We start from the raw sequence: 72089 nt of genomic DNA, 5'->3' as shown, positions 1-72089 counted from the left end.
CCTGTATCTGCACCAGTCTCAGTAGCCATGGAGATGCTATAGTCTAATGGCTTTAACTCTGTATACCCTTGGGCCTGGATGAGGCAAGGATTTGCTCTCAACATATTGACTGAGAGTGATGAAGAGATGATTTATTAGTAGAAGACGCGGGCTCATTGTTGTAAGAAGGAAAGCTCAGGAGGCAAAAGCAGCTACAGTTCACTACTGTCTCTAAGAACTCTTCCAGATTTTACATCCCAGGCTTCTGTCCTCTTTATTCTGAACCTCCTGCTTCCAATCCTGCAGTTGAGTAAGGAAAACAGAGGATAGGAGTGATACTAGCAGAACTTCTTCTATGTGATATCGACCGTCCTTGGATCATCAAGGGCACGTGGATGTTCCTACATATTTACTAAATCAGATTTTCTATCAAGGTCTAAGGCATGTAGTATTACATGGGCTATGCAAATCATTATATAACTACTAAATCCCTAGTTTAGTGAAGTACTAGGATTTTACAATCCCAACCCATCAACTTAATACCAGTTCAATTCCACAGAACTGGTTTACAAAACATAGTTCTTCTATGTGTGCTAAACAATTCATAATACACCTGGAAAAAGTAGGGAAATGTCTAGGAGAACAGTGCTTGGGAAAATATATTAGACTTAAATCCATTAAACTTACCTATCAAGAAGTGGTCTACTCCAATTATTTGAAGACTGAGATTCTTAAGGGAGCAATTTTTATTATTCCTGTTGGTTCTTACTCAGTGGTTCATAATGGGGTGAGAGGGAAATTGTGTCTATCGCGAAGACATTTGTCAATATCTGGAGAAACTGTTGGTTGTCACAACTGTAGGAAGCCCTACTACTGACATGCAGTGGGCAGAAACCATCATATGGTTAAACATCCTACAATGCACAGGACAGATCTCCACAACAATAAATTATCTTGCCCAAAATGTCAATACTGCCAAGGTTGAGAAACCCTACTTAGTACTATTTTTAAACCCTCAAGATACTTCTCACTGATCCAATCCATTTTTATTGTACCCAGTACTAATTATTAATTCCGTCAATGGAAGATGGTCCCTGGTACTGCTGAACAACTCAGAAAGCAATGTGTGTGTGCCCTTAACAAAATAACTAAAGGGACTTTTTATTTTAAAGTACTGACAAATGGGAAGAAATATTCCAGGTTCTTGAGTTTTGATGATCAGAGGTTAGCAAGAAATTAAAGGGATAAAACCTTAGTTGGAAAACTGTCAGCTCTTAATAATCTAAAATTGATCATTAATTCTCACACAGGATAGCAGTGGCTTACAGGGAGCAAAATTCTTATGACAGAGGCCATGAATGGGGTAATCAAACAGCTTTTATTTTAAACTCACATTATTTCTAAACTCCTCATATTTCAGACAGATCATAGGGTATAGAAATTATTTCTGTGAGAGAAAAAATTTTCAGAGCTGCAACTGCCATTTTGGATTAACTCCACCATTGACTGCCTTCTTTGGAAGAAAGGAAAAGAAAGGTTGATACTTAATAAGAAAACAATGCTCCAACAACTTATCTTTAAATATCTAAAAATGAAGAGTTGATTCCAAGGAAATTTTAACTTCTCCTGTAGGTCCCAACCTCCACACGACTCACCACAGAGTCTCAGTAATGATTCCCCAAATCTCATCAACCCAGCTCTTCACACAAAACTTTGTGTTCACTGAGAACATTTTTGTAAGAAGTAACATTGTACTAGTAAACGTACAACTTTATGTTCCTGTTTTCTTAAGTAATGGGACCAGTGCTTGGACAAAGACTTTCACAACTGCGTATAGGTGTAAAGCAGTGAATGGGATCCTAATGGTCGAAAGAGGAAATGAACCCAAATTATTACTGGAAATCTATCTAGGCTTGATGTGTCTAAGAATTCTCTTTGTTTCTCTTCAGTATTTTTTGTTCTCTTTCAGACTTTTTAAATGAATTGGCTTTCCCAAATATTTTATAGGTAATTAATGCTCACTCTTAACATAAATCTAATAGCCAGTTACACCCTACAGTGTAGAAACAATTACCTTTAGAAAGCAGTGAGTACAGAAGAGACTTAGGAAGATGGCGTAAAAGTAAGACTTGGAGATCACCTTCTGCCCCACAAATACATCAGAAATACATCTACATGTGGAACAACTCCTACAGAACACCTACTGAACGCTGGCAGAAGACTTCAGACCTCCCAAAAGGCAAGAAACTCCCCACCTACTTGGGTAGGGCAAAAGAAGAAAGAAAAAACAGAGACAAAAGAATACGGACGGGACCTGCACCAGTGGGAGGGAGCTGTGAAGGAGAAAAGGTTTCCACACACTAGGAAGCCCCTTCTCTGGCAGAGACTGGGGGTGGCAGAGGGGGAAGCTTCGGAGCCATGGAGGAGAGTGCAGCAACAGGGGTGCGGAGGGCAAAGCAGAGAGATTCCCGCACAGAGGATCAGTGCCGACCAGCACTCACCAGCCCGAGAGGCTTGTCTGCTCACCCGCCAGGATGGGTGGGGGCTGGGAGCTGAGGCTCGGGCTTCGGAGGTCAGACCCCAGGGAGAGAACTGGGGTTGGCGGCGTGAACACAGCCTGAAGGGGGCTAGTGCACCACAGCTAGCCAAGAGGGAGTCCGGGAAAAAGTCTGGAACTGCCGAAGAGGCAAGAGACTTTTTCTTGCCTCTTTGTTTCCTGGTGCGCGAAGAGAGGGGATTCAGAGTGCCGCTTAAAGGAGCTCCAGAGATGGGCGTGAGCCGCGGCTATCAGCAGGGACACCAGAGACGGGCACGAGATGCTAAGGCTGCTGCTGCAGCCAACAAGAAGCCTGTGTGCAAGCACAGGTCACTATCCACACCTCCCCTCCCGGGACCCTGTGCAGCCTGCCACGGCCAGGGTCCCGTGATCCAGGGACAACTTGCCCAGCAGAACGCACGGCGCGCCTCAGGCTGGTGCAATGTCATGCTGGCCTCTGCCGCCGCAGGCTCGCTCCACATTCTGTACCCCTCCCTCCCCTGGGCCTGAGTGAGCCAGAGCCCCCGAATCAGTTGCTCCTTTAACCCCGTCCTGTCCGGGTGGGAACAGATGCCCTCAGGCGACCTACACACAGAGGTGGGTCCAAATTCAAAGCTGAACCCCAGGAGCTGTGTGAACAAAGAAGAGAAAGGGAAATCTCTCCCAGTAGCCTCAGGAGCAGCGGATTAAATCTCCACAGTCAACTTGATGTACCCTGCATCTGTGGAATACCTGAACAGACAACGAATCATCCCAAATTGACGAGATGGACTTTGGGAGCAACGATATATATATATATTTTTTTCTCTCTTTTTGTGACTGTGTATGTGTATGCTTCTGTGTGTGATTTTGTCTGTATAGCTCTGCATTTACCATTTGTCCTAGAGTTCTGCCTGTCCTTTTTTTTTTTTTTTTAGTATAGTTTTTATCACTTGTTATCATAGGTGGATTCGTTTTTTGCTTCGGTTGCTCTCTTCTTTCTTTCTTTCTTTTTTTTTTAATTACTTACAAAACTTTTTTTTTAATAATTATTTTTTATTTTAATAACTTTATTTTATTTTATCTTCTTCTTTCTTTTCTTTTTTTCCTCCCTTTTATTCTGAGCTGTGTGCATTACAGGCTCTTGGTGCTCCAGCCAGGCGTCAGGGCTGTGCCTCTGAGGTGGGAGAGCCAAGTTCAGGACACTGGTCCACAAGAGACCTCCCAGCTCCACATAATATCAAATGGCGAAAATCTCCCAGAGATCTCCATCTCAACGCCAAGACCCAGCTCCACTCAATGACGAGCAAGCTACAGGGCTGGACACCCTATGCCAAACAACTAGCAAGACAGGAACACAACAGCATCCATTAGCAGAGAGGCTGCCGAAAATGAAAATAAGGTCACAGACACCCCAAAACACAGCAATACACGTGGACCTGCCCACCAGAAAGACAAGATCCAGCCTCATCCACCAGAAAACAGGCACTAGTCCCCTCCACCAGGAAGCCTATACAACCCACTGAACCAACCATAGCCACTGGGGGCAGACACCAAAAACAACGGGAAGTACGAACCTGCAGCCTGCAAAAAGGACACCCCAAACACAGTAAGGTAAGCAAAATGAGAAGACAGAGAAACACACAGCAGATGAAGGAGCAAGGCAAAAACCCACCAGACCTAACAAATGAAGAGGAAATAGGCAGTCTACCTGAAAAAGAAATCAGAATATTGATAGTAAAGATGATCCAAAATCTTGGAAATAGAATGCAGAAAATACAAGAAACGTTTAAAAAGGACCTAGAAGAACTAAACAGCAAACAAACAGTGATGATCAACACAATAAATGAAATTTAAAATTCTCTAGAAGGGATCAATAGCAGAATAACTGAGGCAGAAGAACGGATAAGTGACCTGGAAGATAAAATAGTGGAAATAACTACTGCAGAGCAGAATAAAGAAAAAAGAATGAAAAGAACTGAGGACAGTCTCAGAGACCTCTGGGACAACATTGAATGCACCAACATTCGAATTATAGGGGTCCCAGAAGAAGAAGAGAAAAAGAAAGGGACTGAGAAAATATTTCAAGACATTATAGTTGAAAACTTCCCTAATAAGTTAAAGGAAATAGTTAATCAAGTCCAGGAAGCACAGAGATTCCCATGCAGGATAAATCCAAGGAGAAACACGCCAAGACACATATTAATCAAACTATCAAAAATTAAATACAAAGAAAACACATTAAAAGCAGCAAGGGAAATACAACAAATAACACACAAGGGAATCCCCATAAGGTTAACAGCTGAACTTTTAGCAGAAACTCTGCAAGCCAGAAGGGAGGGGCAGGACATATTTAAAGTGATGAAGGAGAAAAATCTACAACCAAGATTACTGTACCCAGCAAGGATCTCATTCAGATTTGACAGAGAAGTTAAAACCTTTACAGACAAGCAAAAGCTAAGAGAATTCAGCACCACCAAACCAGCTTTACAACAAATGCTAAAGGAACTTCTCTAGGCAGGAAACACAGGAGAAGGAAAAGACCGACAATAACAAAACCAAAACAATTATGAAAATGGTAATAGGAACTTACATATCGATAATTACCTTAAATGTAAATGGATTAAATGCTCCAACCAAAAGACACAGACTGGCTGAATGGATACAAAAACAAGACCCCTATATATGCTGTCTACAAGAGACCCACTTCGGACCTAGGGACACATACAGACTGAAAGTGAGGGGATGGAAAAAGATATTCCATGCAAATGGAAATCAAAAGAAAGCTGGAGTAGCAATTCTCATATCAGACAAAATAGACGTTAAAACAAAGACTACTACAAGAGACAAAGAAGGGCATTACCTAATGATCAAGGGATCAATCCAAGAGGAAGATATAACAATTGTAAATATTTATGCACCCTACAAAGGAGCACCTCAATACATAAGGCAAATACTAACAGCCATAAAAGGGGAAATCGACAGTAACACAATCTTTGTAGGGGACTTTAACACCCCACTTTCACCAATGGACAGATCATCCAAAATGAAAATAAATAAGGAAACACAAGCTTTAAATGAGATATTAAACAAGATGGACTTAATTGATATTTATAGGACATTCCATCCAAAAATAACAGAATACACATTCTTCTCAAGTGCTCATGGAACATTCTCCAGGATAGATCATATCTTGGGTCACAAATCAAGCCTTGGTTAATTTAAGAATATTGAAATCATATCAAGTATCTTTTCCGACAACAACGCTATGAGACTAGATATCAGTTACAGGAAAAAATCTGTAAAAAATAAAAACACATGGAGGCTAAACAGTATACTACTTAATAACCAACAGATCACGGAAGAAATCAAAGAGGAAATCAGAAAATACCTAGAAACAAATAACAATGAAAACACGATGGCCCCAAACCTATGGGATGCAGCAAAAACAGTTCTAAGAGGGAAGTTTTTGCAATACAATCCTACCTCAAGAAACAAGAAACATCTCAAATAAACAATCTAAACTTACACCTAAAGCAATTAGGGAAAGAAAAAGTATGCAGAAAATTATAAGACACTGATGAAAGAAATTAAAGATGATACAAATAGATGGAGAGATATACCATGTTCTTGGATTGGAAGAATCAACATTGTGAAAATGACTACACTACCCAAAGCAATCTACTGATTCAATGCAATCCCTATCAAACTACCACTGGCATTTTTCACAGAACTAGAACAAAAAATTTCACAATTTGTATGGAAACACAAAAGACCCTGAATAGCCAAAGCAATCTTGAAAAAGAAAAACGGAGCTGGAGGAATCAGGTTCCCTGACTTCAGACTATACTACAAAGCTACAGTAATCAAGACAGTACATTACTGGTACAAAAACAGAAACATAGATCAATGGAACAGGATAGAAAGCCCACAGATAAACCCATGCATATATGGTCACCTCATCTTTTATAAAGGAGGCAAGTATATATAGTGGAGAAAAGACAGCCTCTTCAATAAGTGGTGCTGGGATAACTGGACAGTTACATGTAAAAGAATGAAATTAGAACACTCCCTAACACCATACACAAAAATATACTCCAAATGGATTAAAGACCTAAGTGTAAGGGCAGACACTATCAAACTCTTAGAGGAAAACATAGGCAGAACACTCTATGACATACATCACAGCAAGATCCTTTTTGACCCAGCTCCTAGAGAAATGGAGATAAAAACAAAAATAAACAAATGGGACCTAATGAAACTGAAATGCTTTTGCAGAGCAAAAGAAACCATAAAGAAGACAAAAAGACAACCCTCAGAATGGGAGAAAATATTTGCAAATGAAGCAACTGACAAAGGATTGATCTCCAAAATTTACAAGCAGCTCACGCAGCTCAATATCAAAAAACCAACAATCCAATCCAAAAATGCGCAGAAGACCTAAATAGACATTTCTCCAAAGAAGATATACAGATTGCCAACAGACACATGAAAGAATGCTCAACACCATTAATCATTAGAGAAATGCAAATCAAAACTACAATGAGATATCATCTCAAACCAGTCAGAATGGCCATCATGAAAAAATCTACAAACAATAAATGCTGGAGAAGGTGTGGAGAAAAGGGAACCCTCTTGCACTGTTGGTGGGAATTGAAATTGATACAGCCACTATGGAGAACAGTATGGAGGTTCCTTAAAAACTAAGAACTACCATACAAGCCAGCAATCCCACTGCTGGCCATATACCCTGAGAAAACCATTATTCAAAAAGTCATGTACCAAAATGTTCATTGCAGCTCTATTTACAATAGCCAGGACATGGAAGCAACCTAAGTGCCCATCAACAGATGAAGGGATAAAGAAGATGTGGCACATATATACAGTGGAATATTACTCAGCCATAAAATAAACGAAATTGGGTTATTTGTAGTGAGGTGGATGGACCTAGGGTCTGTCATACAGAATGAAATAAGTCAGAAAGAGGAAAACAAATACTGTATGCTAACACATATATATGGAATCTAAAAAAAAAAAAAAAGGTCAGGAAAACCTATGGGCAAGACGGGAATGAAGACACAGACCTACTAGAGAATGGAGTTGAGGACATGGGGAGGGGGAAGCGTAAGCTGGGACAAAGCGAGAGAGTGGCATGGACATATATACACTACCAAACGTAAAATAGATAGCTAGTGGGAAGCAGCTGCATAGCACAGGGAGATCAGCTCGGTGCTTTGTGACCACCTAGAGGGGTGGGATAGGGAGGGTGGGAGGGAGGGAGACACAAGAGGCAAGAGATATGGGGACATATGTATATGTATAACGGATTCACTTTGTTATAAAGCAAAAACTAACACACCATTGTAAAGCAATTATACTCCAATAAAGATGTTTAAAAAAAAGAAAGAAAGCAGTGAGTACAAAATTGAAGGTGACATAATGTCAGTTAGAAAAGTGTTTCTCCAGATATAGAAAATAATTACTGCACTATTTGCTTTGTCTAACCCCACTTAACCAAAACACCTAGAAAGTTGAAGGTTATCCTCAGGAATTTCAACACTGAGGGAAAAGCTTGCCTTACTGTACAGACATCTATTTGTTCAAAACTTGCTGTGAATTTCTTAGAAACGTGTTTCTTAGAAGTGCTTTCAAAGGCAGACCAATCAGCTAAATATCAAATATAAAACAATAGTTGTTAGTTCATCAAATATATTTTTGTTGTAGCTCTTAGAATGATAATTTCAGCATATTAATTTTAAAAAGTATTTTGAAGAAATCCCTGTTTGAGAATGTGCACAGAGAAAACTCACTGCTTTCCCTCCTCCCTGATTCCCTATCTTGCTTTCGAAAACATGGAATAAAACCAAGCATCTTATTTGTTCACACTCCTTAATTGTTGCAGAAAACAAATCTCATGTTAAACTCTCTATTCATAAAGAAAGGTGGACAATGTGAGGTATTCTGTATCGAATTTCCTACTCCTTCAAAAAGATATGCACAGCTGGGACATCACCAAATTTTCTAGTGTGTTTCATACTGTAAATATTGTAAAAGAAACTTTATCGAGTGGAATGCTTCTGATAATCTGATAAAAGGAGAAGAAACAAGAGAGTTAAAAGTTAAGAGAATATCACTTTAAATTAGGAAACTATTAGGTCTCTTGCACTGATTTAAAAAATAAATACATAAATAGAATAAAAGTGCTGGTCTGTTCCCATTCCCAAGAGAGAACAACCATTATAGCTAAATTAATCTGGTTTTGAAAGAAAACATCCAATCCACACTCCAGTTGTATTTAATTGACTTTGGGGAAAAGAAAATAACTATCCCATTAACAAATCAATAAAATTGTTTCACTGGCCAACAAGGAGTAACCTGGCATCAGTGACTTAGTTACTGCATCCCTCATCCTTCCACTGCATTCAGTTGACCTGATATAATCACATAGCAGAGTGTATTGTGATATCTGAAATGGAGATCTCAGCAGGGGAGATCTTTCTCTTCTCTTACTGTGAAAAAAACATGTAACTGTGGAAGAGAATGAAGAATAAAGATGACAGTACCAGGCAGCCACCATCCTGCCTGTTCAAGTTTAGTAACCCATTAGTTGATAAGTAACTTTGGAGGCGCTCATTTTTTTTTTTTTTTTTTTTTTTGACATTCAGAGCTTCTGTGTCTTATTCTGGGGGAAAGAATAAGAAGCAAAATATAAAATGATAATTTAGTTTTCCAAGTAGTGATGCAAGGACATGACCCTAAACACATTTGTGTTGCTAAACCAGTGACATTTGTAAAACAAAACAAAACAAAAGTATAATTCTGCAATGGAGTCTGAGAACACTAATGGTGAGTGAATATACAAGAAAGAAAATAAAAAATAGAGACACATCTACAGACTGATACCTGCAGCATCAGTAGTGTCTGATGCTCTTCTAACCCTGGAACTTGCTACCTAGAGTTGTCTGTGCATGAAGCAACTTAGTAAGAAATCAATGCCTGCAATTCAACTGCTAACCTTTGTAATTTTTATTTGAAGCCCATATTTGAAACCACTGATTGTTTTATTCAGCTTGTAACATGTTTAGATGATGCTATTGTTCCTTTCTAACAGTCACATAGACGTTAGTTGTATTTGAGCTTCAGTATGCATGGAGATGACTATGTATATCTTTCAATATTCCTATTCCCAACACTTCACGAAGTGAATTTTGTAAGTTACATCAGTGCTTCACAAACCATCTGTAGTCAAGGATAATTTTTTTCTTTTTTTTAAATTTATTTTATTGAAGTACAGTTGATTTACAATGTGTTAATTTCTACTGTACAGCAAAGTGATTCAGTTGTGTGTGTGTGTGTGTGTGTGTATACACACATCCACCTGCCCCTTGGCAACCACAAGTCTGTTCTCTATGTCTGTGAGTCTGCTTCTGTTTCGTAGATAAGTTCATTTGTGTCATAGTTTAGATTCCATACATAAGTGATATAATGTGGTATTTGTCTTTCTCTTTCTGACTTGCTTCACTTAGTATGATAATCTCTAGATCCATCCATGTTGCTCCAAATGGCATTATTTCATTCTTTTTTTATGGCTGAGTAGTATTCCATTGTATATATGTACCATATTGTCTTTAAGGATCATTTTTTCTTATTTACAATTCTTTACAAACCATTATGTAATCTTCTGTGTGTGACTATAACCCAGCTCACCACATCCACATATGGCTCATCATGTACTCTATTCACTGACTGGAGTCAATTGATCAAGTGCTTAAGTGTTGTAGCAATATCGCATTGCTGTGAAAACTTCTAAAAATTTAGCCCCAAATTTTGTATTTACCTCATTAAGGGCCAGGAACAAAGAATTTGCTTACTAGGCACAGTCCACAGGATATACTCTGATTAACACTCTATCACATGGCCTATATTTTAACCCAGATTACAAAAAATAGAAAATTAATTTAAATAAATAAAAACCACAAATATAAACACATACACAATTCTAAATTTGCTGAAAATATATTTGGCTTTTAAAAATGATATGATACTGGACAAAAACTTACTTTTCTTTGTATAAATAAGATCTGCAAAGTTACAGAGAGTTCAGTAGAACAAATAAGTTTTTGCTTGAAATATTCATCACTAAAAGTTACTTGACTGGTTGATATAAGATGTTGTATTGTAGTAAGATGAAATTGTCATGAAGTAACCAGTAATTTTATTTTTACATCTCTGTAGGTTTCCTTTTTTATTGTTTATGAAAATAATGATTTGCTAACATAACATATCTAAAAAAGAAAATTAATTTTTAGTAAAATGACCAAAAATTGATATAACTGTAATAAACATACATAAATAACAGGGCTAATGACCAATAGCAAATGTTAAGTCACAGAACAAAGAAGAAAATTATTTTCTTATTTGCAGAAGAAAACAGAAAGGAGATTGTCAAATTTCCATGGTTGAAAATGCTGAGTGGAGCTGGAAGCTGTATTAAAAATAAAATCATTTCATAATACTGGAAAGAGAAACAACAACACCACCATCAAACCTACCACAATGAACCATTACATTTGAAATAGGAAAATAAGAACTTTATTATATCTGAGAGGGAGTTAGAAACTTAACGATTAAAGACAAAGGGAGACAAGAGAAAACAAACACGTATGTATTTCAGCAAAATCTAAAGGAAAAAACTAAAGAAGCTAGCACGGTCTTCTATTCTATATGCTGTAGTTACTTATGAAACACATTTGAGAATAAGAAAGCAAAATAGTCACTAATCTGAAAATTAACTCCAAAATCTAGAAAAGAACTAACATATGAGCCTGCAGTCCCACTCCTGGGCACATATCTGGAGAAAACTATAATTTGAAAAAGTACATGCACCCCAATGTTCATTGCAGCACTATTTACAATAGCCAAGACATGGAAGCAAACTACATGTCCATCGACAGATGAATAGATGATGAAGATATATATATGTAACTATATACACAATGGAATACTACTCAGCCATAAAAAAGAATGAAATAATGCCATTTGCAGCAACATGGATGGATCGGAAATTATCATACTAAGCGAAGTAAGTCAGACAGAGAAAGACAAATATCATATATCATTTCTATGTGGAATCTAAAAAACTGACACAAATGAACTTATTTATAAAACAGAAACATACTCACAGACAAAGAAAACAAATTTACTGTTACCAAAGGGGAAAGATGTGGGGGAGGGATAAATTAAGGAAATTGGGAGTAAGGTATACACACTACTATATATAAAAGAGATAACCAACAAGGACCTACTATATAGAACAGGGAACTAGACTCAATATTTTGTAATAACCTATATGGAAAAAGAATCTGAAAAAGGATAGATATACATATACATATATACATCTATATACATGTATATGTATAACTGAAACACTTTGCTGGACACCTGAAACTAACACAGTACTGTAAACCAATTACACGTCAATAAAAATTAATTAATTAATTTTAAAAAAAGAAAAAGCATTTTTTTGCATTAATGGGATCATGTTATCTACACAAAGTACTCTTTGTGAATTAATAAAATGGTACAGATTATGCATTTCAAGGTTTACTTCAGGTTTAATATGTTACCTGAAACTCTAGGTTATTAATTCCTCAGTAAGCAGAACTAAAAGCCATTAGAGTTGAGTTTTATTGACACCTAGAACAGTATTTACTACATAATCATTTAACAACTATTGACTAAAAACCTACTATGTTCCAGGATTCAAAGGTAAAGAATAAAAAGATAAATAGTTCACATTCTACAACACCAAGAGAAAGAGAAAGATATAATCCAAAAAGAATTTTAAAAGGACACAATTATTTGCGTATTTTCACTCTCTGAGTCACTTAATACTGTTAAGATTTCAAAGGATATAAATTAAGCTTAAGCCAAGTACTAAAAATAAATTCAGAAAGAACAATAATATGCTTTAAAAGTATGAAAAAGTAAAAGATTCCTTCAGGAGACTACTAATCTTATCTCACAAAAGGATACCAAGAATATTTATTTTCTACAATACAAGTTTGACTACTGTATTTAACTTTTTGAAGTTATCATAAATGGTATTGTTAGAAATTTTGTTTTCCACTTGTGTGTTTCTAGTATTTGGAAAATACTTGAATTCTAAAAACGGACTTTGCATCTTATCACCCTATTAAATTCACTTGTTAGTTCTAAGAGCATTTTGTAGATTCTTTAAGATTATCCTTGTACACAATTATTTCCAAATAAAGACAGTTATATTTAATCCTTTTCAACCTGTATGTCTTTCATTTGTTTTTCTTGCCTTGTTGCACTGGCTGTGGCCTCCAGTACAATGCTAAATAGAAGTTGTAAGAGCAGATATGCTTATTATTGTCCCAATCATTAGAGAAAGGTTTAGTTTTTAAAAATTAAGTATCATGTAGCTTTCCATTTTACATGGGTGCCTTTTATCTGGTTGACAAATTTTACTTCTACTCTTCAGTAGTTGAGAGTTTTATTTATTTTTTTCATGAATGAGTGGTGAATTTTGTCAAATGCTTTTTCTGAACCTAATGGTATGATCATTTGATTTTCTCCTTTCCTGTTAAAGTGCTAAATTACATTGATTGATTTTTGAATGTTGAACCATACTTTAATGCCTGTGATAATTCTCAATTGTCCATGATATATTATCTTTTTACATATTTCTGGATGCAATTTGAACTTGAAAGTGTACAGTTTGATACGTATTGATATATGTATTCACCAGTGAACAATCATCAAAATCAAGATAATGAATATATTCATCACCCTCAGAAGGTTTCCTCAAGCTCCTTGATAAACCTTCCTCCACCTTACCTGACCACTGATCTTTTGCATGCATTTAAAGTTCATTCTTTTTTATTGCTGTGTACATTTTATCATATTTTTTTATCCATGTACCTGTTGATGGACCTTTAGGTGTGTTTCCAGTTTGACCATCACAAATTATCTTTTTTTAAATCACAGTCTACTTTTTAAAAATAGACCATCTTTAGAAGAGTTTTTTAGAACAATTTTTATTTACTTTAGAACAGGCTTTATATTTTAGAAGAGTTTAAGGTTCATAGACATATGCATAAAGTATAGACAGTTCCCATATATCATCTCTCCAGCCCTCTCACCCCCATATACACAGTTGCTCCTATTATTAATATTTTGTATTATTTTAGTACATTTGTTACAATTGACGAACCGACACTGCTACATTACCATTAACTAAACCCCATAGTATACATTAGGATTTGCTCTTTGTGTTGTACAGCTCTATGGGTTTTGACAAATGCATAATACACATCCACCATTCTAATATCATACAGCATAGTTTCACCACGCTAAAAATGTCCTCACAGTCTATTTTTAATTGATGTCACTTTGGAGATACTATAAACATCTTACAACAGTATAATTTTATTTCTTCCCCCCTGGCCTTTTTGTTATTGTTTTCATATGTTTTACTTATACATATGTTACAACTCCACAATATATTGTTATCATTTTTTTGCTTTAAAGAGTCAATGTTAAGGAAATTTAAATAATAAAAATAACCTTTTGTATTTATTCATGTGGTCACTATTTTTAGTGCTCTTTCTTTGTGTAGATCTACCTTTCCATCAGGTATTATTTTCCATCTGCCTAAAGTATTTCTTTAATTTTTCTTATAATACAGGTACTCTGGTGATAAAGTCTTTCCACTTCTGAATTTTGGAAAAAGTCTATTTCACTTTTGTTTTTGAAAGATATTTTTCTGGATATAGAATTCTAGATGAATTATCTTCTTTGAATAAAGATGTAGCCCCACTATCTTCTGACTTACATTTTGTACAACAAAAAAACTTGCTGCTACCTTGTCTTCTCTTCTTCTACATATGATGTGCCTTTTTTCAATAGCTGCTTTTAAGACTTTTCTCCTTATCACTAATTTTAAGCAATTTGATCATGGTGTGACTTGGTGTTGTTTCCTTCACATTTCTTGTGCTTGGAGTTCATTGGGCTTCTTGAATATGTGGGCTAGAGTTTTCATCAAATTTAGAAAAATTTCAACCCCTATTTCTTCAATTTTTTTCTGTATCCCTCTCTCTCTTCTACATTCAAAGACTCCAACTGTAAATATATTAGGGTGCTTAAAGTTGTCCCACATATTACAAATTTACTTTTAGTCTTTTCTCTTGATGTTTCGTTTTGGATGATTTCTATTGTTATGTCTTCAAGATGACTAATCATTTCTCTGCAACAGTTAATATGCCTTTAATGCCTTTCAAGGGTATTTTTCATCTAAGATATGGTAGTTTTCATCTCTGGAAGTTTAACGTATATCTTTTTTTATATCTTCCATAACTTAATGTCTTTAATCTTCTTGACTTTCTTGAACATATGGAATAAAGTTTTAGTAATCATTTAAATATCCTTGTCTAGTAATTCTATCATATGTGACATGTTGGGTTGGGTTCAATGTTTTAATATTTCTCCTCATTATGGGTTATATTTTTTTACTTTTTGCATGCATGATAATTTATTGGATGTCAAAAAAACATGAATTTTACCTTTATGGGTGCTAGATATTTTTGTATCCCTGTAAATGTTTTTAAGTTTCATCCTGGGTAGTTTTTAAATTACTTGGAAACAGGTTGATCCTGGCAATACAAGAACAACATTTGTCTAGAGTTAATTCTTTTCCACAACTGAGGCAAATCCTTCTGAATAAGCTACCAATATCTCATGATTTATACATTTTCCAATCTGGCTGGTGGAAATAGAAACTATTTTCAGCCTATTTGCACTTTAAGGATTGTTCCCTCTAATCCTTCAGGCAGGTCTTTTCCTGGCTTTGGGTAGTTTTCTCATATGCATATGTTAACAGTACTCTCTGCTGGAGAGTACAGTGGGCCCCTCTGGCAATATCCAGAGTTCTCCCTCTGTAGCTCCTTCTTCTCCAGTACTCTGCCTTGTGAATTCCAGCCACTTTGGCCTCTGCAGACTCCCACGTCTGCCTTCTCAACATAGGGAGATGGCTGGACTCTGCCTATATTCTTCTTACCCTGAACTGCATCCTATGAACTCTTTCTAGGTAGTAAGTTAGGACAATTGTGGAGCTCACCTCCTTCATTTCCCATCACTTAGAGATCACTAGCTTTGGGCTTCCCTGGTGGCGCAGTGGTTAAGAATCTGCCTGCCAATGCAGGGGACACGGGTTCGAACCCTGGTCCGGGAAGATCCCACATGCCGCACAGCAACTAAGCCCGTGTGCCACAACTACTGAGCCTGTGCTCTAGAGCCCGCGAGCCACAACTACTGAGCCCGTGTGCCACAACTACCGAAGCCCACGTGCCACAACTACCAAAGCCCACGTGCCTAGACCCCGTGCTTCTCAACAAGAGAAGCCACTGCAATGAGAAGTCCACGCACTGCAATGATGAGTAGCCCCCGCTCGCCGCAACTAGAGAAAGCCCGTGAGCAGCAACGAAGACCCAACACAGCCAAAGATAAATAAATAAAAATAAATATATTAAAAAAAAAAAAGAAATCACTAGCTTTCATTGCAAGCTATCAAATGTTTCAAAAACTGTTTTATGTATTTTGTTTCTTTTTGTGGTTTCAGGTGAAAGGATAAATCTCTTCACTGTTATTCCATCTTGGTCAGAAGCAGAAGTCCCTCTGTCTCATTTCCCCTTGAGTGTATTTTACACTCTAAATATTATCCAGTTCACCTAATATTTACTCTTACAGGCATCAAGTTGTAGATAATATTCAATAAAAGGTTTTGTTAAATTTATTCCATAACCATTAATTTATTGTCATTTTCCTTAGTGATATTAAATATGGTTACATTTGTATAAATGTTCCCACATATATCGGAGGAAAATATATCATGTACATTTTTATATTCAGGGATGGACGGATCTATGGTTTTATGATTAGCCATGAGGGAAATTTCTCTGTTGGTCAATGTAGGCATTGTTAATAATATCCCAATTTTTTCAACCAATCAGGTAAAAAACCTATGTAGCTTAATAGAGACATTTTCCAGCTGGTTAGTCAAACTAGATCTGTCTTGAGATGTCTCTTGCATAATACTTACAATATATCAATAATATACACTAAAAATGCACACACACACACTATGCATATTGTGGAGCTTTGTCTTTAGCTGCCAACGGGTCCAAGATTTTTTAAATCTTTAATTATTTTCCCCCACATATTATTTATTACAGACAGCGTAATTTTAATGATTGATTTTTAAAGTTTTAAATCCTAAATTCTCTGATGGTACCCATTTTCTCTTTATTTCATGCACATCTGACTTTTGCCTCCAATTATACCATTGAAAATACTCCTGTCAAAATCAAAAATAAACGTCATACTATCAAACCCAATGGAATTTCTTCCTTTCATCACATTTAATATTTCAGCAGCATTTGATATATTTGATCACTAATTCCTTCATGGAATATCCATATTCTTTTTGCCATGACATTTCTCATTCCTGCCTTTCCTACTAAAACTCTGGGTTCTTTCATTACGGTTTTTTAAGAAAATTATTATTAATAAGACTTTATTTTTGTAGAAGTTTTAGGTTTACAGAAAAAATGAACAGATAGCATGGAGAGTTCCCAAATACTCCATTTCCCTTTACACATTTTTCCCTATTATTAACATTTTGCGTTGCTGTGGTACATTTGTCACAACTGATGAATCAATATTAATATATTATTATTATTAAGTAAAGTCCATAGCTTACATTAGGGTTCTCTCTTCCTGTTGTACAGGTCTATGTACAATATGTGATGTCATGTACCCATTTCAGTATCATACAGAAGAGTTTCACTATGCTAAAAATAAAAAATTCTGTGCTCCACCTATTTATCTCTCCTTTCCCCTGAACCTCTGGCAACCACTGATCTTTTTACTGTCCCCATAGTTTTGCCTCTTCCAGAATGTCATACAGGTGGATACATTATGTAGCCTTTTCAAATCAATCTTCATTTGAGTAAATAAATTAATTGTCCTCCCAAGTGCTGGGTGAAGAAACTTTGGAATCATATTTAGCTATAACTCTGCCTCATCATCAACATAAAATGCATTATTTGTTCTACCTAGGATACCTCCAAAATATTTACTGAATCTCTTTACTTGTGCTACTTCCTACCATAGTCCAAACCACTGGCACATCTCATGTGTACTAATACAACATTGTTCTAAGAGTCTTAAAAGTCTTCCTTACTTAAACTTTGCTCTCTCTCCAATACATTCTCTACTAAGCATCCAGGAAACTCTTCCAGAAATGGAAAACAGACCTTGTCCTTTCTCTGATCAAAGTACTTATATGCTTCTATTTTAAGAGCTTCCATTTGCTCTTAAAATAGAAGGTGAAACCCACAACATGATCTACAAGCTCCTGCATGACATAGCTCCTCTCATTCTCTCCAGGCTCGCCTCTCACCAACTTTTCCTTTCTTCTCAACATGCCAACTTTCTTTTCTTGCAAGGTCAGCATTTTTTTTCTAACATGGGTCTTTCCTTAGGCTGATTGCTCTGTCTGGAACATTCTTTCCCATTCCAAAAAAGATCACTCCTTTAGAGAAGACTCAAATTAATTCTCCAAATTAAATCGGGTTCTCCTGGTATCCACTCCAATGGCACTATGTACTATTCCTTCACAGCACTTACCACATTTTTGAAATTTTTAATTAATTGATTCTGAGACTCTAGGTATCTGGTATATATTTAAATAATTCCAAAGTAAATTTCTTCTCCCAAAGTCTTCTTTTCAGCTCTGTCACCCTAGTACCATTTCCTTTCTCCAGAGATAATTCTTTTCTAGCTCTTCCTGTATATCCTCTACATATATGCAAACATATGTATATGCATGTGTGTGTGCATATGTGTGTATTAGTGTCAGTCTTACCAACTATATTTTTAATTCCACATGGTCACAGCCAAATTTGTTTTGCTCAACTTTGTATCCCTTATATACCTGTATAAGGATGTCCTCCATAAATAGCAATCATGTGTGTTCATGAAGCTTTTCTTAATAGAAGTTTTAGGGGAGATAAGAAGAATAAGTAACAATTAACTAAATGAGGATAGGGTAGAAGGAGATGTTATTGGTGACGAAACATTAGATAATACACAAAGGCTGCACGTAAGTAAGTATTTTGGGAATGGGAATCGTGGGTTGGACTAAATCCAATGGAGAGTTAAGGGAGAGGTTTAGAGGTAAGCAGAGGGCAGATCCTGAATGACTCAATAAAACAGAAGTGAAATTATGCTAACATTCAGTTTAAATGGTCCCAATGAATCAGTTATTCATTATAATGATGCTTATTGCATGGCACGGTAGACATAATAAAATTCCAAATGAAAGTGGGAAACATGAAGGAAATTATGTCAGTGAGAGTTCTTTAAGTTTAAGAAAATAATAAAAGAAAATTGTATCCTCCTGCTAACATCATGCTAACATTTACAAATCCAATATTCTCAATGATGGTGGAAGGCAAAGTTGACACCATACAATTACCTGTGAACCATGCCAATGCGGCTGACATAAAGAAATGAGGTAGAATTAATTTGCTTATTCATGGAAATTAACTGGAAGAAAATGGTGAAAATTATGTATCGAGAGCAAATTCAAAATTTATTTCATGTGAAAACTCAAAGACGAAGAGAAAGACTGAAAAGATTAACTTCCTTTTCTTTCAACTTCTGATTGACAAAAGAGATACATTCAGGATCAAAGCCAAAATAACCAGTGTCAGCCACCCAGTTGGTACGGTTCCTTGATCAGCATTGTCAGATTATAATCTTGGTGAATTACATTTCACATTCATTTATTAAGTCTTAACAAGGACTCATTTTTTTCAACATTCTTGAAATCCATCCACTCCCTTGTACCCATTATCAATACCTCCTTCCATGGTACTTTCATGTCATAATTGGGACAAATGTCATGGTCCCCTAAATGCTCTAAACTCTCTAATTTCTAGTGACCTTTCTAAAGTGAAAATCTAATCATCTCACTTTCTGCCTTAAAATTCTTCAATGGCTCTTTCTATTGTCATTGTGATATAGTTCAAACTCCCTGGCTTGCCTTTAAAATCCTTTTTGAATGAGCTTGAGAGCGTTTCTTCCAACCACTATGGACAACAGTATGGAGGTTCCTTAAAAAACTAAAAATAGGGTGGGGGTGGTGCTGTGATGAATTGGGCGATTGGGATTGACATGTATACACTGATGTGTATAAAATTGATGACTAATAAGAACCTGCTGTATAAAAAAATAAATAAAATAAAATTCAAAAAAAAAACCAACACTAAAAATAGAGCTACCATATGATCCAGCAATCCCACTCTTGGGCATATATCTGGAGAAAATCATAATTCAAACAGATACAGTCACCCCAATGTTCATTGCAGCACCATTTATAATAGTCAGGACATGGAAGCAACCAAAATGTCCATTGACAGATGAACAGATAGAGAAGATGTGGTATATATATAATATATACAATGGAATATTACTCAGCCATAAAAAGAATGAAATAATGCCATTTGCAGCTACATGGATGGACCTAGAGATTATCATACTAAGGGAAGTCAGACAGAGAAAGACAAATATATGATATCGCTTACATGTGGAATCTAAAAAGATGATACAAATGAACTTATATACAAAACAGAAACAGACTCACAAACATAGAAAACAAATCTATGGTTACCAGGGAGTAAAGCAGGGGGAGATAAATTGGAAGATTGGGATTGACATATACACACTACTATATATAAAATAGATAACCAACAAGGACCTGTTGTACAGCACAGGGAAATATACTCAATATTTTGTGATGAACTATATGGAAAAAAGAATCTGGCCTCTTTACCCCTTTAGCCTCTCCTCTTGTTTCTCCTTCATTTCTTACCTTCTGCTTCAGCCAATCAGCTCTACAACCAGTAAGTATATGCATATACTGTTTCCTCTGCCATTCATTCACAGTATTTCCCCATTTCCTTCCTTAAAGTAATATTTGCTCATTCTTCAGGATTTTGCTTAGATGAAGGCTTTTCCTGAGAACCCAGGGCTTTGCCTGTTATTCCTCTTTCGTATTCCCAAGACACTCGTCAATGTCCATTCACTTTTCTCTTCTGACTTCTCACTATTCTACTAAGAGCTCCCTGAAAGTAGATACCCTGCCTTATCTATCTGTGTGGCTTGGAGATGTATCTTAATGCCTGACAGATATTAGGTTTCTTATTATTAACTAAATAATAATATAAGAATAATTCTAGCAACTACAACAAGTTGAGCACCTAATTTGTGCCAGTACTTTGCCAAATACTCTACAGTTTTTTTCTAATTCCATCCTCAAACAAGTTTTATGAAATAAGTATTGTCCTTTGTTTCTTAGGAGAGAAAACTTAAGTTCATAGAATTTAAAACTTCCTCAGCACCAGATAACTAATATTGGCAAAACTGGGCTCAACTCATGACTGTTGAACACAGCATATTGTTACAAGCAAAATTTAAAGGAATTCATCTTGAGCTGAGGTTGAAGACATGTGGAAAAATGCCAAAATGTGCAAGTTTGACTAACTGTGAGGTGCCAAACACATTCCATAAGAAGTCCTATATGCCATGTTCACTGCCATCTACTCAAATACTATGTAAGCAAATAATATGTGTTCAAATAATATGATTCATCCTATTAGCAATTTTCTCATTTTTTTCTTTTTGAAACATTTTGGCCCCATAGTTCCACAAATTTTCAAGAAATACAATAGGAAAATGTACTATTTATTCTTGCATGTTTTGCATGTTGAGGGATTGGGGCCAAAATTAGTGAATTGATAATGTATGCCCTTGACAATTAATTTGTCTGAACCACATTTATAAATGAATGAACAAATACATAAATTAACTTTTATTTCAACAGATGACCAGATATAACCCTTCGAAAACATTACCATCTCATTTTTCATACATATTATGTTTATTTAATTCATTTATTTTTCTCCAAACCCATTATTTTCTATTACCATCCACTTCCATAGTGCTTACTGCTGTGGCTCTGTGCTATTTTTGTACTTCTCTGTATTAACTGATAGACCTACCACATATTTCAGAAAATTAACTTGAGGCTTAGAGATCATTTCTATTCTATGAATCTATATTTAATTTTTTAAATCTACCAGTTAAAGAGAAAACACCTATCATTCTGAAAATACTGATTTAGGGAAGAAAATTTGTAAAGTAAACTTTTTGGAGTAAGAGCACAAACCACATCCTAAAACACTTTTCAAAGTTTGGAGGAAACATTGTCTAGTTCCAGAGAGAGCTGCATTTCATTCATGACTCTTGAAAAAAAAAAGGGATTTATTTTCAAGAGGTAGAAAATAGATTTCTGAAGTCTCCATTCACAAATAATCATTCCTCACTCTAAACCTTCTCTTCAAGAATCTGTAAAAATCTAAATTGTATTAAATTTCATATCAGGTCTCATAATTCTTCTCATTCCTGTATTTTCTGCTTTTGTTTTCTCCTTCTTTCAGTTCCTCAGAACTTCTATTTGATTTCTCACAAACATCATCAGAATGATGTAGAAGGGAGACAACTTTCAAATCAATTTAGGACACTTACTTCGAATCCTATGAGTAATTTATAGTGCCAAAGGCAGATTATTTGGCGAGTCTTTGCCCCAGAATTAATAACAAAAATAGTATCAATAATGATATCGATCATTTGTTGAGTTCCTTCTATGAACCATTTAGTGTATTAAAAGTTTTATGTACATTACTCCATTTAGTTCTCTGACACGCACATAAAACATAGGAGATAAATGCTATTAAAATTATCCTGATTTGTCAGATGAGGAAACTAAGTATCTCACCCAAGTTCAAAGAGACAGCAAGGGTGGAGACGGGATTCAAAATCACATTAACAGACCCTAAAACTCTTCTTAACCAAGGCCAGAATGGTTAGGATGTCTTGTCTAATACTTTCAGGAGGATTGCTGTCCTAAGATTTCCTTTTATTTTGCAAATGTCTTAGATAGTTCTAAAAATAATAAATGTATGACCAAGGATCCTAGTGAACCCTAGATTAGAAATCTTTGAAAGTAAATGCGTAAAGGGAATCACCCCTCTTTTGGCAACATCTAGTGCTTACCTGCTCACTGATTTAAAATCCTGTTCCACTTGTGAAAGAGTGTCTAACATTTTTATAGCATCCTAACTAGGGCTGGACCAGGGCAAGACAAGCAAAGACCCTAGGGAGCAAAATTTAAGGAGGCACTCAACTCTCATTGTGGTGCAAGGAGAGGGTCTGCACCTGAGCACTTCCTTAAATTTTACTCCCTGGCCCCTCACTTCTCTCACCCTGATCCCATTTTCCTCCTAGCAATTTTAATTTAAAATCTGGATTTGCCTACCTAGGTTTAAAGACCCAAATGGAACTTGGCTTGCTACTAGTGACCAATGGAAAATAGTTTATTATTTACTAAGAACTTATTTTTCTTTTTCAGAATATGTCTTAGGTATGCAGAGAAGTCTCTGGATCTTCAGCAAAACGTATTATGTTCTAAAATGTTTTGGGGAAAATAAAATTGATAGTTATCTTGGTATCAGAAGAGTGACTGATAGATCATGTACACATTAATTAGCCAAGTTGGGGATGAACTGCCCTAGAACCTGCTCTGTTCCACGCAGAGTGCTAATTACTGACACCCTATTCTATAAAGTTCCTTCATACATGTTGGACTACACCCTGCAGGCCTGCAAGCCTTGTAGTTGCCCAGCCTTGAGACTGAAGAAAGAGCCCAGAGACAGCGACAGAGACATCAATGGTTTTTTGGATCGGGGATCTTACACAAAGGGTCCTGGGGTGACACCACATTGTGCGTGGCAGAAAGCAAGCAGGTATGGGAACAATCTTCCCAACTTGGGGGAGAAAGAGGCTACCATTTGTAGGGGGAATTGACTTCAAGTGGGCTCATCAGTTACCAGGGCCTAATTAAGCCCTATACATGAGAGGACTAGATAGTCATGTGAGTGAAGCAGGGACTGGTCCAGCAGGGGATGCGCAGAGAGCAAGAGAACAGCCATCTTGAATGGCCTGAACCTACAATATAATAAAATTTTATGACAATAATAAAAATGGGACATGTTTGGAGGGCATAGGATTTTGCTTTATAGTTTTAAATTTAAAAGCATCTTCATGACCAGAGGTCCTCTAGAGATACCTTTAAAATAAAAAGTATTTTACCGCAATTTTCCAAATTGGAAAGTGGAGGTGAGAGAGATAATGGGACTTTCATGAGTGTAGCCCAATCAGGTCCCAACAAAGGTTTTCTCTCTTCATGTGCATTTTGTGGGTCTTAAATCATTAATTTAATGATTTAAACATTTTCCCATCTCAGAATTTCAAAGTAGTGAAAAAATGTGCCTGGAAAATTCTACTCTTTCAGAACCTTTTGAATTCTTTAGATTTCCTGGATTTTAATCAATGGAATAAAATGATCTGGATAGACTGATATCTGTCCCTGAAAATTGTGCCAGCACAACTAGCTTGGCCAGATAATTCACAAAAAACACAAAGCATTTCTTTGCCTTGTTATGCAAATCTCCCTTATGCTTATCATCTGTTAGGGTGAGGGTTTTGAACCAGTCTGGAAAAAGAAACTAGAGACGAGAGCCAAATATCAGCTTTGATGCAGGTGATGTTAGTTGGGAAAACATGGCTTGAACCTGTGCCCAATGTGTAATTCCTATTAATCAATGAACTCGATTTCTATTAACTTAAGGCACCTGGTTTTTCATGCCTCCCTGAATCTCATCCTTTGGTAGTGCCCTTCCACAATGATTCTAGGCTTGGACATGTGACCTATTTTGGCCATTGGGACAGAACCAAAGTTGGTACAAGGGGCTAGTAAGTGATTCTTGTTTCAATAAATAATAATAATAATGATAAGTGGTTGTTGTTTTAAGTTGCTTAAATTGCAGGTAGTTTCTTATACAGTGATAGCTGTTACCCTATGCTTTCCTCTGAATTAAACTTATCTCTCAATCATAGTCAGAGAAGCTAGAAAACTGCATAGTGGTGTCTCCCTTCCCCTATCCTACTCTTAAAAGGGCAAGGAGTAGCCAGAGAAGTTTATCACAGGGAAGGAAGAAAGAACTGAGAATAGAATTTGTACAGCCCATAGGTAGGCAATCTTAAAGAGATAACTGCATGTAGGTCAGGGCACATGTAGGTATTAGCTGTTAATGCAGTAACCTCACCCAATAGAGAAATGTTACTTTAATGGATGTCAGACTCTTAACAAATTCCTAAGCAGAAAAATCACCTTACATCAGGAAATGTCAGAGAGAGTGGAAAGTTTTAGCTTCATTTCCAGGAGTGTCTTACCTAGAACTACAAAAATTGAAGAAGGGTGAAATTTCCACTTGATGAATTAGCATCAGTATGGAAGAAGGAGAGATTATGCCATCTTTCCAACACCAACACCACAATCAATTTATTGAGCACTTTCTGTGTGCAAAGCAGTCATGTATGCTAGGAGTCCAGCAGATAGTCTGACATTTGCTCATCATTTCACATACCTATTAGGCCTTACAATGGCCTGAAGTGGGAATTATAATATCTATTTACATAGGGGAAGAAATGAAGTCTCAGCAGGTTTTTAATAATCAATTCATGAACACTAAGGTAGTAAATGCAAGAAGCAGACTTGAATCAAGTGTTCTTATGGGACAATCTAACCTTCTGCTTTATACTATACTAGATAAATATAAGTCAAGGGCCCATGTACTCAAGGGTTTTACAATGATGTGTGTGTGTGTGTGTGTGTGTGTGTGTTTCTATGCTAGGTGCTGATGGAGAAAGGATATGGGAGATGTTTCTGTTGGTTTAAAAGAGAAAGCTTTTGGGCTTCCCTGGTGGCGCAGTGGTTGAGAATCTGCCTGCCAATGCAGGGGACACAGGTTCGAGCCCTGGTCCGGGAAGATCCCACATGCCGCGGAGCAACTGGGCCCGTGAACCACAACTACTGAGCCTGCGCGTCTGGAGCCTGTGCTCCGCAACAAGAGAGGCCACGATAGTGAGAGGCCCGTGCACCGCGATGAAGAGTGGCCCCCGCTTGCCGCAACTAGAGAAAGCCCTCGCACAGAAACGAAGACCCAACACAGCCATAAATAAATAAATTAATCAATTAAAATAAAAAAAAATAAAAAAAGAGAAAGCTTTTGGAGAAATTAAGATATGCACTGAGATCATAAGCCCAAGCTAGAGACTGCACACCTGTACTTCACAGTATTTACCTGAAGTTCTTATTGTGTGGAGACCACACACTTGTCTGGTACTCATTGCCCTTTCCGTACAGTTTCTGATCTCATCATTTACTTATTACACATAGGTTTTCACCCTCAAATGACTTCCTTTTCCTTCAGGCTCTTTTCTCTTATCAAAAATTCTACTGCTTCCTCTTCTACAATTGTCTGAATAAATAACCTGCCAGTTTATAATCCAAACTTACACATCATCAACTGCCTTTCTTTTTTTGTTTGAAAGGAAGCATGCAGAATGCTGATGAAGAGAGTTTGCTGAAAGGCCAGTGACCTGCATTTTTTGAGTAGAACAACAATCACAATGCGCCAAAGGCACAAAAAACTTGAGTGTTTTTTTGCTGTACATCATGACAGAGGTGCCACTTCTTCTGCCTTATTTCAAGTTGTTCTGTCTAAACTGGACATTCAACACAGTCAATGAAGCGATGAAAATAAAGCTAAGAAGATGAGCAATTTCCTTTGATAGATGTCATCAGGGTCACATACAACACTGGAAGAAACTAAATCATTCTGACTAGGAATGCAACTTAGACAGTCATGCAGATTGGGCAAAACCCAGTCAATATATTCTTCTTAAAATAATATCCTTCAAAGACCTAAAAGGTTCACACTCTAACACTGAATCATAGGTATTCCCTACGTTATCATTTGGTAATGAAAGAAATTGGAAGAAAATATAAGCATAAAATTCTTTTTGGCATCTTTATATTTAAAAAATGAAGGGCTTCCCTGGTGGCGCAGTGGTTGAGAATCTGCCTGCTAATGCAGGGGACACGGGTTCGAGCCCTGGTCTGGGAAGATCCCACATGCCACGGAGCAGCTGGACCCGTGAGCCACAACTACTGAGCCTGCGCGTCTGGAGCCTGTGCCCCGCAACGGGAGGGGCCGCGATAGTGAAAAGGCCCGCGCACCGCAATGAAGAGCGGTCCCCGCACCGCGATGAAGAGTGGCCCCCGCTTGCCGCAACTAGAGAAAGCCCTCGCACGAACCGAAGACCCAAACACAAACAAAAATAAATAAATAAATAATAAAGTAGCTATTAAAAAAAAAAAAATCATCCCCTTGAAAAATAGTCTTTAAAAAAAAAAAAAAAAAAAAAATGAAAAGTATTTTAATATATACAAATGTTACATAGTTATCATTATTTAAATAGGCTGATCAATGTCTTATTTTGTTTTGTTTTGTTTTATTTATTTATTTTGTTTGGCCATGAGCACTCCACAAATATATGAAAATATTTTCTCACCCCTTCTATCCCTACCCATTCCCTGCTACCAAAAGTAGGAGACCATGGAAGGCAACCTACATTCAGAGCCCTTAAAGACTAGGGTTAAATAGCATGAAGGTGCTGATCTCAATAAGAAATGCAGGGCTGAGAAATGGGAGCTGGAAATAGAAAGGGGAGAGTGGAGTAACAAAAAGGAAAGTTGACAATACTAAAGGCAAAATTTGCCACCTAGACACTAAATAAAAGGTAGAGATTTTTTAGTCTAAAATCATTGACTTGTAAGCCTGGAATTGCCACCTCTTACCTTTGTGATTTCTGGCAAGTTGTAGACCATTTCTAAGTCCTAATTTCCTGGAAATGAAATAGGGATAATATTACCCACTTCATAGAATTATTGTCTTCATAGCATGAAATGGGATTATAATGTGCAAAGCATCTAGTTATTGTTGGCATTTGATAGGCACTAATAAGTGGTAATTCTTATTCTTGTTGTCTTTATTACCAATTTTCTCAGGAGCAGTTGGAGCTAGTAATGTGACTCAGTACTCTTGAATCATTTCTCTATGAGTCATTGTTATTGCATAACAAGCAACTACAAAATCTCCTTGGCATGCCACTACTGACACATTTCTTGCTCACAAGAATGCAGCCTGCATGGGGTGTTTCTTCCGGGTACTGCCATGGCTGGCATGACTGTGATTTATAATTCAGTTGGCTACAATGGCTCTGCTCCAGAAATCCCTCACTCCTGGCCAGTGGGCCAGCTGGGCATGCTCTTCTCATGGAGGAAACAGGAGAGGATATGCCCAACTATGCAAACAATTTTCAAAAACCTATTTGCAGCATGACTACTAATATCCTTGGCTAAAGCAAGCTATATGGCCTAGCTAACCACGGAACAGGAAAGTATGCTTTCTTGTTGGAAAAACTGAAAAGTTATGTGGCAAAGACTGTCAATAAGGGTGGGGTGAGATGGAGAAATTGGGACAAATAATTCAACCTTTAACAATACCCTAGACTCAAGAGAAGACATATGGAGATAAAAGGTCAATCCCTTCTCCCTTAGGCCCACACTTGAGAAGCAAAATGGAATCCAATATCTGATGCTAAAGTCAAATGAGCAAAATGCATTAATATTTTTGATTAGAATTACTGAAACAATTTTAAAGGAAGATATAATGCAATGAGAAAAGCCCATGAAAATAGTCCTGTTGCTAAGATTATTTCCTTGAGATATAAAACATAAACCAGTCAGGTACTTTATTCTATTATTTATTGAGTTATTTGCCCAATAAAGATTTATTGAACACCTACTATGTGCCAGACAGCTTACTGCATCAGTAGTTAATTATACATTAGCAGGAGGTTACAATGATAAATGAAAAATGTAAATTTCAGTGAAGTAGGAGAATTAAGATATGCAAAGTTAAGAATAATGCAAGGTGGAAACTGAAAAATGACATAAGAATGGTATTGGGAAAAACAAATACTGTATGCTAACACATATATATGGACATTTTTTAAAAAATGGTTTTGAAGAACCTAGGGGCAGGACAGGAATAAAGACGCAGATGTAGAGAATGGACTTGAAGACACGGGGATGGGGAAGGGTATGCTGGGACGAAGTGAGAGAGTGGCATGGACATATATACACTACCAAATGTAAAATAGCTAGCTAGTGGGAAGCAGCCGCATAGCACAGGGAGATCAGCTTGGTGCTTTGTGACCACCTTGAGGGGTGGGATAGGGAGGGTGGGAGGGAGACGCAAGAGGGAGGGGATATGGGGATATATGTATATGTATAGCTGATTCACTTTGTTATAAAGCAGAAACTAACACACCATTGTAAAGCAATTATACTCCAATAAAGATGTTAAAGAAAAAAAATGGTACTGTGAGAAGGAACAATTATTTCCAACTAAGAAGATACAAACACACATGTCAAACAAATCGGTTTTTAAAAATCTATGAATGTTGATATAAAAATCAATAAAACATGAAAAAGACTGATTGAAATTTACTTGATTTTGTGTCCAAATCTGATGTTATAATGTAATTTCTTGATATATGTTTCTAAGTAATCAGTTAAGATTAGGACTTCAAGCTTTGTAAATAAAAAGCAAATCTGGCCTGTGAGAAATGAGCTGCTTTTAATGCAATGTTATAAAGGAAAAAAAAACCAAAAACATCAGAACAGAACTCAAATGGTTACCAGTGAGAAGAGATTTGCATAAGTCATCTGATTCAGTATAGCTATTATCTCTAAGCCATTATTTCCTGCCTGCCAGTAATAATTTTATTTGGTTGGATAATCACACACAAGCTCATGTTTTAGATGAATATTTTTCATTTTGCCTAATGAGGAACTGGAGAGAAAATTTATTTTTGTCCAATGAAAAGCACTTAGAAAAACATTATAACTTTGTTTTCATAAGGTTAATCTTAGTAAAATAGACAGAAAATTGTGTATTTGATTTAGTGTTATTTCACTATTAGAAATTGACCAAACCATGACAGATTAGATTCCATGTTAAGAATTATTTGCCATTTTCTACAAACTTATTTTGTTCTTGTTTTTGTTTTTAAATTCTGATATACAGGCTCATGCATGGTAAATTTTTAGCTACGAGGTAAAATAGTGAAGCTGTGAGCATACTTTGTTTTTCAGTTCTCTTCAAAAATTTTTTGTCTTAAAAAATAAATAAAACTTCCTGAGTTCAATTTAAGTAGGTGTTATGATAGCTAAAGATAATTTCTATAAAGGGAAGAATAGTTCTTAACTTTCCAAACACAACTGCATGGTTAAATTAAATGAACCTCTTGAAAAAAAGAATATGAAAATACTTGCATTGGAAATTTAAATACAATTCTGATACTCCTGAGAATAATCTTTCAAATTAAACATTTCAATGTCCTTGAATCATAAAATTTATGCATTCCCAAATAGATTTCTATAAATCAAATCATATTTTCCCAGTGAACTATATAGTTATTTTAGCTTCATTTGAAATTACCTAGCGTTATCAGTGATTTTCAACATTTTGGTTAAAAATATTTCTCCCGTCATTCTGCTATTCATTGGCAATGTCTGGTTAAGCTGTTTTATGCAAAAACGTAAACTGACTGGAAATCATGATCACTTTTATACATATGAATATTTTCTTGACCATTCAGAACTAATTTGTATTCCCTGCTGGTCTCATTCTTTGGAATAAATCATCAACTTCTACGGTCACTAATCCCCATGTAGTCACATTTATTAATATCTTTTATTCTTATTTTAAAATGTTACCTTCACTGTTCATTGGCCATATTCTCTGCTTCAGTACTTGTGTTAGCCCTGGTTCTCAGTTGCAATCAACAGAAGGTGGCTCTACCTGAAATAATCAGAATAGCAACTTATTAAATAGACTTTGGGTAACTCAGAGAAATATTCGGAAGGCCAGAGAAGTATGTTTAAGGTTAAGAAGCCATAAAAGTACCTAGATCATACTACAGATCATATTTGGTCAGAAAACTGCTGTAACTAGAGAGAGAGAGAGAGAGATTACAGAGATAGAGAGAGAGGATAGAGGAGGAGGAAGAGGTGAAGGAAAAAGGAGGAGGAAAGATATTTTCTCATCGTTTTCTTTTTTGGGCCACCCCTTACATGTCAAAACTATGGCTGTGACTTTGCTGCAGGACAGTCTGGGAAAGGAGGTATGTAGCATTCCCAACTCTTCTTGTTGTAACTGAATTCTCCCCTACCAAGCCTCAGAAGCTGGAGATTTTCTCATAGTAGAAGAAAGTTCAAATCCTGGGAGGTCAAAATGAACAGCATCCACAACCTACAGCTCTATTGTAATATTTCATAAATTGTGGAAGCCTAATGTTACATGAGTTTACAACAACAATGTAATAACAAAATTATACATGTGGTTATAATGTAACAAAGAAAAAGAAACAAATAAATAGAACAGGAATAAAATTGTGACATATCATACCCCACTTTGGAGATTTGTAATACCTACAAGCATTAAAAAGTACCCTAAAATTCTTACAATGAAGACAATTTGAAATAAAATTAAACCCAGGATTTTCTAAGCTTAGAATTATTTTTTTTAACTGCTCTGTGAGTAGCCACTGTTAGGTGTCTATTTAATATCCATTTCTACCCCCACCATCCTTCTTCCTAACCTTAATTTTGTCCAGGTATCCACCATCTTCCTATGAACTTGTTCAGGAAAAGTCAAATTTATCCCAGGCCTGGGCATGTGTCCAATTTGACTAAGATAACCATGGGCATGTGATACAATTCTACCCAATGAGATGTGCATGGAAGTTGGCTAGGGTTTTGGGAAAATTTTCTTCAATCTTACAAATAATTACAAATAATAATTGGACCCTTTATTTTATGAACTTTGCCATGTTTAGATGTGATGCCTTTAATTGTTGTAGCCATCTTGCAACCACAAAGGGGCCCAGCCTGAGGACAAAATCTGTAGAAAAAGCAAGGCAGACCCAAGAACAGCAAAGAAGTAGTGCCAACATCTGTGTCCAACCACACCTAGAGTTATTTCTCATTATGTTACATGATATATTTTATTTTTTAAGCTTTTCAAAAGCACCCCAAATGAAGTATGTTGAACATCTTGAACATGTTCCACATAATATCCTTTGCAAGCTATTGCTGTATAAACTTCTGAACGATAAGCCTTGTTCTAGACACTACCTTCTTAGTAATTTTTCCCTATTATTTTCAAACAGAATATTCCCCTTCATGAATCATGCTTGATAGTCTACATGTTATTTGAATGTATAGTTGTAACTTATTAACCAGGCAAATAAAAATATTTTTGAAATCTGCTATGTTTGTTTTTCTTCTTGCACAAATGTGGATAAAACATCAAATACTGTGCTCAATTCCTTCACTCAAGAAACAGAGTCTAGCATTAAACTTAGCATGTGGAAGATTACATTGTTTAAATCTTAAACTGAGGTCTGATTATGCTATTTGAATATGCCTGGGGTAGATGATATTGAAGCTACAAACTTGTGCATGGAGGGAAAGAATTCACACACATTATCTGACAATTCACTTACACATTATAAAAGCTATCTCAGAATGTGCTACCTCTCCTTAGTTCTACTTACTTCCTTGGTTATACTGTCAACCCTTCGTTGTCTGGGACCCCAATAATGGTTTGAGAACTAACTGTGGTTTATAATAAAAAATGGTGTATTTGTAAAAACAAGTATTAAAGGATTAAGAATCAAAGGCATCAGTTTTTTGCAACAACACAGTAATCAACAGATGTGGTGTCTGTTGTAATAGGAGGGCATCCTCCGGCTCACCAGTCCCACACACAGCCTGCCAGACTAGTGCCCTTCCCTCTGCCAGGGACTTCTGTGGCTGCCATATCCTTCAGCTTAGTAAGGGCCAGGGAGCTCGCCATAGATAGGAATCCAACACAGTAGTTAGGACTGTGAGGGTGGGGAAATTAGCCAAAGAGGAGAGAGCAGAGAAAGGGAACAAGCAGGCAGCAGGGACTGCCCCAACCCCCAACAAACCTACAACTCTACTTTATTCTAACATTAATGAAATTATAGATAGAGAGGAAGGGAGGGAGGGAATGATGGAAGAAGAGAGGAAGGGAGGGAGGAAGGGAACGTGATAGAGATAGGGATAAAGAGAGAGGAAGTCAGACATTTTCAACTAATAGATTATTGTTGTAGTGAGTGTTGTTAAAATTCTGGATTTCAGTTTTTCTTTTATTCAAGCATTTCTAAATTGTGGATGCAAATGATTCAATCTTAAATCCATTCGGCGTCATTTAAAAAAATAGTATATGAATTTATTTGTACATTCCTTCATTCCCATTACCCCAATTGATGGTCCTCAGAATGAAACTTCTACTAATTTATATTTCCCTATCGTATCCCCCAGGTTTTCAGCACAGAACTTGATCCTAGTTCCGTGGTCATTATAGAGACATACGATGTTATAGAACTATATATAACTATATGTTATGGAAATATATATATATATATATATATATATATATATATATATATATATATACACACACATATATATAGTTCTTATATTTGTCATACAACCAATTTATAATGAGGTTTCCATCTCTGAGACAGTGAAGCTTGATGGACATTTTGTGAATTTGGAATTTTTGTTCTCTGTCCTTTCATTTTATTCTTTCATTCCTTCACTCATTCACCCCTTCATTGTACAAACATTTACTTACACGGAATTAAGAATGCTTTCTTCTTTTTCAAGTTTGGAAGTTTCTATGAGAAACCTGAGTGAGTACATTTAATGACATACTATGGATCTCCTCATACTAAGGTAATGCTCGGAACCATTGTCACGTCTCTCAGAATTCCAGATACTTGTGCACATGAGCCATTTGAGGAGTTAATGGGCTGGGATGCGGTAAACCTCAACAGGCACTCGGGATTTAATTTATCTTGGTCATAGGTCCTTTACTGAATCCTTTCTAAGTGTAGTAGGCTGAGTGTTGTACTAGCAATGCTCAACACCCACCTCCAGCTGAAGCCATCGCCCACGTTTCACCCGACAACTCCAGCACTGAGAAAATGAGTGACTCTTTGTGGGAGGTTGCTGTGTAGGATGTGATCCCCAACTACAGGTATTCATGCTGCTGCTTGAGTGTGGGCTGCACCTAGTGATTCACTCCTAATGAAGAGAATACAGCAGAAGTGACAAGATGTTTATAATACCTCTACTGTGTGTTAGATCCTCAATACTTATTTATTTACTAGCTGCAAGCATGTACAGTTAGTTAACACTATAATGACACTCATATTGCAATATTAATGTATCAAATCAATATGTTAAAACCCTTAAATTTACACAATGTCCTATGTCAATCACGTCTCAATTAAAAAAGAGTGACAGGGACTTCCCTGGTGTTCTAGTGGTTAATACATGGTGCTTCCACTGCAGGGGGCACGGGTTTGATCCCTGGTCAGGGAACTAAGATCTTGCAAGCCACATGGCACGGCCAAAAAATAGAAAAAAAAAAAAAAACAGTGACAAGATGTTACTTTTGAGATTAGGATATAGAAAACTGTCACTTGATTTGCTCACCCTCTCTAGCGCCCTCATTGGCTCACTTTTATGAAGTCCAGCTGCCATGCTGTGAGCTGCCCCATGGAGAGTCCCACGTGGTAAGGAACTTAGGGCCAAGAGTCTGCTAGGAACTGAATCTGCCGCCAACTACGTGAGTGAACCTAAAAACAGATCCACTTCAGTTGAGCTTAAAGAGGAGCACAGTCCTGCTTGGCATCTTGGTTGTAGCCTTGTGAGACACCTTGAGCCAGAGGACCCGGTTAAGCTACACCTGGATTCCTGAACCAGAAAGACTGTGAGTGCTAAATGTGTGTTGTTTTAAGCTGCCAAATTTGGGGGTAACTGCTATGCAGAGACATATGACTGACACATGTAACTGAAACTAATTCTCAAAAACAGAATATATATATGTAATTACATAAATAATTATATATAATATGAATACATAATATAAATAAGTGTGTGTGTGTGTGTGTGCACTTAGCTGACTGCATTATTTTTTTTTTAATAGTGTTGTGGAGGAAAAAAATTTTTCCTTTACCTTTTTAGGTTCTTCTGGCTGGTCTAAGAATTCAATTGACATAGATTAACAGGAGGGAAAAAACAGATATAATTATGTATGTACAGGGGCTCCATAGGAATATGAGGCCCACAGAGAGTCAGGCAGCTGAAGCTTCTATGCAATCCTGAGCTAAGAAGAAGGGAGTAGGGGTCTGAGATTTCAAAGGAGAGGAAGACAGTTCACAGGGAGATGGGAAGAGGAAATGTTTGGTAAAGGAAGGTTTGCCATGCCATGCAGAAAAAGTCTCTCTGGTGTAAAAAAAGTTATCTTTGGTAATTCTCTTCCTGGTACAGGCTTCTTAGCTAAATTCTTTTAGGCAGTTAAGAGTGAGATAAAAAGCTATTCCCAGGTGTTTTTTGGCTTTGATTGTCTTTAGCTCAAAATAATCCACATGCCAAAATGGCTAATTCTGGGGAGACTTTTTCTGAATCCTTTCAATAGGCCCATCTTTCCTATTTAGATGGAGGAATGAGATATTTTTGGTGCCATAATACAAACTATCTGGCACATACTACACACTTAAAATATTTGAGAAGATAGGTTCTATTTCCTTCTGAACCCTGGAACCTCATTAAATCTAATAAGGCATACCCTCCAAAAACTGGCTGTATATACAACTAACTTTTCTATAGTGTTATCTGCTTTAAGAGACCAGTAACAGTAATGGTTAAGAGTTTGGATCAAGTCAGACAGATCTGAGTCTCCAGGTTGCTCCACTGTCGTACTAGCCCTAAGCCATGGGCAGGTCACTCACTCTTCTTTCAATCTTGTTCCTCATCTGTGAAATAGTATTATTTCTATTATTTTGTAACAGAATCAGAATAATTGCCTCACTGGATTTTTGGAAGGGTTAAATAAGAAGAAGGGGAACAACATTATGCCTGGCACGAAAGAAATACTTAGTGTTAACAATGGTCATGGTAGCTTTTAAAGAAGTTTTATATACATTATGTCTTTTAATCATTAGAATGATCACTTGACAGACATTGCTTGACCTGATTTCATTACATAAAAAATCAGGACAGTTAAGTGATTCATTCAACCTCATGTTGCCTAAGGGATTACTTTGGAGTCAAACAGCTTCAGCTAAATGAGGTGGTGAATACATAGGACACACCTGGTTCCAATTGTGCCCTCAACAAATGGTAGCTGGTATTATTGAGGTGTCAAGACAAAATCTAGGCTTCCGGACTCTAAGTTTCATGACTTTCTACAACATAGGCCCACTTCCATCTACTCCTTGTGTTTCCTCATTTTCCAGATGTCAACTCTACAGATGACAGTAAGAAAACTAAGACGGAAATAAGGGTAAGGACCACTGATGCAAAGAAGAGCTGCTTTTTCCAGAAGTGTCTGGAGACATTCTTCAATAAAATGCACTCTGAAAATATCCAAGCCTCAATTTCTTCAGAAGAAGTAGATGTTTTAGCCATATGTGATAGTCTCATTAGTTTGTATCACCTAATTGTATTTGTTTGCATTACTAGAAAAAAATGTATTTATTGGGTATAAACAAGATTTGGGGGGATTAGAAATGAAGAGGACTTAAAAGAGACTTGATTCAAAGAAAAAAGGGGAATCTATTTACTACCTTCATTGGTGGATGTATTGTATTCACAGTTACTGGGAGGAATGCTTTATAATTTTAAAACCCTACACTCAAAATTTTAAAAACAAAAAATGCAGGCATACTTCAGTATGGAAACAATTGTTGCACTGTAGCCATCATAAATCCTTTCTGGATGAAAACAATACAAATCAATTCGTAAAATAAACACTGGTTGTATCAAATATTGTTTTGAAGTAATTATGGTAAAAATTTCATTGAAACATTACTCACATTTAAAACTCATTGTGTTGTTTGCTTACTTACACTATCCAAATCCCCTGCTTCTCTCCCCTCTCTTCTACCCAAGAGAAAATCTGCCCACGTCCCATATTAAAGGCTGGATATGTCATCGTTAGGGTTAAAGGTAGGATTGGGATTCAGTTCTTAAGAACATCAAACTATCCTTTTATTATGTATGTGGTTTTCTGCATATATTTTTATCTGATATCTATAAAAAGAAAAATACCTCTCAATTACTAAAGATTGGAGACTAAAGATGATGTCAGTCATTATTCTAAACTCTTTAGAGCTATTATCTCATTATTTCTTTTAAGAATCCTGTGAGACAAGTATTATTATTCCCCATTTTGCAGAAGAACAAACTAGAGGCACAGAGAGGTTAGGCCATTTGCTCAGGTGCACGACTAGTACATGGTGAACTCAGGATATGAACCCAGGCCATCTGAATCCCAGAGCCCACGTTCTTTACCTGTCATGGTCTATGATATCTGATTCCAATTATATTCAACACCGTAGAATTTTCTAGTCCAAGACTTAGAGGCAAGAATTGAAGAAGTCAGCCTGGTGAAGGTCTCTGCAGATCTGTTCAGTGGTAGGAAAATTCCTCTACCACCTACAACCTGTGGAAATGGGCATGGCACTAAAACACTGCTCCTTCCCCACCTCAAGCCTCCCAGAGCTGGAAAGCGTAGCATCAGGTTGTGGATGTCCCAGTTCTCAATATTTTAAGCCACAAGAGTGGCAGAAAAGGATAGTTATCAACAAAGCATGAATTCATGGGAAGAAAGTCACATACAAAAAAATGAACAGCAACTTCTATTATAAGATTTTTCTCCAGGTGTTTAAAAATCTAAGTGTAAAAGAAATTCAGTTTTGCTGGTAAAGAGTGATGAGAGGCCTTTGTCTAAGCTGCCATTGCAAGGCTAACAAAGTGACATTATCTTTCCCATGGAGAGCCGGAGCCCGGGAGCAGTGGCAGATGACTTGTGCAGAGGAGATAGGCGTGAGTGACAGGATAGTTTCCCAAATCATCAGTGTCCTTCAGCTGCACTCCTGTTCTCAGCCCCCAGGAAGCTTTGGCAAAGCCCAGAATAAAAAGATATTTTCTTGAAAGCGTATGATGAATTATGTCAGACTGTGAATTAAGGACTGTAAGGAAGCCAAAGCCTGAGATGCATAGACTTAGGTGTAGATTAGGAAAGAATAAAGGCTTGATTATGGTTTCTGTTTTCTTTCAACTATCAGTCACACATTTCTTCATGTGAATTTCATTCTCATATTATGCCTGGTAGTTGATTTGAATTTAGCATTAATAAACCTGGCAGCCAGATATAATATCATATTGTCTTAATGTGTTCTTTATATTCAGACTTCTATTTATTTCCTTGGGTGGTTGGGCTGCGGAGGGAGTATTAAATTGAGAAAAGACCCTTTTAGGCAACACTTCCTACGTCTTAGAAAATATGAGAGATATTTTTGCAGTTGTTAGAATAAACATTTCCAATGTCTGTTATTCTAAAATATATTAAACACATAAAAAGAAATCTCCATTTTAAAAAACTTAACTAGTTTGATATTTTTCTTAATTCAGCAAATAGTTACTGTGTACTTATTGTTTTACTTCTTCCTTTCTGATTTGGATTACTTTATTTTTCTTGTCTAATCGAGTTGACTAAGACTTACAGAACTATGTTGAATAGCGCTGGTGAGTGAAGGGACCCTTGTCTTGTTTGTGACCTTAGAGAAAAAGATTTTAACCTTTCACCATTGAGTATGATGTTAGCCGTGGTTTTGTTATATATGGTCTTTATTATGTTGAGGTTTATTCCTTTTACACCTAGGTTGCTGCGAGTTTCTATCAGGAAAAGATGCTGTATTTTTTCATATGCTTTGTCTCCATCTATTCAGATTATCACATGATTTTTGTCTTTTGTTCTATTAATGTGGCACATCACATTTATTGATTTGCATATGTTGAACTATCCTTGCCTCCCAAGGATGAATCCCACTTGATCACAGAGTATGATTCTTTTAATGTGCTTTTGAATTTGGTTCTCTAATGTTTTATTAAGATTTTTTGCACGTATGTGCTTCAGGGATATTGATCTATATTTTTCTTTTCTTGTAGCGTCCTTATCCGGCTTTAGTATCAGGGTAATGCTGACCTATAAAATGAGTTTAGGAGTGTTCTAATTTTTGGAAGAGTTTGGGAAGGCTTGGTTTCAGTTTTTCTTTAAATATTTGGTATAATTCACCTGTGATACCATCTGGTCCCGGACTTTTCTTTGTTAGGAGGTTTCTGATTACTGATTCAATCTTTTTACTTGTTACTTGTCTGCTCAGATTTTATTTTATTCCTTCCTCCACACCTGGTAGGTTGTGTGTTTCTAGGAATGTTTCCATTTCTCCTAGGTTTTTCAATTTGTTATTATATAACTGTTCATAGTAGTCTCTTATAATCCTTTGTATTTCTGTGGTAACTGTTGTAATGTCTTCTTTTTCATTTCTAAAGATGTCTGGCATCTTCAGATGCAAAGAACTGTAGAGTGAAACAGGTAAAATCTGTAGGAGGTCCATGGTAGCTGTGCTGGCTGTTGGTTCCTTCAGTGGCATAAGCTTCTGGGGTTATCTGTAGAGCAGATCACAAGGAACTACGGTCACTCCTGCCACATAGCTGACTTGGTAACCTCTGCTCTTCAGCCTGTTCCTAGCTGTCTTTATATGCCTCAGCTTTGCCAGTCTCTGGATGGGGAACCAGGTCCGTCAGTTTCCTTCTGGCTGAATTTTAGACTTTAGCTCTATATTTTGAGAACCTGTATAGCAAACTATTCCTTAAATCTCATTTACTCTCTCAGCCATGCATTATGTATATTTGTGTCTGTGTCTATCTAACCACCATCCCTGACCACCATAGGATCTGGCACAGTGCTAAAGACAGACAAATCCCAGTTAATGACTACTAAAGAAGTACATGCATTTATAGAGAAGAACCAGGTACATTTTTCCAGTTAGGGACACTAAATTGTGTAATGAGCACATACCTTGGTCTGTGACTCATGGACCAGTGGGATTTGCTAGACAGAGTGGGATTTTCTGGTGACAGTTTCTAATCTCTGATTTCCCTCATTTTAAACACCTCTATTTTTGGTCTTTGTTGCTGTTTTGAAGTTTTTCAGAGCTAAAATTGAATGTAATATTATGAAAGAAGAAAGCCAAAAGGGCTCTTTTATTTTTTATTTGTAAAATTCTTTTCTCGTTTGAACGTCTAGGAAATGACCCCAAGATGCCAGTCCAGGTCTTCTCAACTGATCCATCAGAGCTTCAGTTTCTCTGCTTTTTTGGCCTGCAGCTCTTTCAGTCTCAAGATGTTGGCACATCCTTCCCTTTCTAATTTTCCAGGTCATTAGACAGCAGCCTTCAGAGAATCACCAGGTATCCACAAGGGACTTCATGAGATTTGCACATCACCCATTCCTAATGGAAGATCATCAGTCACCTCTTAGCTTCAAAAGTCACAGGAAAGTGAAGGACTAAACACAAAACACCTGACTATTTCAGTCCAATAATTGGTGCTTTTTTTTTTTTAATATCTTCTATCCTTCAAAGTATGTCTTTTCCCATGGGAAGGATTTCTCTCTCTCTCTCTCTCTTTTTTTTTTTTAAATTTTATTTATTTATTTATTTTTGGCTGTGTTGGGTCTTCGTTTCTGTGCGAGGGCTTTCTCTAGTTGCGGCGAGCGGGGGCCACTCTTCATCGCGGTGCGCGGGCCTCTCACTGTCGCGGCCTCTCTTGTTGCGGAGCACAGGCTCCAGACGCGCAGGCTCAGTAATTGTGGCTCACCAGCCTAGTTGCTCTGCGGCATGTGGGATCTTCCCAGACCAGGGCTCGAACCCGTGTCCCCTGCATTGGCAGGCAGATTCTCAACCACTGCGCCACCAGGGAAGCCCCCAATAACTGGCTTTTATTCCCAGGATATTTTATTGAAGCCTGTAGTTTGAGATTATTCAGGTGTTTATATGGAACTTTTTTTTTTAACAACATAAATAAAAATGTGACAGCTACCTAGGGTTTAACTTTATTCCAGGCAATTCAATTCCAAAACCATTTATTAAATAGCTTTGCACCTGTAACTGTTTTTTCTCTCCTTATTTTGAGGTTAAAACCCAATAAATGCTAGTTCAACATCATGATTTGCAGGTTAAAAATGAAATACATAAGATTTGCCCAACAAAAAAACCTTGTAGACTGTGGACAGTGATGTTTTGATTTTTAAAGTAAAAACTTTAATTCTTCCTTTATTAGCAAAAACAGGAGACAAAAAGTTTGATTTAAGTGATTTGGGGAAAGATGGATGATTTTATCTAAATATAGCAGCCTTTACTGCATCAACACTACTGGTCTAGTTTTATCTGTCATAGGCCATGAAGTATGAAAAGTGCCAAAGGTCTGATTTAGAAACCCAGATTCTAGACACTTGCTTCTGAGTACCATGTAAGGTGAACAAGAGTTTGGGAAGGTACAGGGTTACAATCCTAGTTTCTCCACATATTCAGCATGTGGTTATGGGTGAATTATTTGGATCTTAGCTCTAGTCTCTCATCTGCAGAATGGCAGGCAACTATATTTCTCTCTTGGGGTTACTGTGATATTTAGCAATAATATTTACCAAGGACATAGTATGGTATCTAGCACTTGGTAGTTTGGAAATAATTCTACTTTCTAAAAATATGTAAAAGTGCTTATTATTCTTTGAGAGAATGTCAAACCTTCCTGGTCACTTATATATCCTTTCACATATGAACTCATCTTTTACATGTTTTCTTGATTTCATCTTGCCCTCATTTACTCTCCAGCTCTCAAAGTGGAAGAGATATGATATACTCTGGATAGACACAGTTCAGTTAAAAATTCCTAGCATGTGTCTACATTATTGTCTCTTTGAATATATGACTTAAGGTGACAAGGGAAAATAAATGGACTGTGGTGTGGTTGTAAGGCATTCCTGTCTTAGGGATCAGACAGATTTGGATTTAAATCCTAGCTTCACTTTTTATAGCTGATTAGTCTTGGATAAACCTCCTTACAGAGAATTAGTTTACTTAAGCACAAAATAGAATATATATGTGTGTGTGTGTGTATATATATATATATATATATATATATATATATATATATATATAAAAATATATTCATTCTTATGAATTTATATATATTATAGAGTATATACTATTTAAACATATTGTATACATATATTCTTCTATATACTCATTATGAGTATACATCCAAAAAATGCTGAATGAAAAATCCAAGATATAAACTATTGCATATGGTTTGAGGCAAACATCTATAAAAAACCCCACTATTTATGGTTAGATAAATGATTTACAGTTATTACAAAGTGGATGTTTTAAAAGTATCAGAGCATATTTTAATGTTGTAAAATTATTTAAAAATGTTGCCCCTGTGGAGGATGTTGGAAAGGGAACAAGGGGGTTGTTAAAAGGAATTTACCTTTATGTCAAAAATTTTCTTTAAAAAATGCAAGCAAATAATGCAAAATGCTATAGGATAACTATTGGGGGTGTGGGATTATACACATTTTCTTTAATATTCCTTATGTGATCTCAATTGTAAATTTGTAAAAAAGTTTTTTAAAAAATTAGGATCAGTTGGGAGAATTAATATAAAATGATTAGTAAGTCATACTTTTCAAGAAGTGAGGTTCTTCAAAACCCAAAGGACTCAGGAACCCCTCATAAGGATGATGTGAAGGGCTACTGAAGTGAGAATCCTACAACCAGTTACTAGGAATCAGAGACTTGATTTATCACCCACTGTTACCATAAATGTTTGCTATGTTATTCACCCGTCAATCATATACCAAACCTATTGCTATAAAAATGTAAGATTTCTTCCTCTTCTCCTCCTTGCCTCCTCTTGCTCCTCTTCCTTCTCCTCCTCCTTCTCTTGAAATAGAAAACATGTTGAGATATAACTGAACTAAGAACTGAAAGACCATGTCATTTTGATGTACCACCATCTCATCTGAGCCAGAATATATCCAACAACACTACTTAACAAAAAAAAACAGAAGAAAAGTTAAAAATGCTTATAGCAATTCACTCCATACTTATAAAAAGTAAATCTAAAACTAAAATTTAAGTTATTTTTGAGCAACCTACACAATTTGGCCATGTCCAGCCATCACCTATTTACTATTGTTTTTCTTCAACTTGATACCATTTTACTGGCATAAAATGGGGTTTTGGTAATAGTATATTCCTCCTCCATAAATAGAAAATCTTACAATAAACTGAAGGTAACAGGACAATAAACGCATAAAATAATGTTACTAAATTACAGTTAGATGCTATTTTCTGCATACTGCTCTCAGCATGAGGCCTCTTACTTGTTCCAAAAACGTAAGATTATTAAATACTATAAAACTGACTCTTTTTGATGAAATGAGAAGGATGACTTAGTGAAAAATTTGAAGTAATTTAGCATTATATCCACATATTATCTAAACCATTATTCATGCTTTCCAAGGCAAATCCCACATTAGGGAATCACTGCTATAGTCCTCCACACCGGAGTATTTGCTATTTTAGATACATTTTATCTTTTCCTATGCAGGTCCTAGAAGAGTCTTTGCAGTGTTTTCCATTTAAAGAGGAATAAGGGGCTAATACCTCTACTATCTATAAAACTCTTAAAAATTGGAAAAGAGGACAAAATATATAAACATACAATTCACACAGGAAGATATGCAACTGACCTTCAAACGTATGAAAAGATGCTCACATTTGCTTATAATGGGAGAAATGCAAATTAAAACTACAATGAGATACTAGTTCCTACCTATCAACTAGACCAAAATTGACAACAAACTCCTCTAATTACATAGGACTTTTTGCAAATGTTTACATGCACTTATACTGTATTTTTCAGTAGCATCTTATGTGACTTGGGAGTATCATTCACCATAGTTAAACAAATAATTGTTGTTGCTTTTCTGTGTGTAGCTCAGATGTGCTCAAACATTGTTGGAATCATGGGAGGAATTGACAAAATTACCGAGGCCAGGCCACACCTTACCTCCACAAACCTGAGCCTCTGAATTCTGATTCCAGTACATCATGTTTGAGAATCACTGTCATAGCCCTTAAGAGTTTTCTATGACAGAAGCAACTTAAAACTGAAACATTTGAAATTAGAAATATCTACTTTTGATATTATTGCTATGAGGTTCTTATTTGAAAATGCATCAGTATTTTTTCTTCCTCTCTCCAAAGGCAATTCTGATATGCACCATAGTTTGAAAACTACAGGTCAATCCCATTGACATCTCAATCTAAACAGAAGACACTGCAATATATATATATATATATATATATATATATATATATATATATCTCAACACCAACACCAGGGAAGCGTGATACTCATCCCATATCAGAAATCATGGAAACAGAAGAATATTCCTACATTTACTTTTTTCTCACTCCCAGTTTGAGAGTGAGTTGTTCTTCAGTAAGTCAGATACTAGACCTATCACTATAGAAAAGTGGTTCTCACCTGGGGGAGATTTTGCCCCCAAAAGGACATTTGACAATATCTGGACTCATTTTTTTTTATTGTTAAGACAGCGGTGTGTGTGTGTGTCCTACTGGCATCTAATGTGTAGAGGCAAGAATGCTACAATGCCTGGGACAACCCCTCATACCAATGATACCAAATGCCAATAGTTCTGCTGTTGAGAAAATCCACCATAGAATAATAGCTATACGCTGGATATCCTGTCTTCAAATATGACCCTGATTAGTTGAAATTTTTTTTGATAACACACCACAAACGTATACAGTCCTCTTTGCTTTTATTACCACTATCCCTATCCAGGACACTGCCATACTTCACATGAACTATTACTAGTACCTTTTTCATAAATGACTCAATGGATACTCCTCAGTTAAAAACAAAACTACCTATCTCTCACTGTCCTTAGAATAAAATTCAGGGCTTCCCTGGTGGCACAGTGTTTGAGAATCTGCCTGCCAATGCAGGGGACATGGGTTCGAGCCCTGGTCTGGGAAGATCCCACGTGCCACGGAGCAACTAGGCCCGTGAGCCACAAGTACTGAGCCTGCGTGTCTGGAGCTTGTGCTCTGCAACAAGAGAGGCCGCGATAGTGAGAGGCCCGCGCACCGCGATGAAGAGTGGTCCTCACTTGCCGCAACTAGAGAAAGCCCTTGCACAGAAACAAAGACCCAACACAGCCAAAATCAATCAATCAATCAATCAATCAATCAAAAAAAAATAAAGGAATTCCTTTAAAAAAAAAAATTCAAACTTTTAACCATGATCTATAACACCTTTTGTGATTTGACTGAAATCTACACCACCAACTAAAAACAGGACCATCTTCTTTATGTTCACTATCCTCTATCCTCAATGCCTTTGGAAATTAATAAAACATGAGAATACTTTTCCTGATTTAAAGAATTGACTCTTGCCCTGGAAAAACTCCCACCCTAACTTTTGCATGCTAATTTATAGTCAACCATCCAGAATCAGCTTAAAGCCCCCCAAAGGGGTTCTCTTTAACTACTCTATTTAAAGTGACTGCCTTTAATTATTAGTTATCACAGATGGGTTTTGTATTTAATTATACATTGACTTATGTCATTTCTCCCATCCTTACCTCAATATAAGCTACATGAGGAAAGATATCACATATATCCTCCTTATTGTTGTCCTCCCACATCTAACCCAGTGCTTGGCATAGAGTAAAAAGTAATTATTTAATGAACAAATGACCTATAGAAACATTACATGTATCCAAAACAAAATGTGCTACAGCAAATCGTGCTAAGACAAAAAAAAAAAAAAAAAAAGAAAGAAAGAAAAGAAAACAGACCACTCATTGGGAACAAGACATGAATCATTCTCAAGGAAGAAAAATTAACCCTTTCTAAAATGATATTACTTTGGAAATATAGATCAGTGTACAAAAGTGCAAAGGCTCAAAATTACAACTCAAAACAAATCAAATCATTGGAAGTAGTCCCATTTTTAATTAAACATCATCTCTACACCTGGATTCACCGCATACCCTGTTTACTTTGTTAATTATGTTGTGTGAAGAGCAGAGCAAGGCACTCATGGTGAATGATTTATTGACTCAAACAATGTAAATTCTGTGGTTTTGAAGACATTTTGGGCATGCTTGAGACAAAAGAGATAACTGGTCTGCTCAAAGCATTTTAGTTTCATTTGTTCTTTACTTTCACATATATAGGAACACAAAAGAAATCATTTTGTTTCATTTCTATTAATAGGTCCATAGTGTAAGCTAAATTATGTTCTTTGTTCCTTGGAAAGAAACAACTTTCAGACCATTGAAAGAAGTTTGTCTTGTGCAACTGACGCAAAATAAAACATCAACCTATCACAGGAAAAAATCATATGCCACAGTACCTAACAGTAGTAGACACTCTAAATTTTCAATGGAAGCCCAATAATAGAGATCAAGTAAAGCACTAACTTAAAATTATTGATAACTTCATTTGTAATGAATTGAAAATGAATTTACTTTTCCCCTTTTCTATAGAAAAGGGAATTTTTGTACTTAAAAGTGTGTGCACTTTTGTGGGGGGTGGGGAGAAAACTACTTTGTGTTTAGGTTGCTTCCTGTTTAATCTAAATGTTTATATCAGAAGCTAGGGAAACAAAGTTTTACCCATTCCCAGGGGTGTGAATTCAGAGAATACTGAGAAACTTGTTCTGGAAGCTGCACAGAGGATGGGAGATAGTCTTTAAAGTTATCTTATGGGGTTTTACCTTTTTTCCACTTTATTTACTTGAGTACTTGATTTTTTTAAAACCTAAGCTGACTAGAGGATGAAATACACAAGTATCTACATTATTTTCACAACCAGTATGGAACAAAGATCTCCTACAAATAAAAAAGAAAAAAATAAGAATATTTCTTCAACCAATATCCATAATTCTACAAATGATCTCACCAAGCATTAGTGAACTTGTATGAAATTATTATGTTCCTTTCTCCAACAGAGATCTCTTTCATCACTGTTCTTGACAAAGTTCAGTAGTGTTCTGAAATATTTTCTTTTTACACATTTGTATTGATAAAAATACCTTCCAGAGAGGGAAATACTTTGAAGTAAAAACATTATTTATACTTAACAGTAAGTGAATAGAATACCCAGAGATTTTCAGGCTATGGGATAATATAAGCTTGCTTAATATTCCATAAAAGCGCCAGTTAATGCACAGAATACATTCCCATTGGTATTATTTCCCACTTGGTTCCATTTCACAATTCAAACATAATTTTCAAGCAATCCTTCGTAACATACCTATAATATTTTTTCCTTGCCTAATACAGCACGGTAGTTATATTCCTAGGTAACTGCCATTCACTAGAATTTACATTTTTATTCCTTCAAAAGCAAAATGACAATTATTCTTCCCACAGTGTTGAAAGTCTGTGAACCTAGTTTACTACTGTGCTGTCAAGATTAGGGTCTATCCATATCCATGTAAAAAAATCATGTTACGTATAATATTTTATAAATATTTATTGAATATATGATGAACATTTTTCATATCATCAAATATTATTCTACAACATTGTAAAATCATTTAAAATTAAGTCATGGGATGGCCAACAAATACTGTTATGATCAAAAATCCTTTCAGCTTTTCCAGTTTCATCAGTAAAGCATGGTGCTGTGTTATACACATCTCTTCAGAAGATTAAGTATAGTTTTCATAAACTGAAGAAACTGTGCTGTGTGTTTTAGAAGATGCATTGTCTCTTGTCCCTCTCATTAACTCCCTAAGTAGACATTATGGTTCACATTTGATACAGGGGGCCAAGGGATTGTAGAGATTGAGTACCCTGCTCTGTGATACCAAGTTAATAATTCGTGGAGTTTGCTATATTACCCAGACATGTCTGATACATTTTTATAAGGTGGTGCTGATAGTTTTTATTAATTTATTTCAATGTTTGTATATTAAGCAGTTTAATTCATTGTTAATACTAATACTATACTGTTGTATTTTTAAATGATACTTTTCATTTTGAGATAATTGTAGATTCACATGAAATTGTTAAAAATAATTTAGAGAGATCTCATATATTCTTTACCCAGTTTCCTGAAGTGGTAACATATTGCAAAGCTATAGTAAAATATGGCAACCAGCGTATTAACATGGACACAGTCAAGATACAGAACATTCCTATCATCACAAGAATCCCTCATGTTGCCCTTTAGTAACCACACACTTAGTGGGAGAAATAGGGGAAAGTACATCTACTCCACCTTCCTGGAAATAGAAATCTATCAACATTTCTTTTTAAAAAGCCTTTAATATTGAATCAAGTGCCCCAAGAATAACTTCCTTTAAAGGAATTACGATATAAAATGATCTCTATATAAAGTATAAGATTTGTCACATTTTAAATTGATCGTTGAGGGCACCTACCAGGAGTCCTGGTTAGAAGTCTTTTTCTACTTCCACACATTAGCATGCAGTTCAATATCTTGCTTGCTAATGGGACCTGGTGCAAAACAGCAGTCAAATACTTTGTAAATGTTGCTAGAGGAAAACGAATCACTTCAGTGGAAACAAATATCCTACACTCACAGTACTAAATTTAGAAACTGAACAGAGTCATTTATTTGTATCATCTACCAACCAGGAGACTTGAGTCAAGTTACTTTGCATCTCTGAGCCTCAGTTTCCCCCTGTGTAGAACTGGAAGAAGAGCTAACTCTCAAATTTATGAATGTTAAGTTGTAACAGTAGTAGCAATATATTGATACCTACTATGTAAATATAAACAACTCAGGTGGCAGATATTCTACTCATTTAGCAGATTAACAGAGATAGAAATTGAGGCCGTTAAGTGACTTTGTCTAACATCAAATAGATCCTATGTGATGGGAATGCAGAATAAATACAGAACTGCTTTCCTTCAGAGCCTTACTCTTTTCGCTTGATAAGTGAGAAACCATTTTGCTAAATGGATCCAATGAATAAAAGAAAAACCAATAAATAAGAGGTTATAAGAACTGGTTTCCAGAGAAAGGCCAACAGGTATCTTTATGCATTACAGACCTTTATCACCAAGAATAGAGGTTAGGAATAGAATCCATTTGCTCAATCTATATCCATTGATTGTCTAAGTACATGCCAGCAATTCATAAGTCTGTGGCTACAGATAACACTTCCAGGCTTAAGAAACAGCAAGTGCAAATGGCCTTTTGTCAGAAAAGGGAGTCTTATGCATCCAATCTTTTGACCTCCATAAGAGGAAGGCACGAAACACTTAACAAGAGAAAGAATCCTCACAGCCCATGCTAGGCTTGTCACCTTGTGTGGGAATCTTTCCCTGTTTCAGACTCAATGTGTATCCTATGTTCTGCTTAAGCATATGTGTGAAATGGCACCTGGACAACCCCACTGCTATGTCTTCCCTGGAGGTAAGGGGCATGGTCCTATGTTTTGTGGCACAAGAGGGATATGTGCAGGCCAGTGGCCCTGCATCAGCTGCCAAGAGGGACCTGCCAGCCATGGGGGACTGATGCCAACTACTGAAGGTGATCTTGCTTTGTGCCATCGTTATGTGAGTAAAGTATTGTTTCATCCCACGCTTGAGTACATAGTGTTTTCCTTGGCAACTCCAACACCGAGAGCAGTGGGCAGAAGTGTTCGGACTCCTACTCCTGATATTAGGTAACAGATGCCACCTGCTTGACACCTATCCAGGGAAGAGAAAAGGGAATACCAGTGGGCGGATTGCCATAAACAGTGGGTGGGTGGCAAGATTGGAGAGTTAGGCAGAGGTCATATCATGTAGCCTACAGTAGGACAGGGTAAGTCACGTGGATTTTACTCAAAGTGTGTTGTCAAATTATTTTTGAGTGTTTTCAGCAGGGAAATAACCTTGTCTGATTGAATTTTGGAATGGCAACCATTGGCGGTGTATAGAAAAGGGGACAAAAGAGGTAGCAAATAAATAATTTAAGAGGCTGTATTTCAGTCAAACCAATGGGTGTTAGCACTTTTCTACTGAGTGCAGAATACAAGAAAGAATTAGATCAATCTGCTTACATGGGATGATTTATTTCGTATAACAATAAATTATAACTAACCTTTAATGAGCATTCACTTTGTGTTAAGCGCTATTATAAGCACTTCGCTTATATTATCTTATTTAACCCACACACTCTCTGAGGTAGATGCTGCTATTACCCTTTTGATAGATGAGAAATCCAAGGCACAAAGAGGTTATGTAATTTGCTCAACGTCACACAGCTAGTAAGTGGTGCAGCCAGGATTTAAAGTTAAAAAAAAAAAAAATTTGGCTACAAAGCCTATTCTCTGGATTAACGCTGATTGTTGCTAATGATGGGCATTTTTCAGGAAAGGAGAAAGGTGATTCCAACATAAGGAGGATTATCGTATAAGGTGATTTTAAACTTTCCTTCTAAATCTGAGTCCCATATTTCTAAAAAGAATATGTGGTGTGCCACCTGAAAAGAGACTTTCTGCTGATTTATTTGCCTTGGGTAAGAATTACTATTTTTCTATGTAAACAAACTTTAAATTATATTTCCTTTTGAGCTAATGTAAGCACATTTTATAAATTTAAAATATATTTTATAAATAATCTAGGAAGATGTAATTTATTTCTCATATTGCTACTCTGGGACCATAATATTCCACACTTTTATTTTTATTAAAACAATTGCTATTGTTATAGTTTAGTTATAGATTCATATGTTATGATTTTATTAATATTTGCATTGTAAACCTAGTGGAGCTGAGGTTCTATCTGCTTTTTTCTGCTTTCTAAAATTCTAGCTATCCACAGCAACACAATGTTTATTGAGTAATAGATGTTCAAAAGCAAATTATTAGTGAGAAACTAAGAAAATAAGTGACAAGACAGAATTTAGGAGCCTTAGTGCTGGCATGGGTGAGGTAGTGTCAGAGAAATGGCTTTGAGTCTTAAGTCTGGGACAAGGAATTATCTGTAACCAATTTAGGCAGGAAGATTAGAGGAAGCAATACGGCATAAGGGCTAGATGGGGGAATTCCCTGGTGGTCCAGTACTCTCACTGCCGAGGGCCCGGGTTCAATCCCTGGTCGGGGAACTGAGATCCCACAAGCTGCGTGGAGCAGCCAAAAAATAAAACTAAGGGCTAGATGGATTACCACAGACATCCAACTACACACCTCAAGGGGATGCGTCTGAATATTATAAAGCCAGGAAGAGAGCTATAACCCAGCAAAGAACCTTGATATATAAGAAGCTATTAATCAATTTGCCTAAAGCTATAATACAGAATTCCTGCCATACTAAAGGAAATCCAATCAATAAATATTCACGAATTTACAAGTGCCTAGAACTTTGCTAAACTGTGTGAATATTACACATATAAAATTTGCTTCTGGACTTGAAGAATCTCATAGTTATTTAGGAGAGATAGAAATATCATCCATCAACACATGGGGATATGTAAATTCAGAGACTGAAGAGACATAAACCCATAGGAATTTACCATGCTAAATGAGATTGTCTGATGGTACACTAACAAACCCAACAGCCAATTTATTAAGGTAGAAAAGATCCACAGTTACTTTGTTTGAGACTACATTTATGTTATGAGAATTAATATATGAGGTTAAAAACTGAATATTACAGTGAAATGTTAAGTTCAACAAATCTTTTCTAAATATAAGGTGTGATTGAACAAATATTTATACACCAATTATTTTCTATAATTTAGAGCAATAGAATTTAATTTCCTATTCAGAATATCACAATTTTAAAAGGAGAATATGAAAACTAATGTATTTAGGTCTGTTAAATTAAAACTTCACTTTAAACTTTTGACTAATTTTTAATATTTTTTTACATATTACAGCTACCATGGATAACATATATAAATTTTTGTTTTGTCATACACCAGACAGTACATTCATAATAAATATTTAAAATTCTACTTCTTACAAACTATTTTTCTTTTCTGTGCATCAATTTAAATCATAAAAAGGACATGAGTATAATAAAATGCTGGATATTATGTAGATTATGGAGCTAATTTTAGGAATTCAATCTAAATTAGATTTTTCACAATGATAAAATATTATTTAGTTTGATTTCAGATAAGGGTGTGGGAGAAGTAAAGTACCTGACCTTATAAAAGTATATCTCTGTGGAAAGGAAGCATTGGCCTTGAATTTCTCTGCTTTTGTACTGCTGTATCCTCACTGTCAAAATCTGCCTGATTTTGTAATGGATATATTCCCAGGACTGGGTATGTAGCAGATATTCAAACTTTTTTTTTCAATTAATTTTTAAAATTAACTTTTAATTAATTAATATAATCTATAGATAAGAGTTATAGCTCATAATGAGACAGCTCAAGGAATTATCAAAAAATGAAAACACATGTAATCATCATTCAGATTCAGACACAGAACATTCCTAGGACCCAAAAGCCCCTCTTCTGCCCACCTCCAGTTACTATGCTCAGCCTCTTTCACAAAGGTAATGGTAGCACTGAATACAAGTGGTTTCAGAAATAAGATTAAGTGATCAACTTTAGGTTGATCCCATGTGCCAAAATAAGAACACTTTCTCTACAGGAAAAAAAACTGTAAGGCTTTTACAATATCCCAGCTTTGTGGCCACTATTATCTTCATTTAATTAAAAAATGTTTGTTCATAAATGGTATCATGGTTACCAAAAGAGAAGTACAACTTGATAAATCTAGAAGCTTTAATATTGTTTACTGATATAGATTAAAGGACCTTGAAAAAAAAACAAACCCTTTATATTCTACAAGCAAACAAGAATGCTGTGGAGACAGACTTACGTGGCACTGGGTGAAGAGTAAATCATAAATTTATCTTCTTACTCTTTTTTCCTTTACTTCAAGTACCTCTACTAAAATGGATTTTGGAGGCTGTAGAGAATAGGTGCTAGGAGTACCTGCCTTAGTTTTGAGAAAGACCTGGGATCAAACTTCAACTCCTCTACAGGCAGACCTCATCTGGGCCTTATTGCTTCATCTGTAAAATGGGCATAATGCTGTCCATTGCAGTATGGTTCTACAATTAAATAATGAAAATGCATGTAAGACTATGTCTGACACAGAGAAAACAACCACTAAGTAAAAGTAACTATAATTGGAGAGAGAAAGGCAATGATGCTCAAAAAAGTTATTTTAGTGCCTTTAGTAATGAATATGGGGTAACAAGTGTGTGAATAGCTAAAGGGTATTTTAACTTTAAACCTGTGAATTCCAATGATCATGCTTTTCCTGCCCATAATCCCCAAGGCATAGTGACTATTTGCCACAGACCTCTGACCATCACTTTCTTCTCTTTTTCCTTGCATTTTACTCCGAAAGAATGGACTGAGGAACCCTGTGCATATTTTACCTGATTGTCCTCTAGATTTTCTCTAGCTATTGCAATAGATTGTTTTTAGCTCCTGGAAGGAATAAGCTGGGTATCCAAGCTGTTAAAAACAGAAATATCCTGTTGGGGAGGTGGGTGTGTTTCTCTGGGAATCTCTGTTAATATACCTGTATGTTCCTCAATAAAGATGCTCTAAATTTAGACTAGAGAAAAATTTGTGATTAATGCCAGATTACTTGTAACTCTTATATCCTCCTTAAAAGACTGCAACACTATTCAACAATGCAACCACGAAAACAGATCTCTAACAGGAGCAGACAGCAAAGAACGTGGCTCCCAACAGCTAAACCACACTTGTTAATGAGATTGATCATTCCTTCCGTGATGCTGTATTTTTCTTAAACCACTGTTGTACCTAAATTTGCCTCTTTACTCCTAGGGCTGCCATCTAAGGGTTCTATGCTGAATTGTCAATGTAGTCAATCATTCATCAGCTAGCTATTGAGACACTAGATCACTGTCTGGCTTATACTGGGCACTCAAACGTTGTTGGCAAGAACATAACCTAGACCAGGCAAAATGTTTGGTACAAACATAGAGTGGTGGACAAGACATTTATGGCCCTCATAAAACTTGCAATCTAGTGGGGGGGACATATACATTAAAACAATTACACTCCTGCAAAAAGTGAATCATTTGCAATTATGCTAAATATGTTGAAGGATGTTTATTACAGCGTGCTGTGGAAGGTAAAACTGGGAGGTACCTATTCCAAGGATGCAAGAAAAGATATTTTTTGAGGAAGCAAAAGTTTAGCTAGAGATTGCCACCTCATCACCCTACATGAACAAACAAGTGCTATACCTGAGTGAAGCTGGGTTCCAAGTGCATAGGAACATATTTATACGGGTCCTCAAGTCTCAGAATCCATTTAAAGTGTTATTCGTCAGCTAATGACTCCAGCTGCCATGTACAAACATGGACAGAAATGTTGCCAGTTCCTCATTTTAAAAGAGATTGAAACTGGATTCTTTCTGGGTAATCTTGTCTCTAATGCATAAAACATTGTGTTGTTCAACACAGAAGTTTGTGACCTATATTTAAACTAATGCTTAAAGGTTAAGTTAGTGGCAGGAGTGGGTCAAAGAGGAGAGGGGAATTCCAAGAAAAGTGAACAGCATTAGCAAGAATCCAGAGTAGAAAGGAGCTCTGTGTACTCGAGCATAAAACATGGCAAGTTGGTAGAGATAAGACTGGCTATCTTGCTGGGTCCAGGTTATGCTGCCTAGAAGTTTTAGGAACACTGGATTTTTTTTTTTTAAGAAACAGTGGAGAAGTACTTCAGAGTTTTAAGTGGGGTGTTAGGGCTGGTAATTGCTAGATGCTAGTGTGTCAAATCATGTAGCCATGTATCTTCCCCAGGAGTGGCCCTCTTCTAGTCCCTGTGCCACTTAGGGTCAGAATTTTAAGTCAACACTTCCACAGTCCACATCACACTTATTAATAATCTTAATTATGAGGTTCTATATTATTCAGAAAGAATCTAAAGTGTCATAGCTGACAGTGGTTTTGGAGATAACCTACCCAGACCCGCCATGTTAAGAGGTAAAGAACAGCTCTAAATATTTAACCTCTGTATTAAATTTATCACACACTTAGAGGCAGATAGAGCTATAACCCCAGCATCTACTAGCCCCCTGCTCTTTTCACAGACCCATGCCACTAGCTATATATTTTAATTAACCTAAAAATGTCAACATTACAATGCAATAGTATCACTTGTCTATCAAAATTTGCTTTATCAAACATTCTAAAAGAGCATAACAATCATAATAATAAATGTTGCTGCATAAATAATATATATATATAGGCTTTATATAGCATATGAATTGACGATATTAGTATAGCTATGATTTGTTATATTCAAATATCTGCATACAGACTTATCAATTCATTTACAGTTATAGGAACACTAGAAGAATGCAGTAAAAGTTTTGACATTCACTCTATGCAGAACTATAAGATAGCTAACACAAAACTGTTCAGTGAAAAAGCACATTGGTTTGGGCAGGGTCTTTAATACTATCTGGGAAAGCTATCTGATTACCTTATGCCCTATTTTTAGCATAATAGTAATATTGGTTAGCATTTTCTTAGCACTCATTATGGGCCAAGTACTATTAATGTTTTAATATTAATATTTAAAACCATTAAATGCTGTAAAATCTTGAGTCCTTAATCATTTCTACAATTATAGGATGTGGTATTACCATTTTCATTTTACACACAGAGAAACTGAGGATCAGACAAAAGTTACATAGCTAAGAAGTCTCAGAATTGTGATTTGAACTCAGGCAGTGGAATTCCAGAGCTTGTAATTTTAACTGCTACACTATTTTACTGCCTGCTCCCGATTCCTGTATTACATCTGAAAAATGGGAACAATGTAAATGAACCCTAGAGAAAATACAGATACTTTTGCATCTAAGAAAATGAGATATTGCACTTGTTTCAGAGCACATCATGGTTATGATAGAAAGTAATTTGGAGAAGACAGAGAAGTATCAGAAAGACCTTGAAAATTGAACAAACACAATTTTCAATATAAAGTGATATAGGTGAAAAAAAGATTCCATGTTAGTCTCATAGCAGGCTGTAGGAGATGGTGGAAAAACATAAAACCGATAGCTGAGCATGGCTACGCACTTCCCTCAAAAATGTGCCTGCGATTTGAGGTCCTGAGGCTCACCGTGCAGTTTGGGAGCCACATTTTTTCTACTACTTAACCGCTGTGACTTGCAATACTTTCCCCTGTTAAATAGGGATATTATTTCCCATTTCACAGCACGGCAGTGAGCACTACATGGCACAGCACATGTGAAAACCATTTTGGAAACTCTAAAATGAAATGTAAATGCCTCGTATGATCATTTTTACTATTAGCAGTTAGTTATTTAAGGCCTACAGGAAAGTAGCATCAATATGAAGCAAAAAAGAAGGGAAAAATTGCCTAAGGAAAAGGCATTAATTACTAATATAAAGGATGAATATTTTAAATATATTTTTAAAGCAAAAGTGCAAATGATATATGCAGTTGACCCTCCATGTCTGCAGGGTCTGATCTGCAGATTCAACCAATTGTGGATGAAGAATTTTTTTTTTTAATTAAAAAATTTTTTTTTAATTTCAGAAAGTTTCAAAAAGCAAAACTTGAATTTGCCGCACACTGGCAAGTATTTACATAGCATTTACATTGTATTAGGTATTATAAATAATCTAGCAGTGATTTAAAATATAGGGGAGGATGTGCCTAAGTTATATGCAAATACTATGCCATTTTATATGACACTGGAGCACCTGGAGACTTTGGTATCTGTGAGAGTCCTAGAACCAATCCCCCCAACAGATACCAAGGGGCAACCGTACCTATAAGCATAACAAAATGACTGGCCATACTAACATCTAATTGTGAAAAAAATAGTGTTTTCTTGTGGTAATGTCATTGGAGGGATAGTAGACTTGTAGGGTGATAATACCCTTTTATATAAATGTAAAATAATTATGTACACACATATATGTATACACACATATATGCATGCATATGCCTTTTGCATGCATACACACATATAAATCACGTGTAGATACAGATACATGAAAAAATTATGGGTGCTTTTATTTTTTCTTTTGTATTTTTCAAAAATTTTATAAAAAAGAAAGACTGGTAAAGCATTACATAAAGATCTACTTATGAACAGTAGAAATACATACACACACATGCTTAGGTAAGAGGAAACTATCAAGTCTTTAAAAGCCTATGTAGATAAGATGGGGCAAAAGAATACATTGATATGAGAGTATGTTTCATTTGTTTAGAGAAATAGAAACTGAGATAATAGAGACAACTCCAGATTTACTTGTAAAAAATAATAGGCAACATTTATTGAACACTCCTTACATGTCAGGCATAGTCACAAACACTGTCATATAAAATCCTCCAACTAATCCTATGATTGAGACACTATTATTATTCCCATTTCACAGGTGAAGAATCTAAGGATAAGAGCAGTTAATTAACTCCTGAAGGTGACCCAGTCAATCAGTGGCAAAACTAGTGTTCACATCCAGGTCTGCCAGGCTGTAAAGACCTCAGTTTATCACTTCCTTATTATTATAATGCTACTGACTGGTGGAAACACCAAATACACGAAAGCACATGTTCTGGAGAAAAGGAAAAAAATAATAAGGTTTTTAAGGCAAAGCAGAAACACTGAAAAAAATGTGCTCACCACCATACATCATGCAGAGTTCGCACTGTTTAAGCAAGCTCAGGGCAGGCCATTGTGAAGACAAGGGAAATAGCAAAGTCCTTGAGATGAAGTCGATCAACTGTATGAGGACTTGGGAAACATCAGATATTGGAAAGCATTCCTGTTGCTGAACTCAAACTATAAAGCCTTTGCAGAGATTGGCTTTATGACAGTCACTAAAAGAATGGCTACCTGTGGCAAACAGAGCAATGGTTCTAAAAATCAAAGCATGCTTTTTAGTTACACTCCAAGGAAATATGCCAAGTATAAAGGAGGTAGACAGCATTACCCCTATGAGCATTATAGAGGTAAGTAAAGAAAGCAGTAGAGGACCATAAGCATTAAGTAAGCTGGGGAATAAGACACCAGAAATAACTGCAAGAGTATTTCAGCAACCAGATTACCCCCTAGAAGAAGGCAAGGTAAAACAGGGAATTGAGACTTTTAAAGTAAAAGAGGTAGTAACCCTTTCTGGAGCAACTGGGCAAAAAATAAAGAAGGTGGAGGCTAGAAAAATAAGTTAACATTTATGCTTCTGATTCAAAGGTTGAAGATATAGAGAAATATATTTAAGACACCTCCAAGAAATTTATCTTATGTATACTAATCTTAAAAGTATATCTCTCTCTCATGAAAGAACTCTCAGGAAAAAAATGTGTGAAGGAGCAAGGGTTTTGCAAAAAACTGAACTCTTATTACAATACAGGAGGTAGAATCTGTCACAGCTTGAATGACAATTGGTCTGAATAAGAGACATGTCCTTTAGCACTGGGAAGTAAAATTGCACCTATTTTCTACTGAAAGAACTCTATGTTCTCCCATGGGAAACGATTTCTGCCTTTCATAAAACCAAATGTCTGCCACCTATTGGTTCTCTCAAATTATCTCTTTGGGCCAGGAGGCTCAGTTATTAAGACTGTCATTAATAGTGAGGTAGTCTCAAAGATAAGGAGGACAAAGAAGCAATTTTCCCTGGGCCTACTCAGCAGAGATAATCTACAAGTGAATTTAGTATTACTGAAATGCTCAGGTGTAAAGTATCAGTTGAAACAAAGCATAAAACATGACATGACTGGGCATCAATGGAGGAAAAGAAGTAAATGAGATAAACTGACAATGGTACTAGGCTACATAGATCTCACATAATGGAAAGAAATGAATTAGAGAGATAAGACAGAAAGTGGAGGTGCGAGGGGCAATACTGTTTAAAAGACGGGGAGACATAAGAATCATGAAAGACAGAAATGAAATATATTGCTATAATGGGTATCAGGAACCTAGTCACGAGAGAAAGGAAAAAGATAGAAAAGTTAAAAAATTTAGCACAGGACTGTAGAAGTTGAAAAATAAAACTCATCAACTTAAATGTAATAATTAAGGCACACATTTCTATGCAGTATCTATACCCAGCCTGTATTTGGGATTGCACAGTAAGTACTGGATTACTAGAGTGCATGAAAATGTTACTAAACCAAAAGAAAACCTGTCTTCAGACTACCAGTGAAAATGGGAACACTTCTTTTTTTTAATTGAAGTATAATTGATTTACAATGTTGTGTTAGTTTCAGGTGTACAGCAAAGTGATTCACTTTTACAGACATATATATCCATTCTTTTTCAGATTCTTTGCCCTTATATGTTATTACAAGATACTGAATATAGTTCCCAGTGCTATAGAGTAGGTCCTTGTTGGTTATCTATTTTATATATAGTAGTCTGTATATGTTAATCCCAAACTCCTAAATAATCCCTCCCTGCCCTTTTCCCTTTGGTAACCATAAGTTTGCTTTCTATGTCTGTCAGTCTACTTCTGGTTTGTAAATAAGTTTGTTTTGGAACACTTCTATTTAATAGGCTGAGATGGATGGTAGAAACCTCAAGACACCAGCTTCAAAGGATGCATGTGATTGGGGCTGATGTAGTCAACCCTATTCCCCTCTGCATGTACCCAGAAAGACTGTGAGCCATATAATCCTTCCATGGCCTGCTCTAGACCAATCCCTCTCCCAAGTGGGAACTCCCTGCCTTGTTGGTCTGTCCAAGGCCTCTCTGCACACAGAGAAATCCCAGAAAATTCAATGGCCCCTATGATATTAGATAAAAGTAAGATGATGATGGGGGACAGTAGAGAGGTAAGGAATATTGGAAGAGAAAGGATACGGTGGGTTGAATTGTGTTCCTCCCAAAGACATGTTCATGTATTAACCCTCAGTACCTGTGAATTAGACCTTATTTGGAAATAGGGTCTTTGCAGATATAAATAACTTAAGAATAGGTCATACCTTATTAGGGTGGGCCCTAAATCTAATGAATTGGATACAGAGGCATACAGAGAAGAAGGCCATGTGACAATGGAGGCAGAGATTGGAGTGATACAGTAACAAGCCAAGAAATGCCAGGAGTCACCAGAAGCTAGGAAGAGGCAAGGAAGTATACTCCCCTGGAGCCTCCAGAGGGAACGTGGCCTTACGGACACCTTAATTTCAGACTTCTGGCCTCCAAAATTGTCAGAGAATAAATCCCTGTTGTTTTAAGCTGCCCTGCCTGTGGTACTTTTTTTATAGCAGCCCTGGGAAAATAATGTAGAGGGAGAGGAAGAGACGGAGGGAGGGAGGACAGACTTACACTGTAGCCATAAGAACACAAATGCATACTACCTCACCCAACCATTAGTCTGTCTCTCCTGCAAAGGAAGTCATAAATTGTCTTGATGTAACCATGACAACAATATCCGTAGTGCCCGTGTCAATAGGTTTTGAAACATTTTTGTTTTTTCAAACCAATCATCATAAAAATGTTTGAGTAGATATGTATATTTATACATATTCATCTATGTATAAATAGACAAATGTACTAACATACTAACATTTATTAAACATAACTAAATAAAAATAGTGATTAATAGTGGAGAAATAAAGAACAAAGGAGTATTTTAAACACTGTTACATTTATTAACGATACATAAAGTAATTTTTCTCACTAAGCTGCTATTTATGACATTTTGTTAATAATAGCATTTCTAGTAACAGCATTGAAGTGTATGTGCTTCTAATTTTTTCTTAAGTCTTGCTCTAACACTGTCTCGTAAAGTTTTGAGAAGCCCTGGTTCAGATTCGCTGTGGTTTAGTACTTGCTGGTAATGACTCTCAGAACCTTAGGAAGATGCACAGATCCAAGGCTGGAAGGGGCTTTGCTGACTCTTCTCACTAAATCATGGAACGCATTTTCCAACCTCAACCACCAGCTGATGTAAGGCTTGCATTAAAACTAGGTTGGTGAATTCCATCTCCCTTGCTCTCTGCCAGCTGCATTTTCAAGAGTCAGAAGGTGTATTTTCTCCAGTTTGATCAAAGTGATCAATTCCTTTAAAACTGTTCATGTAAAGTTATTGAAACAGCTTAGAAAATCTCAAAATCCCATTTCTGAGTGCAAGTGTCCGGATATGAGAAGTTTTATAGTTGATATACTTAATATTTTAAAAAATAAACTCACATGATGATGGAAATATTCCCATACACCTGTTTTTAAAACCTTCCTCCATTCCATGATTATCCTTGTAAAGGCAGTAGTTTTTCTCACTCACTCTTAAAATATCATTTTTACTTTGAAGATACAAATTAAGTGTGACAATAACACAATAGAGACAGCTTCCTTTATAGGAGAAGTGAGGAAAGCTTTATAAGGTGTGCTTTTGTGGATACTGGAAACAGTACTGATCTCTTCCAAAAACAACATCAAAAAAGTCCCATCGACAGAATGCCCAGTCAATATCTTTGTCAGGGGAAATGCCAAACCTTTTAATTCTAACATAGCAAGATATATGTATATGCATGTGTAGTAAATATACTCATATATATGTATATATATACCATATGCTATGTAAATACAGTATACACACTATATTCATACATATGTATGTATATTTGTGTGTATATGAATATGCACATATATGCAAATGTGTAGTTATGTATGTGTATATATATACTATATACTATAAGTGTATATATATATATACACATATACTATAAGTATATAGTATATATATATATATATATATATATATATATATATATATATATATTCTGGGAGAAGAAAGAGTCTGGTTGAGAATCAACCCCCGCATCCCAGTGTCTTGCATTTTGCATATAATCTGGCACTTTTTTAAAAAAAATTATTTATTTTATTTTATTTATTTTTGGCTGCATTGTGCCTTCATTGCTGTGCGTGGGTTTTCTCTAGTTGCCGCAAGCGGGGGCTACTCTTTGTTGCGGTGCGTGGACTTCTCATTGCGGTGGCTTCTCTTTGTTGCGGAGCATGGGCTCTAGGCGCGCGGGCTTCAGTAGTTGTGGCTCAGGGCTTAGTTGCTCCGCGGCATGTGGGATCTTCTGGGACTAGGGCTCAAACCTGTGTCCCCTGCATTGGCAGGTGGATTCTTAACCACTGCTCCACCAGGGAAGCCCTGGCACTTCTAATATAACATTTTATGTAGTCCTCACAACAGTTTATGAGAAACAGGTACTATTATTATCCCCATTTATAGAGAAGGAAAAGAAAATGATAAGGGATGTTAAATAAGTTAAATAGTGGGGAATAAATAAATTAGTATGGGTTATACTAATAGCAATGGCCAGGGCTTGGTGTTGTAGTCAGACGTAACTGATTCCAAAGCTAAGGCTCTGATATCAGGTCTATTCTGATTTCAGGTTTTGATGGGTTTGGAGGTAAGATGACAAATAACTCAAATATGCTGAAATCTTTATGAATGCTTAGTAAGTGTCTCAAATGGGGTAAAATTGGGGGATGTAGAGGAGTTAGGAGTGGTTAGAGGTTGATGATAAAGCCTATTGCAAAATTTTGCTTAGGATTCATTCACATTTGTTATTTCTTTATATAAATAGCTAAAATGGACATAATTGCATAAGAAATGTGAGTGCAAAAAGGACAGAACATCATCACGCTATTGTGTGAGACACTGCTTTGAGACTTTTTCAATACTCAGAGTGCGTATATAAAATGTATGCCAACGCTTTATGAACTAGAGAAACATAATAATGCAGGAAAGAAGGTTAAGTGCAGTTAAATTACTTTTTTTCCCCCCTTTTAGTAATTTCATGTCCTGATTCAGTAACTCCTGGCATGCTCTTTGGACATCCACTATGCAGGTACAAGCAAAATGTTTCTGGCACCCACTCACAAAAAAGGCTTCTTCTGTCTGTATGACTCTTTATAACATTTGGTGCATTACAAACGTGAACAGTATATATAAGAGACAAAAAGGAAATTGTGTTTAAGAGAAGGGACAGTTTCTCATGTAGGGCTCTCAGTACTGGTTACCAAGAAAGCAGATGAGAAAATGAAAAATAGCTGGAAAAATTTTGTTGGAAATTTGGGTCCAATTTATAATGAGAAAATAAGGAAAAAAGAAAATTCAAACCACAGGTTGCAAGGGCATTATAGTTCAGGGCACAATAGAGGTGCAGAAAAAAAATAGATACCAACTGCATAGAGAGGTCCTGAGGAGCAGTAAGAAGGCTAAAGGTTACACCAGGCGTGTGAGGAGGAGAGGGCAGTAGCCAAGTGTGGAGCACCATGAGTGCTGGCAGAGAAACTGAGGACAAACAGCAGAAACCCATGGAAAGAGGACACGTGGGAAACCCGTGTGAAAAATCCTGTAGTTCTGATAGATGGGTTTTGTTTAGTTTAAGCCACTTGTACGTGGGGTACCTGAGCTTGTTTTGACTCTGGAATCTGACTAAAAGGGAGAAAAAAAGCAGAAAACACCCAAACTTTACTCTCTACTTTTTACTTTCTACTCCTTCTCTCCAATTTTCAAAGTGAAATTTTTTGACTGGAAATGGAAAACGGGTTTGAAAAATGGACCATGAAATATTACTCAATGTTCATTCCTGTAAAATAAAATTAATTCAACTTGATTATGCACCTATCATGTGCCAGGCACTGTGCTTAAGAAAATTATTTAATCTAATCCTCAACCAACCCTAATTGTAAAGATATAAAGAAACAAAATTGACAAGGAATTGATCATTGTTTAAACTGGGTCATGGGTAGATAACCATATATAAGATCTTTCTCTTTAATTATGTATATATTTTTAAATTTCCAAAATTAAAAAAAAAATTACAAAAATTAATCAACCTTAGTTATAAATGATTAATTCCATTATACAGATGAATAAAAATGAACTCCGTAGACTTTAACTGTCTTGGTCATAGTCTGAAACAAGCAATGAGTGGCACAGGTAGAATTTAGATCCAAGTCTCACTGGTTTCAGGATGAACAGTCCTAACACTACAGCAGTGACAGCAGCATCAAATGCTCAACATTTAAACTACGAGACAGTTTCCACCTCGTAATTCTCATTTCAGGTCACAGTATAGTATCAGAGCAAGTATAGAACAAAGTCTTTCATTTTCTCTCCAGATAATGTGCAAACAATGTATTGATATCCGAATAATATTTGTTCCATGACATAAGTTTATCAGACATTGAGTGAATAAATGAGTTTTGGTCAATAATGACATCAACATGAGTCTCTCTCAGTCTTCAAAATTTGAGTTACTGTCTCACAACATCCCAAAGTAGGGAGTTAAGAGCACAAACTCCAGCATCTCTTAGACCTGAGTTTGAATCCTTTGTCTATCATTATAGCTCTGTGAACTTGGTAAACTAATTACTCTAAGCCTCATTATCCCCCTTTGCAAAACAGGGACAATAAGGACACCTAAGCATAGAGGTCATGATAAGCAGCTTAATGAGGAAACGTGAGTAAAGTATGTTGCTAGGTATGTAGTCCATGAAAGCAACTTAAAAAGTTATTGACTATTTTTATTAACATAAACTCTGTACTGTAGGCTCAAGGAAGTCTCCCAGAGAGACTGATATTTTAGTGGAGTCTAAAAGATTGTGAATATTTGGTTAGTGAAGAAAGAGAAAGGGGAGGCCATTCTAAGAAGAGGAAATATCAAGTGGAAAGACTTGAAAGCATGGATACTGTTGGGGTCTTGTGCTATGTGGCTACAAAAAAGATGAGGAGAGTCATAGGAGATTAGTGTGGAAAGCTGGGTGGTAGCCATCTGGCAAAGTGCTTGAAAATGGCAAGCCAAGCTGTGTCAACTAGAGTACTAGAGTACATTGGCTGTCGATCTCTCTAATAAAAATCATCATGGGTAATTATTAAATATGAAGATCGCCAGGACTTATTCTTGGAAATTATGATTTAGTAGGTATGCACTGGAATCCAGGAACGTGTTTTTATGTTTTTTAAAAAATGCCTTTAAGTAATTTTTATCTTCAGAAAAATTTGAAAAACACTGGGTTTAGAATATGTGTGCATGTTTTATACATATATATTAATATATATAATTCACTCATATGTTCTTATGCTCTATAAATATATGATATTCAAATAGTCTACAAAATTAGAATATTTTTATTCTACGAATACAGAGCATATTTATAATTATATTTCTGTAAATATCAAACATGCATATGCTCTATATATTAACCACAGAATGTGTCATATAGTCTATAAATAAAAATAAAATATTTATGTATATTTGATGCGTAAATAAAACTGTGAGGAATAATATGTATGTATATTCTCTACATAAATGTAAAAACTATATTTTTGGTATTTCTACTGTACTAATCAGGGTTCTCCAGAGAAACAGAACCAATATGGGATATATATGTGTACATTTAAAAACACTTATCATAAGACATTGGCTCAACAGAATGATGGAGGCTAGAAGTCCCATGATTGTCCCTCCACAAATTAGAGATCCAGGAGAGCCAACGGTGTACACTCCAATCTGCGGGCAGAAGAACATCGATGTCTCATCACAAGAAGTCAGGCAGAGACAGCGAATTCTCCCTTTCTCTGCTTTTTTTTCTATCCAGGGCTTCAATGGATTGGCTGAGGTCTACCCTCTTTGGGGAGGGCAATCTGATTTAATCAGTCCATCAATTCATATGCTAATCTGTTCCATCTCATCTGGAAACACCTTCACCTACACAACCAGATACAATGTTTAGCCAAATATCTGGACATCATGGTGCAGCCAAATTGACACATAAAATTAACCATCATACCTACATATAAATAAAACAAAATTGCACTCATGTGCTATTTGTTTTGAGTGCGAGTGGGAAGGATCTCTACTTTGAACTGTATATTTAAACACTTGAAAGAGAGAAAGAGGCCTCACCAATAAAGGATAATAGCTGCTCATCGAGTGATTTGCCAAAAATCTTCTGAAAATCCTTACTGAATGTTTGAGCATTCTTAACTATCACCCACTGACTCATCTAAGGGACATATTGGATTTGAGGCCTGCCGAGGAAAAGGAAGTCTTCTCTGATTTTTGTAAAAATTCCTTTAAATAAGTTGGCACCTTATCCCCCCAATTGAACTGTGCATTTCTTTAAGGAAATGGACAATCTTTTACATTCCTTTCATGATCTACGTCCCTTTCATGAGCCATAGCACCTAGTATGCACTGAAGAATACATATGAATTAACAGCTTAGGAAGGGAAGAAAGGAAGTATGCTGCTAGAATTGTCACACAGTGTCTACTGAACATCTCCAGAGCTGCAGAGTTTTTCCATGATGACAAAGAATATGCTATGTCTGCAGCCTTATGAATGAATTGGAAAAAAATCAGGTTCAACTCGTAGGAAGTAGATGCAACAACATGGATTAAAAAAAAAAAAACCAAAAAACTAACAAAATAAAAATTCAGAAAAAACCTTTAACTCCCAAAGCTACAGAAGCGTTTGGATGCTAAAATACTGGAAGTCATCAACATTAGTTCCTTTTGAAAGAACTGCATGAAAACATCAAAGATGTGTGCAAAGATGTTTTTGTGCTCAGTGGAAGAAAATGTTATTTCTTGGAGACAGTAATTTTGTGCAATTTCATTATATAAGAAACCAGCTTTAAAAACAGAATACCTTGAACAAATAATAATACTAAAACATAGCCAAGAGGAAGACAAAGGTATGTGCAGCCCATAGGTATCTTGTATGTTGATGGTCAGCATTACCAGATAAGAACACCTATAAAGGAGCAGGGTCAAGAAAATTTCTTGAAGTTGATCAGGAAAAATGAACTTTAGCATCACCCACAGAAAAACATGCAACAATCAGAAAGCACTGGGGGAAAAAGGAAACTTTCTTAATAGTCTTTCTTCGTTAAAAAAAAAAAACCAAAAAAACTCTTAGAAGATAAAGCACTCTTTTTTTTTTTTTTTTGAACATCTTTATTGAAGTATAATTGCCTCACAATGGTGTGTTAGCTTCTGCTTTATAACAAAGTGAATCAGTTATACATAAACAATATGTTCCCATTTCTCTTCTCTCTTGCATCTCCCTCCCTCCCACCCTCCCCATCCCACCCCTCTAGGTGGTCACAAAGCACCGAGCTGATCTCCCTGTGCTATGTGGCTGCTTCCCACTAGCTATCTGTTTTACATTTGGTAGTGTATATATGTCCATGACACTCTCTTACCCTGTCACATATCACCCCACCCCCTCCCCATATCCTCAAGTCCATTCTCTAGTAGGTCTGTGTCTTTATTCCCGTCTTGCCACTAGGTTCTTCATGGCCTTTTTTTTTTTTTTTTCCTTAGATTCCGTATATATGTGTTAGCATACTGTATTTGTTTTTCTCTTTCTGACTTACTTCACTCTGTATGACAGACTCTAACTCCATCCACCTCATTACAAATACCTCCATTTCATTTCTTTTTATGGCTGAGTAATATTCCATTGTATATATGTGCCACATCTTCTTTATCCATTCATCTGTCGATGGACATTTAGGTTGCTTCCATGTCCTGGCTATTGTAAATAGAGCTGCAATGAACATTTTGGTACATGACTCTTTTTGACCTATGGTTTTCTCAGGGTATATGCCCAGTAGTGGGATTGCTGGGTCGTATGGTAGTTCTATTTGTAGTTTTTAACGAACCTCCATACTGTTCTCCATAGTGGCTGTATCAATTTACATTCCCACCAACAGTGCAAGAGTGTTCCCTTTCCTCCACACCCTCTCCAGCATTTATTGTTTCTAGATTTTTTGATGCTGGCCATTCTGACCGGTGTGAGATGATATCTCATTGTAGTTTTGATTTGCATTTCTCTAATGATTAATGATGTTGAGCATTCTTTCATGTGTCTGTTGGCAATCTGTATATCTTCTTTGGAGAAATGTCTATTTAGGTCTTCTGCCCATTTTTGGATTGGGTTGTTTGTTTTTTTGTTATTGAGCTGCATGAGCTGCTTGTAAATCTTGGAGATTAATCCTTTGTCAGTTGCTTCATTTGCAAATATTTTCTCCCATTCTGGTGGTTGTCTTTTGGTCTTGTTTATGGTTTCCTTTGCTGTGCAAAAGCTTTTAAGTTTCATTAGGTCCCATTTGTTTATTTGTATTTTTATTTCCATTTCTCTGGGAGCTGGGTCAAAAAGAATCTTGCTGTGATGTATGTCATAGAGTGTTCTGCCTATGTTTTCCTCTAAGAGTTTGATAGTGTCTGCCCTTACACTTAGGTCTTTAATCCATTTTGAGTTTATTTTTGTGCATGGTGTCAGGGAGTGTTCTAATTTCATACTTTTACATGTACCTGTCCAATTTTCCCAGCACCACTTATTGAAGAGGCTGTCTTTTCTCCACTGTATATGCTTGCCTCCTTTATCAAAGATAAGGTGACCATATGTGTGTGGGTTTATCTCTGGGCTTTCTATCCTGTTCCATTGATCTATATTTCCGTTTTTGTGCCAGTACCAAACTGTCTTGATTACTGAAGCTTTGTAATATAGTCTGAAGTCAAGGAGCCTGATTCCCCCAGCTCCATTTTTCGTTCTCAAGATTGCTTTGGCTATTCGGGGTCTTTTGTGTTTCCATACAAATTGTGAAATTTTTTGTTCTAGTTCTGTGAAAAATGCCAGTGGTAGTTTGATAGGGATTGCATGGAATCTGTAGATTGCTTTGGGTAGTAGAGTCATTTTCACAATGTTGATTCTTCCAATCCAGGAACATGGTATATCTCTCCATCTATTTGTATCATCTTTAATTTCTTTCATCAGTGTCTTATAATTTTCTGCATACAGGTCGATAAAGCACTCTTAAAAAAAAAAAAAGATAAAGCACTCTTTTACCTGACAGTCTCTTACTTGCCTAACATTATCAAGTGCAGTAATTAGCTTTTTATCTCCCCTATTATTACTCTTTCTAGAGACTGGGTTGTCGTTTTAAAAGGCAAAGGGGTGAGATAGGGAGGGTGGGAGGAAGACTCAAGAGGGAGGAGATATGGGGATATATGTATATGTATAACTGATTCACTTTGTTATAAAGCAGAAACTAACACACCATTGTAAAGCAATTATACTCCAATAAAGATGTTAAAAAAAATTTAAAAATTTAAAAAGAAAGATCTTAACATAGGAGAAAAAAATGTGTCACCTCTTTCACTAAAAAAAAAAGAAAAAGATGGAGTTTCATTCCACTGTACAAAAGACAGTTTTCATCTTCCTTCAAAGAAAATCATTTTGAAACTTGAAAAAACAGAGAAATAAATGATTCAATGGAAAAAGCATACAAACAGAAAATAACAATTACATTTAGGCGTGTATAAATCATTTGAAGAAAAGTGAAAGATGCTACGAAAATGAAGGATGAAGTTGAGTTCTAGAATTAGCTACTTAAATTCAAATTAAAAGTGGAAAAAAAAAGATTTGGGGTTGGGAAAAACTGACAATGAAACATTCTATATAATGTTACATAAAAAGCCAGAAAGAAGACAATTCTGCTATCTTTGAAATGCAACAATGAACATGATAAAAATAAGTAAATCAATGGAAGCTCTTTGTCAATTAAGTTCAACCCCATTTAGCATTGGGCCAATGAAAGGAAAACTATTTTAAGTGCATTTGTGAGATTTCTTGAAATGTAACTGTGAGTTGAAGCTACAAATTGGTGAACATGTCTAAACTGGTAAAATAATTATTACCTGACACATACAAAAGAAAATGACTCAGAATCCCACAAACTAGAAAATTAGTAATACATCTTTAGAACCATTAAATATTTTTTTCTGCAGTACATAAATATATGATGGTCAGATAATGTACATTATGAGAAAATGGCAAAGCAATAACCAACTTTGACAACAGGAGAAGTATTGGAGAACAATGTAGTAAAGGGTAAGAGAGCCAAAAATGTTTCCTTTGGTAATAGGCACATTTTAATCTCATGCCAAAAAATATATTTACCATATACTTATGTCAACCAATTCCACATCATTACAGCAAGTTTATGCCAAGTACACCTGAGTTTTTTAGATAAGGAACATAAGAGTGAAATAAAACCCTATTTCTTGTGCTACATGTCTTTTGGAAAGCATGACTTAATTTCCCTACTTCCTGTGTTCTGACTCTAGATGCTTAGTGCCCAGGCTAGCAGGTATATGATAGGCAGACAGACACTCTATATATGGCAACTGAGTAAGAGCTCAATTAGTTGATTTCAAACACTACAGCCTACTGATGAAGACTATATTATACAAACATTTCACGCAACAGTATAATTATGACTGTACAGTTATTACTGTTTTAGTTTTTCTAAGCCATTTATATCTAACATCCAGTGGTGTATAAAAATAATTCAGTATATATGAAAAATACTGACCACTTAAACCGAAAACTTCCAGGTGAAAGCTGTTCCCAATTGGGAACAAAGAGAAACAAAGAACTCAACATACACATATGAATATAAAATAACTACTGTTTTACTTCGTTCAAACAAAATATTATATTTTTCTACAACTGGTTATTATTCAAGGGAAATACATACATTGTATATAATGTAGCTGACCAAATACTAATCACATGCTATATTTTTATACTAACTATATACTATACAATGCTCTATCCTAATCATTAACTATAGTGTAATTTATACTAAGGTCCAAAGAAGACATAAATGAAGATTTTTACATCTCTACTGTGTTAGAGGTCTATCTTTCAGTGACATCATATTTGACATTGTAAAAGAGAAATGAGATGAAGAGAAAAAGTAATAAAGAACTTCCTTGAATATATACGCTAGTATTACTCTGCTGAATTAAAACAGACTCTAGGTGAAAGTAATCAATGATTAGCTGATTAATATTTTAAGCAATTGCTATTTTTTAAAATAAAAATATGCTCTTTATTTTGAATAAAGGATTTTAAAATTTCATATGTTAAAAGAAAGCTTTTAATTGTTCATGCTTATTTGGATAATACAATATCTTTAGTGCACTAAGACAATGATGTTGATATTTGAGGATGACAGATTAACAAAAGGAAAATGCTTTAATTTAATGATTACACTCTCTCTACAGCCCAAGAATAGGGATGTGTATCTATATTATCTACCTATCTATCCATCTATCTATCTATCTATCTATTGAGAAAGATGGTGGAGGGCAGGTACAATAACGTACTTGACAATTCTGCCTGTCTGGTCATGTGACAGAGACTATTTGAAATTAAATAAAATTGCCTTGAACCACAGGGCAGACAGCAAAAGCAATAAGAACTACAATCCTGCAGCCTATGGAACAAAAACCACATTCACAGAAAGATAGACAAGATGAAAAGGCAGAGGGCTATGTACCAGATGAAGGAACAAGATAAAACGCCAGAAAAACAACTAAATGAAGCGGAGATAGGCAACCTTCCAGAAAAAGAATTCAGAATAATGAGAGTGAAGATGATCCAGGACCTTGGAAAAAGAATGGAGGCAAAGATCGAGAAGATACAAGAAATGTTCAACAAAGATCTAGAAGAATTAAAGAACAAACAAACAGAGATGAACAATACAATAACTGAAATGAAAACTACACTAGAAGGAATCAATAGCAGAATAACTGAGGCAGAAGAACGGATAAGTGACCTGGAAGACAGAATGGTGGAATTCACTGCTGCGGAACAGAATAAAGAAAAAAGAATGATAAGAAATGAAGACAGCCTAAGAGACTTCTGGGACAACATTAAATGCAACAACATTTGCATTATAGGGGTCCCAGAAGGAGAAGAGAGAGAGAAAGGACCCCAGAAAATATTTGAAGAGACTATAGTCGAAAACTTCCCTAACATGGGAAAGGAAATAGCCACCCAAGTCCAGGAAGCGCAGAGAGTCCCACACAGGATAAACCCAAGGAGAAACACATGGAGACAAACAGTAATCAAATTGGCAAAAATTAAAAACAAAGAAAAATTAATGAAAGCAGCAAGGGAAAAACGACAAATAACATTAAAGGGAACTCCCATAAGGTTAACAGCTGATTTCTCAGCAGAAACTCTACAAGCCAGAAGGGCGTGGCATGATATACTTAAAGTGATGAAAGGGAAGAACCTACAACCAAGATTACTCTACCCGGCAAGGATCTCATTCAGATTCGATGGAGAAATCAAAAGCTTTACAGACAAGCAAAAGCTAAGAGAATTCAACACCACCAAACCAGCTCTACAACAAACGCTAAAGGAACTTCTCTAAGTGGGAAACACAAAAGAAGAAAAGGAGCTACAAAAACAAACCCAAAACAATTAAGAAAATGGTCATAGGAACATACATATCGATAATTACCTTAAACGTGAATGGATTAAATGCTCCAACCAAAAGACACAGGCTTACTGAATGGATACAA

Source organism: Balaenoptera ricei, chromosome 11 (assembly GCF_028023285.1).
Source record: "Balaenoptera ricei isolate mBalRic1 chromosome 11, mBalRic1.hap2, whole genome shotgun sequence".
NCBI lineage: Eukaryota > Metazoa > Chordata > Mammalia > Artiodactyla > Balaenopteridae > Balaenoptera > Balaenoptera ricei.
The sequence above is the reverse complement of the archived record's forward strand: the minus strand, read 5'-3'. Positions refer to the sequence as shown.